The sequence below is a fragment of the Pteronotus mesoamericanus genome, unplaced genomic scaffold (genome assembly GCF_021234165.1).
Source record: "Pteronotus mesoamericanus isolate MK-2021 breed Mesoamerican mustached bat unplaced genomic scaffold, CSHL_Meso_final contig_74, whole genome shotgun sequence".
Lineage (NCBI taxonomy): Eukaryota > Metazoa > Chordata > Mammalia > Chiroptera > Mormoopidae > Pteronotus > Pteronotus mesoamericanus.
In genome coordinates, this window is record NW_026555247.1 from 30,819,767 (window position 1) to 30,891,855 (window position 72,089).

The 72,089-nt window shown below is 40.4% G+C and overlaps 1 protein-coding gene across 9 annotated transcripts; it reads right to left on the reverse strand.

Moving 5' to 3' along the window:
- Window positions 1-309: 309 nt before the first annotated feature.
- CCDC68 (coiled-coil domain containing 68) lies at window positions 310-45,318 on the reverse strand. Of its 9 annotated transcripts, none has more exons than XM_054583682.1 (13): window positions 45,211-45,285; window positions 37,753-37,830; window positions 33,019-33,115; window positions 29,939-30,063; window positions 28,767-28,853; window positions 25,428-25,568; window positions 23,750-23,875; window positions 21,593-21,721; window positions 16,977-17,059; window positions 9,775-9,880; window positions 8,409-8,492; window positions 6,300-6,376; window positions 311-2,695 (listed from the first exon to the last, which is right to left on the reverse strand). In XM_054583682.1, the coding sequence occupies exons 4-13, from the start codon at window positions 30,053-30,055 to the stop codon at window positions 2,638-2,640; spliced, it is 1,008 nt and encodes a 335-aa protein (XP_054439657.1). In that variant the 5' UTR covers window positions 30,056-30,063; window positions 33,019-33,115; window positions 37,753-37,830; window positions 45,211-45,285; the 3' UTR covers window positions 311-2,637. The 9 variants fall into 9 exon arrangements, with proteins under 9 accessions (XP_054439663.1, XP_054439657.1, XP_054439658.1 ...); XM_054583679.1 differs by having other exon boundaries at window positions 312-2,695; window positions 29,939-30,067; XM_054583688.1 differs by lacking the exon at window positions 6,300-6,376 and having other exon boundaries at window positions 310-2,695; window positions 29,939-30,067.
- Window positions 45,319-72,089: the final 26,771 nt, after the last annotated feature.

Genomic DNA, 72,089 nt, shown 5'->3' on the forward strand with positions numbered 1-72,089 from the left:
AAATTTTTGCTAATCTACTGAAGCAAGTATTCAAATATTTAAATTATATCATTGATTTTTGCAAAGACACATGCCCATGAAAACATTACCATTATCAACATGTTGAACATTACTAAAAAACCTTGCATGCCTAGGATCAACCCTAATTTTCCATGTTTCTACTACAATTTTAAACACTTAAGTATATACTTTAACGATAACAAAACAATTAAATATGATAATTTAAATCTTTATTGCACCCTTAATGTTTCTAAACAAAAAATAAGAAGGAACAGAATTATAATGATCATGATCTTAATTGAGGGAATTTTCAGTTATTGGTGAATTAGATCCTTATTTTGATATTAATAAGGATACTATAATAATTTGCTGGTCAGAGGAGAGTTAGGGATTTTCAAAGTGAAGAAATATGAAAGAATTTTAGAAGTTTGTGTCCTTAATTTCATAATGCTACCTTTTTTTCCAGTGTAGAATATAAAATGATAGATTACTTTTGTCATTGATTTGGATCCAGGACGAATTAGCAGAAAATTCAGGGAGTTATCTAAATCTTTTTTACTGACAAAAACAATCAATTTAGTATTAATTGTATTATCATGAACAATCAAATAAAGAGTAGTCAATTCATTTATGCATAATTTTAATGATCAAAGAAACATTTTTTACAAACAATAACATCAGTTTCTCTATTGTAAGGTACAGGCAATTATTCAAAAGCTATATCAATTGTTTAAATATTTCTTAATAATAAATTGTAACACTATATGTAATCAGAGTGAAACAATTTCTTTTCACGTCCTACTTTCATGGATTCACCTCAAGGCTCACCTCAGAACTTCTTATCCAATATTAATTACTGTAGGTACAATTATTTTGACTTCAACTGAGCTAGTGTTTCTTGCTGTGTATTTTCTATGTGGAACTACTTTTAGACTAAAAAAGTTTTCCACTGCAATCATTTGTTTTATGACTCAGAAACGTTTATTTAAAAAATATTTCAAATGATAGAAGTTTAAATTAGGCTACAGGAAATAATTGATATATGACAAATAAATAATCCTACTCATGCTACTAAAATAATACTTTTGTGTTTGAAGAGTTCAGATCTTTTTAGATTCCTGAACCTGATTATTTATAGACACAGATCCAAAGACCATTCATTCCAAAGTGAACCTGGATACCCCATAAGAAAGTCCTATCTGTACTTCTGTGTTCAAAAATGAATATAGTTAAACCAAAATGAAATTGAACAGTCTCCATTTTTGACTTTAGAATACATTTTTCTAATGGAAACCATCTAGGCTGTTAGATCAGTTAGATGGGTTCATTCACAATCCTATATTTACTACAATCCAGCCTGATGATTGATGGGTAAGAGAAAATTACATCATCTCTGAGTGAAAGGTAAATTCTTCTACTGCACAGCTATGTAACATTCCAAGGGTTACAGTACTTTGATGAATATATAAATCTATTACTGCACCTCATTTGTTCATGCCTTTAAATATTTCATAGATAATACTGGTATTCCACGCTCTACATTGAAAGGCTTTAAGCATCTTTCCTGAGAAAATGGTTATAGTTATACACCAGAGAGGATGACCAAAAGGCTTAAAGCCATTCAACCTGTAGGGTGGCGAAGGCCTCCCATTATTCCTTTAGACAACGCACATTCTGCTTTTCTGCTTTGTTGAGTGTCACTATGTTTGCATTTCTGCAAGTCAGAGTTTGGTTTTGCTCACAGTAATCATGAGCTCCACCTGTAATGAATGTATGTACCAAAATTCAAGCACACTTTCACAAAAGCACTAGAAATATGATTTTAATTCATGAATTTGAATTTTTGGCTGCAGGCAGCAGCCACAGCTCCTTTGAACTCATTGTACATATATTTTTATGGAGGTATGAGCTAACAACATTACTTAGTTAATATAATGACTATTGAAAAGAAAATTAGTCACAAAAGCAGAGTCAAAAAGTGCATTCCTTTGTATCTATGTGGGGGAGGGGCATTGCCTTTAGCAACCAACTTCCAATCCCAACTACAGACAGCGGTTTCCTCAGGTGTAGTGAGGTAGCCATGATTCTCAATTTGAGAGGGTTGTGTGTGTTGGGGAGTGAGCTAGAAAGAATCTCCCCCTGCCCATAATTCAGTGGAGAATAACTGTTCCATTAACAATGGTCAGAAGATGACCTTAAATCTTAAGATATTTTTATTATTCAAAAGTCAACTTTGAAACATAACCTTTATTCATACATATTCAAACTCTTCCTTCAACTTATATAAATAAAACACCTATTGAAAGGTCAAAGTTGACAACCTTAACTGCTCTCTTCAGCAAAAACCTGCGAGAAAGATTCCAATTTAAAAAATTTTAGAACAAAATTCATCTTCCATCATTGCAAAGCACCTGGTTTCTTTACCCATTTATTAAGTTTTGAAGAGAGATTTCCTTCCCTCAAATAAATATTTGTTTGATTCCTGGAATGTCATCTTCCTGCAAAGTTGTTGGTATATAATGAATTCCATGAAATACTGGCACTGAGCCATTTTTAACACGTAAGTTTGGACTGTGTTTCAAGGAATAAATGGGACCCGCGTAGTGCTCTCTCTCATTCAGTCTTCAGCCAGCCGGCTCATTTCCGTAGTCTAGCCAACATGAAGTAGGGGGTATCGCCTTCTGTCTTCAGTTCACTGTAGAAAAGACCACACAGTCATCAAGATCGAGCACGTTCACCCGTAAGGACATAAATGCTGTACCGCCACCATTACCACCTCCCTCACCCTCTACCACCACATCAGAACCAATTGCTTTAATCTAAGAGATGGCGGTTAATAGACGGATTGTAATTTCCCATGAAACAAAGAAGAATCACATTGTGGAAGCATTAACTTTATGTAAATTCACTTAGTTGTTCTAGGACAAGACTGAGGAAGTGTCAGGGGATGCGAGAGTTAGAGCCTGTGTCTGGCACTCCCCTCAGTGAAGACATGCGCCAGAGTGACTTGGACATGGGAAACCCATCGGTGTTCCCTTAGGACATTGTACTTCCGTGGATTTCACGAAGCCTGACCTTCTCTCCTCACCATGTGCATGTGCATGCACACATATGTATGTATGTATGTGTCTGTTTTGTTGCTGTCATTGTCATTGTCTAACATGACCCCTAATCTCAAGCAAGATGTTCAACCCCAGAAACATCTATATGTTCTAATACTTGAGGAAAAGAAAAAAAAATGATTTCTATTTTGGTACTTATTGTGCGAGGTAGCATAGAAATATATTTTATGGGTGATATAAGAGACTTGCCTAGATTAACTTTTAAATGTACATTTTTTTTTTTGCTTTAATAGCTACTTTTAAACTCCAGTCTCTCCCTACAGTTATAATTCCATTGTATGTGGGTGAATCCAGACTTACTAAACCATACTACCACTCACATTCTGAAAGCAGCCAATTAATCATATTTCATTTTGCAAACATGAGACCATCGAGATAGGGTACATGGTGAAATGGCTATAACACATAAGGGCTACTGGGACTATCACAGAGATAGTAAGACCAACCCCAGAGGATTTATGGGTGAGGACCTGCAGAAAACCAGCTCATCCCACATGAGGACTAATTTTGCCTATAGTACCCCTAGCCTCATTACACGCGCGTCACACAGGAGCATGCTAAACCTCACACCCTGTACTGCCGCTATCAGAAACAGGAGGCCAGCAGAAGAACACAACATGGCCAATGGGACTCTTCCAAGAAGTCTCCACCTGGGAAGAGGCCTGAATCCTCTCCCTTATGGAATGTTCTACGCCTCGATTAAGTGCGCCTCAATGAAAGAAGTGAATCCCACTGGGGAGGGGCTATTCTGCCTGAGGACTGGCCTGCTCTCCTTCCTGCTTCACTAGTCAACTGCCTTCCACTTTAAACTCTGTGCTTCACTAACAAACTTTCACTTTAAACTCTATGCTGGCTTGAACTTGAATTCTTTCCTGCGTGAAGCCAACAACACACAGTGGGTCATGGACCCACTGCCCTGCAGAACACCTGCATCACCATCACATCATTAACATTGCAATTTCTATCAAAAATCGTAACACAAAGGGCAAAGTCAGGCCAGTTTCCTTTTTTCAGTTACAAAATGTTTGCATGTGATTCTGCCCAAGTCATAGGAAGAAAATAAACCTGTAATACTATAAGACTATCTGTTAACTGCAGCTGCCACAGAGTTGGCCGTAGAAGCCATTCTCTCCTGCCCACCCCGCTGTCCCGGCAGCAATCACTACTGCAGTCTGAGCGCTCGGGACTGGCGTGGTCACAATAAGGAGACAGCCAACTCCTGGCCTGCTCCCCTCCCTCCAGGGTCAGAAAAGTGGATGTTGGCCTCCCCAGACCCTAAGGGGAGTGGTATCTGGTGTGGATGGAAACGGGCCACATACTAGCCCTGAGAAGCTCAGAGGAGGCCTGCGTGGCAGCCTTACAAACTCCGAGACTGACAGTTACCCCTTAGGATGATGTGAATGGTGTGAAGTTAAAGTTTTTTTGGAACTAAAAGCGAGTCATGGCAGGTAGTCACGTCCTAGACCAGTATCTTCCTCGACAAAGGTCAATCCTTATATTAACTAAGCCTGTCTGTTGTTTTTTACATCTATAGTAACATGTCTTTGGAATGTCAGGGTCATTTCCTTTTTCCAGATCCTTCGGGGCATAATCTCCCATCAGAGCCCGGCAAACAACCCCTCACTACTATGCTGTTCTCCTGCATGCCGGCTCTTTGTGCTCCAAATGTTAACTGTCCCGTAGCACCAGTGTAAAAGAAGGATTAGTCTCTTGTCTTACTCTTTATTCACTGTTGGAATAAAGCCATTGGCTTGGCTTTTCTCCCGCCTCCCTAATCTACTATCAATGAATTTCATGTAATCCCCTGCCCCTCACATCTCCTCCTTGGATTCTACGGTATAAAATAAGCTGCAAAGCTGCCACTCTCCGGAACCTCTTCTCAATCTGTTGAGATTTCCCCCCCCAAGCAATTATTGTCCGTTTGGCTCAAAATAAACTCATAAAAATTCTCTCCAGGTTTGGAGGCTTTCTTACGTCCCTGCTAGTAAAGGGGGCAACTGACCACCCTCCCTTCCCTCAGACAGTCCCGTTTGCCTTTCCCTTTTAAACTCTTCTCCTCCCCACCCCCACCCCCTAAAGGGGCTCCTCTTGCTGCTTCCGAAATGAGAGCATTTCACTACCTCCTTTAACACTGCCGGGACAGGCTTTCTTTTCTTTCTTAGAAGTTGCAGGGCTAGTGGCCAAAAAGTTGAGAATGTAGCACCTGAGCCCAAGGATTTTAGACTTGTTCGTATTGGTTTCCTCTCCAGTCTGTAATTACGTGTATCATTAGCAAAGGGGAGCACGCTTGTTGCAGGGAGTTCTGAAGAGGGAGAGGCATCGGCCTGAAGTCCTGGCCTGACACTAATCCCAGCGGCTGATTCTCCAGCTCAGGCATGTGCTGAAGTGCTTTCAGAAAACAGGCTTCTGCCCTAGAGAGGCTGGACTGGGAAATCCAAACGCTGCTAGAACAGAAAGTTTTTAATCGTGTTTTAAATGATTCATGTAATTACAGGCTGTGATTTCTTTTAAGTAATAATTTCATAGAGTATTATGGAAAGGAGATTTGAGCCCAGAAGTCTTTTTTTTTTTCCCTATGACTTGTCACTTTGGATTCTGTCAACACTAGAAAGTGACTTTGATGGTATTAACTATCATTGCCATTGTTTTAGTGGGTCATTATCATTGCTTGGTGGCTCATTATTAAGTAGTTATTGAAGGCACTTGTCCTTAGCAATGCAGGAAATAAAGTAAAATACAAGAAACTATTCCTGCACTCTTGACATTTACAATTCCTTTGACTAGAGGTATAGACATAGACATTTAAATAAATACATGGAATTCATGATTAAAATAGTCCTTGATGGCACAGAACATATGAGTGGTGCAGGGACAAGGACAGAAGGGGAGATGACCTGTTTTGTCTGGGGAAAGTGTTGAAGCCCACATTGGGCTTGTTTTACAGCAAAGGAGAGGAAAAAGATATCTGAATCTATTACTTCATTTATTCAGTAAGTATTTATGTGTTAGGCTTTAAGGACTCGGTAGTGAACAAGATTAACACAGTTCCTAGTCTCTAAAAACTGACAGACGGTAAACAAACAACCACATAAGCATAAATACACTGGAATCTTTCTCCAGTGGGATTCACGAATGTTCAACAAAGGTGTGAAGGTAAATGGGGATAGAAGACTTTACCTTGTAGTGACAGCCTTAGATGCCATTGTCCTAGGAGTTTCGGACTGAAGTGCCACCTTGGTTTTTAGTTCTCTATTCTAAAGTTGGAAAAAATTTGCAGAAATCACATAGCTAGCACATGTATCAGCCACACATGCCTCATGCTTTTGGTCAACCCTTCAACACTCCTTGGCAGCAAGCGTGTTGTTCCAGTCATTCTATCAGAACACAGAATGTGGCCAGTTGAGAGTCACTAATATCTGTGGAATTATCCACTCACTAGCTGTATGAACTCCTTTAGTTACTTAACCTCCCTATACCTAATTTCTTCATCTGTGTAATAGATATAATCGTAGTCTCTTCTCCACAGGTTCTGAAATGAACTAAAAATATGTAAAGAACTCAGCTCAGTGTCTGGCTGAGTTTTAAGACTTAAAAGGCAATTGGTTATGAACCATGCTGAGTGATTGCCCCCTTATGGTATGTTGGCATGATTTTCTTATTCTATGTGCTTATCCATATTTCCTAATTTGTATAGAATGAATGAATATGTTAGCTTTGCAAAAATAATACAAGAAAAATATTTTATCAACTAACATTTGCCAAAAGGCCACTAAGTAAGAAAAGCTGTGAGGAAATGCGTTTAAAGACATTTCTTAGAAGGAAGAGGCCCTAAGAGGAGCCAGGCCCCATCATCTGAGGCCTGGAATGTGCACTGGCCACCCTTACAGGGCACCAGAGGGGGCCCTAGTTTTGAGCCAACTATTCCACCATCACCGTGTTTTCAGCTGGACAGAGCTGTGAGCCTTGTCTTTGTCAAGTGAACAGGCCCCTTTAACCTACCAAAGGGGAGAATCTAAGGAAAGCCTGAGGCTGGAAGAGTATACCCTCTAGAATAAAGAGAACAGTGGTCCTCTGGAAAGGTAGAAGGGGCAGAACAGAGCAATGGTTACAAAATTTAAGGTGGAAACATATTTACAACCCCTCTCTGTTCTTATGACTTTTTTCTTCTGACGGGGTTAGCAGAGAGAACACGGTGGTGGAAGGAATGAAGTGGCACGTGTCATGGAGCCCCTCTCTGGTCCTTCCTGGGGAGCAGCAGAGCTCCCGAAGACGACGAGGTCTGCGGTGGAAGTCAGGGTGCCTCCGTATTCCACGGGACAGGACCACGTTGCGGGGACAGCACGCAGGGAGTCAAAACACTGAGGGCTGATGTAGAAAAGGAGACCAGGTCTAGGCAGTCAGTGACCAGTCATTTGACAAAGGCAGGAGGGGGGCCCTGAGCAGGAGGTGGAGCTGAGGCTGCTGTGGGGTCTGCAGGTACCCCAACCTCAGTGGGGGCTTTGCTGCACTTCCTGTGAGGCAGGGGCGCCCTGCTGGCCCCGGTTGGCAGCTGACGAAGAATGAAACGGGCTTCCCCAGCTCAGGGGGAATAGTGAGAAGATAGAAAAACACGTCTCATCCCAGGAAATTATAAAGGCTTATGCTAAGTTTTAAAATGCTGAAAAGTAAGAAAATAACAGGAGGCTTCTTGAAGTGAATGGGCCTTGAGGCAAAGCTTGGAGGAAGAGAGAAGACACTCAGGGAGGGAAAGACACAAAAACTGGGGACCGTGGATGGCTATCTGACTAGAGCTAAATTCACACAGGAATAGCTTTGACCAAGCTCGAATTCCAGTCTGTGTCATCTGTCTCCCCAGGATAGCAAGTATCCTGAAAAATTTGGATGAACTTTTAACAATTATTTATTAATATTTAATATTAATTATTCAACAATATTGTAAAATATTTAATACTTGACACTTTAAGAACAATTAAGAAAGAGCACTGCTCCCTGAAGCTATAATTTCTTACGCATACAAGATGCACATATACACACTCACAGAAAGACACTCATATATAAACACAGACATGCACATGCACTCACAGATAAACACCCAGACACAGTCACACAATCATACACAGACACACACACCACTCACATACAGATACACTCAGACAGTATCACCATGGCATATCATCATCACACACAAGCACACACACAGATACTCACACACAGGCTCACAGCTCCACCGATACACACACACAGAGTCACATTAGCACTGAAATATACAACAGATTCTTTCCTTACCTGGGCTTCCAGTATGTTAACTTTTTCTTTCAGACTTTCAATTCTTTTATCTTGTTCTTTTAAATTATTTTTTAATCCTTCCAACTAAGAATTAAAAAACACAGTTGGAAAAGTCTTGTGAGACAAAAGGGAATAGTTACTTAAATCAGAAATTGTGCAGGTTTCTATGTTCAAGTAATGTTGAGCCAATAGAAAAAATTAAATCCCAAAGCATTAGGAGACTCAGCAAGCTAAAAAGAAGAGCAGAACAAATTGGCACCTGGGGATGGAACGTGCAGACAGTGCTGTTAAACATTTTAATCTTTGGGAAAGCTGTTTAGACCAAATTTAGCGAGTGCCTCTGTGAAAAGCATTATTGGTCATCCTTTTATGTCTCAGTTCATAAGATTTTTATCCTGCAGATACAAAGGCCAATGGACAAGATGCAAGGCCACTGCCCAGCATGGGGAAGCAGCATGAGGCAGAGATCTGGTCAACCAGCAACATCACGCAGTGAGCCTGCTTCTCTTGGGAAGAAAAGCATCGGCCAAGAGGCAATGTGGAGCCAGGGAGGGGGGCGTAGTTCAGAACAGTGCAGGAAGAGAGGGAACACGTAGATTCTAAGGCCAAGTCTGCCACTATCTTCTCTGTCATTTAACTACTGTGGGCCTCAGTTTTCTCATCTGTCAAATGAAAACGTCGGTTGCCCCAAAGTCCTTTTGGATTCTGAAGGGCCACAAGTCAATTCTCTTGGTGAGGTCCTCGCCAAGCAACAACAAATGCTACATTGATGTTAGGAAGGTATCTGAGTTATTTAGAAAGACTCCTTTTGGAAACAAATATTAGGCAGTAAAAAAAAAAAAAAAAAAGAATGACACTCTGATTTTAAGCCTAAAGCAGAGCCTCAAATCAACAGTTTGAGTATCGGATCCACCATCTATCTGGCTGTTACTACAATGACATCTCTCACTGCCAGGATGGTCCCAGAGAAGAGACAGAGGACAATCCTTCCTAACACTCCTCCTCAGTAAATTTATATGAAACTGATCAAAAAACTTAAGAAAAGGCTGTCTCCAAAACTACAAAATCATCCAAAGAATAATGTGACTCAGTTATCTGACTCAGGGAACCTTTTAAAGTCACCAAGACATCTAAAGAGCAGTTAAACACAATTGCCCTCTATCTGCACTGAGAACACTCCAGGTATTAGCATTACAGACACAAGAGGGCACTGGAAGCAGAGCCCTGTTGGATGGGAATAAAAAGGAACTGTCTGCGGGGGGAAGAACCTCGCTGCTTGTAAAGCCCAGGTGAGCCTCTTGTACTTGGTCTTTTCACTGTAAACATATCATCTACCAGAGAGAGAAAGGCACGTGAGTAACCTGACCTCCTGGATGATTCTGCGCAGGTTCTGGTGTTGGGAGTGAATCACAAACTGCAGGTGTGAGATCTGCTCCTGGAGAAGGGAGATCTCCTTCTGAAGATCCTGGCAACTGGACACACAAAGAAAAAAAGAGGAAACGATTCACAAAGGCATCGGATGCTGTATTTTGTTTGTTTGTTTTGCTTTGTTTTACAGCTGGGCTGCCAGGTTCTCCTCACCCGCTACCTGGCTACTGGGCACCCTGTGAGGAAGACACCCAGGCCCCACACGTGGCACTGAAGATAAACAGCCCCAAGGCAGCCTCTGATTAGCTCAGATGTAAATTTGAATAAGGATGTCAATTCATGTCTAAAGCTCCTTTCTGGCTACTTGTGACTCTCCACCACCAGCAGGTAGTTGAGCCAAGTTGTACTGAGCCACGTGAAGCACGTGCGTATCTAATCTGTCTTGCTGTGAACGCCCACAGACCGAGCACCCGTCAAAATGCACAGATAATTACGGGGCCGGGAATGGAGGCTTTACGTGTATAACAGAAGCCAATTTCCAATGATACAGAGTTAGTATATGCTATGAATTGTTTGTGTTTGTCTTTTTACTTTTTTGGCTTCCTACTTTTAGTAATTCTGCTACCTGTGAGTAGGGCAAGGGCAGGGAGGGGAGGAGGAAATTAAATTCCAGATAATATTTTGAGTCTACATCAACCATTGAGAAAAAAAGGTGGGAGAAGTTTGAATTTAGATTATTCATACTTTCCTAAAGCTCTATTTAGGTAACTAAAATTGATTATACAGCTTTTGAATATTTCTCTCCTTGCCAACGTTATTTGAGTTATGAGGAAACATGCCTCATTGTGGCAAGACCACCAAACCTGCGCATTGAGACTTTGAACTCACACACCTTTCTAAGCCTCAGTATAACAGGTATAATAATTCCTACCTCTTCTACTTCACAAAATTGTACTATATAGACTTAAAAGGTAAAGTGGATGTACTTTTGGAAAATGAGCTCTTTACAAAGTAGTATATTAATACTGTTTTCACTTAATAAGGTTTTACAATTAGTCGCCACTATCCAATGCAAACACAATTCCGATTTTCATAGCCTCTCAAATATTACAGAAGTCATGGAAATCCACGTTGACTCTACAGAGCATGTTCTCATTAGGAAAAAAAGCCTCCATTTGTCTCGCATCATGTACTAAAAATTGCTTCTCAAACTTAACATGCATTCGAGGAGCTGGGTAAGTCATCAGGGATCTTGATAAAATGCATATTCTGACCCAGGGAGCGGGGGCAGGGCTCAAGTGTCCTCATTGCTGGTGAGCTCCGGGGGTTGCCAATGAGTTTGCTGGGCTGCAGGCCATGCCTTGGTTGCTGCGAGTGATGCAGCACTAAACCACAAAGGTGGTCTCAGAAGCTTCCAGTAACTGACATGATCAGCTTGAAATGTCAAAGACAGTCTTTTGATTCTTTTTCACTTTGGGTTTGCATGAGAAGGCTTTAAAAAGAGTTTGTTTTACTGTAGAAAAAATTAACTTCTATAAAACTATAGAAATCCCTGCATAAGTACAAATAATTTATGGTAGCCATTACTATTTACCCTATGAAATTAAATAATTTATACTTTAAAAATACTGTACAATTACACAACTTTTATGTCACAAAATACGTAAAATGTAGTTCATTATTGATCACTGCATAAAAAGTTAAAGCAATCTAATGATCATCAGTATATTGATTAAGCAAATTACGCTATTCCCATGCCACTTCTATTTTACATATACCTATGTATCACAGGAATAGGCTAATAGATTTGATTTATATCAACGATGATTTTGCAGAACGTTATAAAAAGAATGGTCTTTCACAAATGGTACTGAGACAACTGGATTGTCATATAAAAGAAAAGGAAAATTGATCTTTTCCTCATCACATAACAAAAAGAAATTCCATATAGTTTCTTTGTACACAGCTGGGGGAGCAAAGACTTTCAGAAGATAATGTTGAACAGCATCTTCATCTAAATTTGGAATAGAGAAAGGTTTAAATAAAAAAATAGAACTAAAGCAGTATTAACCACAAGGGAAATACTGGTAAGTTTGACTAGACAAAATAAAAAACTAGTCATCAAATAAGCATGAATGGGAGAACCTCAGAATATTGGTAACACAAATGACTAATAAAGGTACAGTATCCAGAAGATATGAGGAACATCTATAAATCAATAAAACAGGCATTCCAGTAGAAAAATTAGAAAGTGACATGAAGAAGCCCTTCACAAAAAAGATGAGTCTGAGGCCTAAGGATCAAAACAGCACAGAAAGCCAACAGAAATGTCACCCACTGCTGGAGCCAAGGTTAAACACTGCTCCAGTGAGGGGGGAAGAAGAAGAAAAGAGCGTCAGACTCAGAACTTTACTGAGAAATTATGAGAAAGAACTCAAGATGCTTTGCTGAGGCAGGCTAGCTTTGAAAATTCGCAAATGTTCTTAAATTCATAAATTGATAAAAAATAAAACTTTCATAGAAATGTTAAAGGCAAGTATTCAAAATGACCTCATTGTCTTGTGATGACCCAGAGCTTGAGGACCAAAGGGAAATACATGGCTTTAGAAGGATAGTGGGGCAGGGGAAAAGGGTAGATATTATGCTCCCCAAAATACAAGTCACTGAAGGTAAATAAAAATCTGAAATAGGTCTCAAGGTGGAAGAGAAGTATTGGTTAAAAGCACTCCTGAAAACATGGTGCTTTCAGACTTACCGGCATTAGTATACCAGACAGTGACTAGAGGAAATCTGCAGAAAATCTCTCTTAGGATTGTTTAATAACCTAGTCATCCATTTAAGGTCTCTGAATATGAGACCATACCTCAATAAGCTGCCATTAGAACTCCTTTTAATCTTTGTTATTTATCTTTCAATGAAAGCACTCAGTCTTAATAAAGAAGTACTATCTTAATAAAGAAGTACTAAAGCAAAACAGCTGGCAGAAAATCTAACAAAGGCCAGGCCTGGAAGAGAACAAGCTCTTTTAACAAAGGTCATTAGCTAGGATTCATGCTTTGCCTCCCGGTATATACATAAAGTAAATGTTGAAATTAAAATAGAATCGAAAAACTTCTTCCACAAAGATAAAAGTATTTTTGCCTATTATTTCCATTAACACGGAAATTATATATAAACAAACAAAGGAAGACTCTGACAAGTGGCAAGGAGAAGGGAGGCCAGCTTGGGACCTTGGAATCCAAGAGCAACACAATGGTGACTTCCCCAAGTTTTCTTTCTGTCTCATGTTTCCCAGACTTGGAGCTGAAAAAGCCCAAAGCCTGGAAATACCAGTGGGAGCAACGACAAAAAAAAAAAAAAAAAAATCCCCCTGCCCCCCGCCCTCTCCCTGTCCCCTGCCAAAGAGGGAAATGTTGGCCCTGCCAAGGAAGGGTTGAGGGTCCTCTCTTAATTCAATAATCAGGAGCTGTGAACAGGGTACTCTTTCTGGTATTATTCCCGTTGGATTCCTTAGCATTCAAGAAAGAAAGTCAATCCTCTCTTTACTTGCAGAAATATGCAAACAAGTGGCTCTACTTTTAGCTACTAACAAGGGACGATCATAGAGTCTGTACTTGGCAAGAAGCATACCCTTGACCTCTCTGCTGGCCAATGTCGGCCAAAGACTTGATCAAAGGAGACGAGTTCATGAAGGACTGTCTCTCTATCCACTTGTTTGGACACTAAAATCTACCTTTGGGTTAAATTACACCATCAGAGGACAGCATTATTGAGCTTGGCCAGGTTGCCCTCTGTTCCTCAGTTATACTGATTTTGATTGGCCTCATGCTATCCTCTGTTAATGGATTTTCTGAGATACAACTTCTGTGTATATTATAAGGATTCAGCTGAAGACATTCTTCAGGTCTCTCTGTATAAGCATATCCTGAAAAATTGTTTCTCTGGCCTTACAGATATATTAAAAAGAACTGGAAGAACTGATTGGCTTTAGTCCTATGGACTTCGTAAACCACAAAACTAGTCATAATTTCCTCTTGAGATTGGCTGCTAGAAAATTTAAAATTGAGTGGTTGACTTAGCACCTCATGGTACATAGCACCTCATGGTACCATTTTGTGCGCCAGCCTCATTATATGCCTGTTCTTATCTCTTCTGGACTTTGTCATCTAACTTATTTCCCATTTAATGCATCATGTTTTATTTTATGGAGTTTTAATAAACAACATTAAATTTTCTTTTTTAAAATTTTATTTATTTATTATTAGAGAGAGGGGAAGGGAGGGAGAAAGAGAGGGAGAGAAACATCGATGTGCGAGATACATTGATCATTTGCCTCTCGCATGCCCTCAACTGGGGACCTGGCCTGCCACCCAGGCACGTGCCCTGACCAGGAATCAAACCAGCAACGTTTCGGTTTGCAGGCCAGCACTCAACTCACTGAGCCACACCAGCCAGGGCCAACATAAAATTTTCTTAGCACTCCAATACATAAATATATAATTATAAAAGGTATCAAAAGCATGACGATGGCCATATTTACACAACCCTGGAATACAACTCTTTTAAGTCTTTACAGTGTATTTATTAAAGGGATTAATGGATTATGATGTATACATGAATGAAAATTCCAGAAGAAATAGAAAGAGCTAGGTACTGAGATGCCAGAACATCATAAAAGTAGCAATAAAACTATGCAGCTGTCCTAAGATGTTATTGCTTCTCGGTATGTTATATTACCCCAGGACTGGGAATATGACTAACCCTATATGGAATTCCCACTTGAGAGAGAAGATAGTGAGGTGAGTCACGTCCTAGAACTTCTGTGAAGCTATAAAAGAATTCTAGAGTCTACAGTGACCTGGATGGCCTGCTATTTAGGATCTAACTTTACTGGTGCTTTATGGTGGCTGTCGCTGAATGACAGCACCCATTGGAAGAGAGAGAAACTGAGGATCACAACCACAAGATCAGGTGAAAGAATAAGCCAAGATGTAGGTGTAGTTCTGTTCACATTTCAACAAAGCTCGAGAATATGTATTCTTATCACCTGTCAAAGTCTTCCCCATTGTCATTTTCAGTGGTGACACTAAATGTGGGGCCTGAGAGAGCCATCCAAGGTATCACAGGTAAACATGCAATTTAAGTAATAACAATGTGCTTTGACATGCAACCTCCGCTTCAAGACACCCTTTCTCTCCTCTAAGGAACTTGCCATCCTTAAATATATATATATGGAAGAGCCAATACACTACTTATCTTTACACACATCAGATCTGTTTCCCAAAGGATAACTATAAAGTGGGCCTGTGTGTTTGTCACAGGACAGTAAGATGCATGGGAAGACGGCCTCCTGCTTGTAGTCACACAGCGGGCTGAGGGAACCCATCTGAGGAAGGTCTCCAGAAGCCTCCAGAAATGAGATAAAGAAGGTCAAGTCTTTTCTGTAGCAGAACAAGAGCAGGCTCTGCTGTGACAATAATAGAGCCAAAACTCCCAACTCCCCAACTTCTGAGAGGCTGAGTAATTTGACAAGCCACTTAACCAACTTGAAGCTCTGTTCCCTTCCTCAAAGGTGGATGGAAGGACTCAATTAAAGAAGGAACCCAGAGTTATGCTATAAACTGAAAGGCACTCTACATGTGCCAGTTAGTGCTGGTAATTGTGAGGATTAGCATAATGATAATATGATATATACATATCCATATGCAAGAAAGGAACCTGTCATTTTCTTCTGAATTATACAAGTTGAGTTATATCATTATCCAGAGATGTTTTCTTAACATTAGAAATGTCAAGTTAGAACCTACTGAATCTTTTAATCAAAATGGCAGAATGAAGCAAACTGCAATTCGAGAGTCGTGACACTAGCCAAACCTGCCATCTATGCCCAAGGGAGACTAAGTCACCTGCAGCCTTGCTTAGGGAAGCAGCCCCAGGCTCCTCCTCGAGTAACGGGAGAACACCCACAGGGCTGGGCATAGGTACCTGCCCGAGGTTATTGGTTGTTTGATGATCAGCCTGCCCAATACAGGAAGGAGTATGAGGCCAGTCAGTCTCTTTCTGTGGAATTTGAAAGGAAAATACAGAGGATATAAACCAGCTGGTGAAAATCATGGGAAAAGGTAACGGATCATGCAGGAAGAACAAGAGAAGAGTGAAACTGCATGCACCGTGACTGAATGGGAGCAACAAAATAATTTGGCTTCTAAAGACCGCATTAGGTGCCAAAGGGTGGCCTCCCATGTGCCCAGAGGTACATGCTCTTTGTGGCCACACCTCTGCAGTCTTAACCTAACGGAAAACACCTTCATTTGTGGTGCCTTTAACCGACTCTCTGCTGCTTGAACCAAGAGTCTGACTCATACTGAATTTCATTGTCTTGTCTCTTAGCAAAGTGAATACCAGCTCAGAAAAAGCAATAAGAGGAATACTTGTGATACTCACAAGTCTATGAAAGTTACCTAAGCCCGGATTTTCAAATGCCATTCTGTAAACACAAAACATCTATTTCCCCCAAGATATTTCTAAAACCTCTTTAAGAACTTTCTGAAAATTCTTTATAACCACTGCTCATATATAATAGAATTGGAAGAATAGATCAATTTGGTTTTCAAAATGGTTACCTTTTTTTTTTGGCTCTAAGACTGACAAAAACCCTGTTATCAATAAAAAGTCATTTTTAAAAGAAAAGAATCAAACTCTGACTGTCTGGACTCTTAATGGAAGGCTCACTGTACCAGCCTGGAGTTCTGCAGCATGAAAGCTCTCTCTATTTAAGGGGTGGGGGGGGGGAATAACATAAGTAAAAGATTTATTTAGAATTAAGTTATAAGTATATCTAAGTAGTTCTAAAGACCTATGGATGTCTTCCCCAGCATTTCCTTCATTCCCTACAGAAATGTGCAGTGCTGTGGAACTCTCTTAGAAGTTTACCTTCTGCGGCTATCCGGTCACTCTACCTTCAGAAGGACTGAACCACCCACCAGCTTCCCTGGAGCGCCAGCGAACCCCAACCCTCCCCATTCCCAATAGATGGGGAAAGGGAGGCACACAACTGTTAATGCTAAGAATTCTCCCCATTCCTGTATTTACACGCCCTTTGTTTCCTTAGAGGGTGGTAGCCTTCTGTCCACCAGCCACTGGTCAGTGGAGAGAAAAGATACGAGAAACTGCTATTACATAGGAGGTAGATTCACTAACCTTTTAGCATAGGTAGTGTTGGATTTGAGTTGCAGCACTTTGTTTTCCAAAGACAGTTTTCTTTCTAGCAGTGTGCTCTTTTCCTAGGAAAAAATAAGATACAATTTTTGCTTCTTCTCTCTCTGTCTCTCAATGTGTGTGTGTGTGGTAAGGCAATCTTGCAAACTGTTCGGAAAAGATGCTTCTTGCAATAGTAGAAATGCATCTTGAGCTAAAGAGGTTATTTTATACGGGACTGTTACAACCGGCCCCAGTGAAGCCTCCCCTGCATTGTTTTCGGGTAGCTCAACATCAGCTTGTCTTCACCAGCCGCCTTCACTCTCCTCGCCTGCCTGGACAGCTTCTGCCCTTCCCCCAGCGCACTGCTGACACAGAGCCTGCTCAGTTCAAAGGTCTCCTGCCTCCCTCCATCCCACTCCAAATGCAGCCCCCCACCCCTGCCCCACCAGCTCTCGCACTGGCTCTCCCGCCATTACAGGCGCTTCTCCATTTGACGAAGCTTTTGGGATCCAAGGACGCTACTGCACGTAATGTGATACCTACCTGCTCACAGAGTAGAAAAGTGGTAACTGCATTTTTAGTGAAGGGTCAAGGTCACAAATAATAAAGTCTCTTCCTAATTAGGATGTAAGAGAAATGACATTGAGAAAGAATTACCCTTAATGTCATTATGAAGCCAATCTCTTTCCATCCGAAAGGAAAATAGACAAGTCCATGGAAAACTAAACTGGGATGACTGTTCTTTATATTTGATGGTCAGAGATTTCTTTTGTACAATGCTGTTTAAATTCATTCCTGCTGCATTATTTCTGTGGATGAAATAGAAGGCGAGGCTGCACAGCGAAAACATTGGAGCAGCTCTGGACAGGTACTGAGCTGGTTTGGAAACTTTGTGGCTGTGTAAGTTTTGCCAGAGCTTCCATGGCTCTGGGCCTTCTTGCTGTTAATAAAAAACAACCCAAACCTGGAAATCAAAGTAATACGCGGCATGTGGTTTTAATGTCATACCGGGTCACTGTTTAATAATCCAACGCAGAATTATTTAATTCCCTTGGAGAATTCCCCTGTGTTTGATTTTTATTATTTACTATTTGATTAGAGCCTGGGCTCTGAAGTTGAAGGTCAATTTATAGATGTCTGCCTGTTTGAAAAGACAATCCCAAAGGTTGTGGATTAATTGCTTTAAAGTATATTAACCAGCTAGGGATCTAGCCTAGTAATCCTGTCCTATATTCCTTTTTTCAAAATGACACTTAGCCTGCTCAATAGAAGGCCTCCTGCCTCCCTCCCTCCCTCCGCAAAGGCAACCCCCTGCTCATCTCTCCTTAGGCACCGTTTCTCAAAATAGTTTATTTAAATCAGTTTTACTGTTTTACTGGTTCCATCAATAATTAATGATTTGAACATCTGGCATGTATTTATTCTGTATTTGCATGCGTCATGGTTTTGACTCTTTGAACATTAATAAAATGGGAATAAAACTCCTATATTGAAGGTTGGGATGGTTGAAGATAATATCTGTGAAAGGCCTACGGATGTACTTGGACCATATTAGGACCTTAATATATAAAAATGGGAAGGTGCCAAACATGTCATATCTTATGTGCTGTTGCTTTTAAAATGGATACTTTTTCAAATTTTTTTCTGCAGCATTCTTGTGACATATAGAAACTCTTCTGGTATAGCCCTATTTGTTTTCAAATTATTTCTGAGTGATCACAGATATGCCTTGTAAGCTTATTATAATACGTGGATCATCATATATTTTGAATTTATAAGGAGGAAAATGGTGTTTAACAAACATTGTTCTTAATGGACTTAAATAATGGATCTTTGTAAACGGGGTGCTAGCAGACCAGAAAATTGGACATGTTAATGCTCTGCTTTGGCAGGGGGTCTTAATGCCTCTTCTTTGGCAACACAGAAAATCACGATCGGCCAGCTTCTCGGGGACAGTGACTTCCAGGAAGGTAAAGGAGTTCACAGCGCCACCCAGTGGGCAATCCACTCTTCCCAAACCACACCTCTGGGGAGCTGAAGCATCCTTGGCCTTACTGAGCAGAATAGAGCAAACACCAATTTAAATCATGGCCAAATGTTAACATTTTAATGACTTAGGAACCATGGATGCCATTTTTATCCCGCATCAAGGAAGATAGGGGCATAGCAGAAACGACAAATGGCAACTGGACGACTGTGGAATAGGTCCTTGTTCGCACTGTCCTCATTTATCAAATGAGGATGGGGAACTAGGTAATCTCAAAAGTGCCTTTGAGCCCTAAAATTCTAATAGAGCTAAATCAATGACACTAGAAAACAAATACGATGCAACTGAATTGCACTGCTTGCAAAAGGAACATATGCCGTATTAAAAGGCTCTTACTGGGCGTTTTTGCTGGCTTATCACTGTGTTTATAGAATTCATTCTCACTGCATTCGTGATTAAAGTGGGACAGATGGTGAAGGTTTAAGTAATGTGTTCATTACCAGGCCTCATGCCACTAATGGCTATTTACTGGTGAGCAGAAAATGAATCCTTCTCCGGGGGGCGCCCACTACCAGGGCTGTATTTATCAACCTTTGTTGTGCATGTTCATTCTTAATTTTCATCTCCTTGTTCAACTCTTGTCTTTTTCCTACTAATACAAGTCTCAGTCCCCCCTTCCCTGTTTCTGACACCCCTCTACACCTGAGAAACCCTTCATCACAGCTTGTATTCCCGAACTCTCCTTAAACCAAAAGCCTGTTGCCCAGCTTTGCTTCTTAAAGTTTCAGTTACTTGGATTTTTGTTCTACAAGCATAAAGCACCTTTAAACGAATTATTTTTAAAACAAAACAAAGACTCCTGCGCACTGTCCTCCCATTCCCACCCCATCTACTCTGCCCCCCAGACATCCCGACAGGCTCCACTCTAAGAAGTCACTGAACTGGAATTCTGGAAGGTGACTCCAAGGTCCTGCTGAACCTTGCTCCGCCACAGAGCTCCTGTAGACAGCCCACCATGACGGTTCACCATCAAGACAAATGCTAGCTCATCATTTCTCAAAGAAATCTGCCAGTGTCTGAGCCACTGCATCTTTTCCTGGGATCCATCCGCTATCTTCAGTAGCTGGGTAGCAGCCCTAAGGAGCCCTAGGCGATCCCAGAATTCTGACATCAGCTCACATTAAGTACAGATGTCCTGGGGTTTCTAGGAAATAAAGTGTATTCCACTGTTCTTTGGTTAATACTCAGAGACTGCCAGCTGGCTACTAAACCTGACCCAGTGTTGCTGGATCCGAGGTGATTGCAAGTCTAAATTTAAATGTTAAACTGGTTAATCAAGTTGTTTGGTTAAACAACCCTATTTGCATTCCAGAATTGTCTTTCTTTCCTAAGGCAAGCATCCTTCGTGCATCTTAGTGTGTTCAACTGTTTATTACATGATAAATATTTTAACGCTACAAAATATTCATCCAAATATGACAACTTCTTCAAAACATCATAATTATAAACTGTCACACTAGAGGACATTCTAGCCCAGTGATTTTGGCTAAAGTATATCACTCAGTGACCCACTGTGCAACACAGATGTATATTATTATTATTAGATTTAGTTAAGTTTGGGCTTATTTAATTTTCATGATTTACTCATAGGACCTTCATTAGGGTTACAAATTCAGCCAGATACACAGTATTATAAATTAAATTATTGAGACATATTTAAAAATTAATCAAGAAATGTGAATATTGAAATGGGGTGCTTTTGAAGTGACATTTCTAAAATCGCACCAACTCAGGAAGACTCCTAAAATAAAACAAGCCAGAGAAGGACAGTGGCAAATCAAGGGATTAATACAATAAGTATTAAAGATTTATTAGAAAGTATTTACTAGTGCCTATGTTCTTCTCTAGCCTCAAGTCAGATTCAGAGATGCCAATTTTCTATTAGTCCATTTTGCTACTAATTAAAAAAAAGAATATATCTTTGTCTGAATTCTAAATTTTAAGGCATGCATAATTAAATTTATGTGCTCACCTTTTGTATATACTTAGAGTGCCAGCTATTTAAATTTAGGAACACTGCATGTAACTTTTAATATATTTTTCTCCTATTATTATTGAATACTTTCTTGAAATTCTCTTTCGAAAGTTCCATTTTATAAAGGATGTCTTTTCTTAATGTGAACTCTATCTGTCCTACTGAAGCTACGGGTTTTTACAAACCTGAAGTGCGTGTGGGTGGCCAAAGATGGGCTCTTGGTTGCCTCTAATACAGAAAAATGCTATCACTGCAGGGATGCATCCACCATATCATTAACTAGTAACAGACTTGGTGATCTTTTCCATTGTTTCCATTCGCAGCCTCTCCTGGCTCCCCTTTTGAAATCATACATTTGCTAAAAGGGCAAAGGGACGGAGACTGATGATATCAGTATTTCTAGAGGTCAATTCCTAAGAGTACAGATCATATTAAATATGTAAAGAAAGAAATTAACATCATTGAGTACTTCCTAAAGTTTTAAGAGTTGAAAAAATACTTCTACTTAATGTTACCTTATTTACTTCAGTGCTGTTGTTTTGCTTTTTTTTTTTTAATTTCAGGAAGAAATCCCTTTTATTCTCCAGGCCTTACCTTTTCCATCCTCTCTACAAGGTTCTCCAGTGCTGTGATTCGATTATGCTTTTCTTCAAGTTTTTCTGCAACTTGATTCAGATTTTCAAGCTGTTGTTTCAATTCCTGTTCTTTTTCAAGTTTGTTAACCTTTGGTCAGAAAAGCAGTTGTCAGTCCATGAATTTATTAAAACTATACATATACTTTCATTTTTTATAATTTTCTGAGTAACCAAAAAAATTAATAATTCACACTTGCATAGAATTCCTTTTTGAATTCAGCATTTCCTTCCAAATGAATCTGATGGACTGCACATACCACCAAATCAATGGAGAATTAACAATATACATATTTTAGTCCTAGAACACTTACATGTGTTACCATAAAGCACACTGCCTGGCCTAGCATGAGAAAGAGATGCATGGATTGAAGAAATTTAAAATTTTTGACTTTTTCTGAACAAAAGTTATCTAGAACAAAAATAAAAGAGACAAATGTATTTGAAAAAATAAATTTAAATTAAAAAAAAAAGAAAAAAAGTGAATTGATTTATAACTACTCAGAGGAAAATGCATGGCATTACCTTGTTCATGTTCAATAAAATAATAAATAGCAGTAATAGTAATAATAACAATAATTCCCTAAGTTCTTCAAATCAAACAGTCATGCGGAGTTCCCCGTTTATGGCCATGTGAGTAGTATTTAAAATACATTAAACAGAAGTAACTGAAGCTAAATTTTAAAAGATATCAGAAATGACATTTATAAGAAATATAATTCCAAAGGGAAAGGAATTATATTTTGATGGCAAATTTTAGCCAGAAATAAAATCATACTTTTTTATTATAATAAAGAACTTTGCATATTAAAAAAAAGAAAAAAAAAGAAAAACACGTTCTATCTTTAATCCAAAGTGCCATAAAAGTAGAGGAACTCTCTCCGCTCTGTCTGGGCAGGTAGCAGTGGTGCGGGAGACCAGAGGACAGCCATCTTCACCGGCTGCCCGTGGGCCGCCCTTGGGTGTGTTCCTACTGACTCCTGACGTGCACTCACACCTGCATGTGTATTTACTAGAATGTGAAATCGTACAGTTTAAAACCAAAGTATCTGGCTTCCCTGGAAAGTAGCAGGTGGGCGTTCCTGCCAGGCAACCCCAGGCGGGGGCCGAGTCCCCTGGGCAGGGGCAGGAGCAGGGCAGGGGCAGGCGCACTCGCGTCCCCCAGGCTCACCACTCACACAGCCCTAGGCTCCACACCAGCCTGCTCCCTTTCCCTGGGCACCTTATTGCACCCTGAACGCCCAGGAGTTTGCGATAGGCCCTTCCAAAGATGGAGCAGGAAGGCATGTTGCCTATGGAAGGATTTCCACTGTGCGCCCCACTGCGTTTTCCCAGGGCCTGAGCTGGTGGAGGTCCAGGCGCTGCACCCCAGCATGAATGAGCTTCCCAATTTGGCGCGCACACACACACACACACACACACACACACTCTTTTTTTTTTTACTTTTCCAGTCCTAGAATACATTCTTCAGATAAACATTTATTGGCCCTAGAATATATACTTCAAATGTAAACAGCAACAAAATAGATGCATGTGTCGACAATACATATATGCACACATTTATACCTGCATATACATATTTATGTTTTTATATTTTAATTTACCTATTAAAATACTAAATATATAATTTTAATACATGTTAAAATACATATGTACACATACATAAGTTGTTTGTTTAACCTGAGAACTATATTTCGGGGTCAAAACCATTTTGACACCATCTATCTACCCAATTCTTTCATTTTAGACGCAAGGAAATCCGAGTCCAGGGAGGTGGAACAACTCAACCTCGGTCAGCTAGTTAGTCAAAGGCAGAACCAGGAGAGAAGTCGCAGACCAGAGACCCCTGGGACAGCCCTAATTTCTAGGCAGGGCGGCATGGCCTGCCTGCCACCTGAGCTAGGCAGGGCTCCAGACAAGGGTGCTAACACGGCAGCCTGGCCGCATCTAGGCGCTGGCTAAGCAGGGGCTGGGAGAGATGGGCCCTGAGCAGCTTCCTGCCCCTCCCAGGGCTCGCTGAGTCACGTGGCCATCACTTGTTTCACATCTAACTCTTCAGAAAGAGGGACATGAGCGGCTGGGGTTTAGCTTTCCAACAGACAAGTTGCTAGCTCAGTACCTGGAGTAAGTGTTTACTGTCTTCATGCTTCTTTTTAACTTCTTCAGACTGTGTTTCGTAGATTTCAAATAATCTCTGGGCCACGTTTCTCAGAACTGCTGCCCCCGCTTCTCTGGAGGCTTCCAGCTGGGAAGAAAAGAAAAAAGGTCACTGTGCATGTTTTGACATTTAGAGTGAAAAGGGCTGAAGGCAGAAGAGCGAGCAATCAAAAACACAGAGGCTGTAACTGTCTCGTTCGCACCCCTGTGGACGTGCACAATGGCTAGGAGAAAAGACACTGTTACCTTGTAGGAGGAAAGTGTAAACTGAGAAGCCCCTGTTTAGTGTGGCTGTCAGGCCAGGCCACACCAGAGCTCCCGCACACCAGGGCCCTGCGTGCATAGACCACACCCTTTGAAGAGCTCCATGGTGCGTGTTAGGCAGCATAGAGAAACCAAGACAGAAAGGGCGAGGGAGACGGAAAAACTCCCCCATTAATCCAGCTGTCCTGAGCCTGGTCAGAGAAGGCAGCCAGGTGTTCCGAAAATCACAAGAAAAACCATGATAGCACAGGAGGTGGGGAACCCTTGAAATTCTGTGTGCATCATTCCCACTACCTGGGAAGGAAAGTCTCTGAAACTGCATGTTAATCCCAAGGTCTGGAGAAGGGCGGGGGAACCTAGAAGCTGGCTACAAGCGTAAAACCCCTAAAATCCCAATAATCAGGGCGCCCTGACTAACGGGGTACCTGCCTGCAGCTTCATGTTCAAGTGTATTTGATAAACTTACTATTGTCTCTCACCTGAATTCATCTCTTGAGAGCAAGACAAGAGCTGAGGAGAAGGAGCCTCCTAACTTGGGGCTCCCAGCTAACAGTGCCCATCAGCTTAAACACTTAAATTTGTAAACATTTTATCATCGATGTCCATGACAGTACTATAAGATGCATCTTCCTGAAGCAGCAGTGCTTGAAATAGACGAGATTGGAGTAATAAGGGCAATAAAGCTAAAGTGTCCTGAATCTTACAAGAATTTAACCTAAAGAAATAATCAAGGATGGCTGCAAAAATTTACCTACCAAGACTGTCATGCAGGACTATATGTGTATGTATGTGTGTGTGTGTGTGTATAAAATATATTGCGTATATATAATGTAATTATACTATATAATGTAATATAGTATATTATATATAATATAATGTGTATATATAATATATATGGTATATGGTATACAATAAAAAGGAAAACATAAAGCATCCAACAATATATTAATAACACAAAGTAAGACATTTGACTGTGAATACTCCAATTAATATTTATTAAATATATGAAGACTTTAAAAAATTTACTGTAGTAACAAAACTTCACATGAGACCACCCTCTTAACAAATTTTTAAGAGTCTGATACAGTATTAACTAGAGGCACTATGTTGTACGGCATATCTCTGGAAATTATTCACCTTGCACAACTTAAACTTTATCATTGTTGAGCTTTTGTGAGATCTTTTTAATAATCAAAGTCGGCTCCCAAATAACACAGTGAGAGTTAATTTAGGAAATGTCAAACTCTTCTCTACACACGTGGGCATATGTGTGGATCTATGGATGTGTCGGGGTCTGCTTTCCTGGGCCCACAAATCTCTTCTATTGGTTCAAAGGCTCGAAACAGAAAATTAGAGATTGCTCTGCATGGTCATACCTTGATTTTCAATACTTCATTCTCCTTGTTCATTTCTAAGAGCTGTAGGTCTCTGCCTTTCATTCTTCCCATGAGCAGATTCAGGCTGCAACACGAGGGGTCCACTTCAGAGACAGAGCCGTTTTGGATGTTCCCACAGCACTGAAATGCACAAACGTGGAAATCAGAGGCCCGGCCTTTCCTGTCCTCTACCAGCATGGACAGCAACCATGGTCAGCCCCTACTACTTATATCACAGGAGGTTCTGGTCCGCACAAATAGATCTTCTGAATCTCAAATGTCAATAGGAATTTCTAGATGAAGAAGCTGGCCTCTATATTTGCTTAAATTTGAATAGATTCTTATATTTAGACTATGCAGAGGTACAATTTTTATGCCTTTTATATTCCATAGTTTTAAGTGTACTGTATACCCTTAAGTCCTGTCTAGGAAATAAATAATATCTTCAAGGCCAGTTTTTGTTGTTTTTTTTTTAAATAGTCTTAAATTATACACAGAAATGCATTTTGGTTACATTGCATTCCTAACTAATATAATCAGACACAACAATAGTTACAATATTCAATGTTTAATGATCCTTCATTGTAAAATCACCCTTTCAAATTCCCAGAGATGTCAGCATGGAAGGTTCCTGCCAGTGTAACTCTACATAAACTCGAGCTCACTGAAAATACTATTGTAGCACAAAATAAATCTCACTTGAAATCAAGGACACGTGGAAGTAGAAAGGAAACCTGAAACCATCTAACTCAAGCACATCCATTTTCCAGATGTGAAAACCCAGGGGCAGAGCCCACGTTCACATAACGAGTAAGTGGGAGAGCTCAGGATGCAGCCTCCTGACCATCCAGCCTATGCTCCTTCCACTCTTCTGAATTATTTCAGAACAGATGAAGGGATTGTTAAGCAATTATATACATATATTTATATATAATTACATTTTATATTATATAAGTTTATATGTAAATTATTCTTATATATAATTATTTATATATAAATATAACAATACTTATAAATAATATATAAGAAAATATATTTATATATGCTTATATATTATATATAAATTTATATTTTATTCTTATAAGTATAAGTGTATATTATATATACTTATATAAGTCCTATAATGATAATAACTTTTATTTATTAAGCATCTATTATGTGTCAGATAATCTTTTAGATGTTCTATTACACTCCTTTGTCTAAACTCAGAACCTTGGAAGGTATTATGTTCATTATACAGATGAGGAAATTGAAGATTAGAGAGTTTAAATAACAAGCCCAAGGTCATACTCAAAATAATTGCCAGGACCAGGATTTGAATCCCAGCTTGTTTAACTATAAAGTCTATACCTTTTTTAGTACAACAGACAGACAATACTTATAGAAATAAAGGATAAAAAGTATTTAGTGCATATAAATAATACAGTTACAGTAACTTTGTCATGGTTTTGTTTTTCTACTTTAGACCCTTGTGCATATTCTCACTCTCCATATACAGAGTATCCATTATTTTCTTTTTTAAATTTATTAAAGAATATTTGATGGAAGGCAGAAGGTACATTACTCGCAGTGATAGATTGACTACAAGGTCTCAGATCAGTGCCTCTCAAACTTGAACTTGAGCTTGGTGGTAGGTCTGGTTGAAACGCGGCTTCCGATTCAGGCAGTCCAGGGTGGAGCTCCAGATGTTGTCTTTCTAACAAGCTCCCTAATGAGGTGGATGCTGCTGGGACAACAGGCCACACTTTGAGCAGTTTACATGGACTGCTGCTTGGCCTCTTTGACTCCATCTTGTTCAGCTTGCTTGGTTCTCCTGGCCTTCAGCTTCTTCATATTGACATGCTAATCACGAGAGGACTTCTGCTTGTGGCTTGAGTTTTACAAAAACAGCCCTTTACCAGAATGCAAGGGGTTATGTCCCTTATTTCCTGGAAAGATAAGGGAAGTATGTGCAAAAATAATGGTTGTTTATCAAATATTTGCAGGAACCTTGTGACCTGACTCACATCAACTAGAATCAACAGAGTAAGAACAAAGAAGTTTCACAATATTCCTTGGGCCCCTGCTGGTGCCCTGATGTCTGTGGTCCGCAGTCAATCACCCTTTGCCATTCCGATTTCCCTGTAAAAGAAGCCTGAACTTGAAACTTTTGAAAGATGGATTTGAGGTACCCTTAGGTTTTCTGTCTTCTTGTCTTCTCAGTTTGTGCCTTCTTGGTCAATAGAGTTCTCCTTACTCCCAATTCCAAGGGTTTGAGTTTTGGCACTTCAAGGCTTTGGGCATACAGACTTTTTGTTCTGTAACAGCAGAGCCTTAGGTCATTATAGTTAAATCTCTGCTGCAACATTACCCAGATGCTAAAGGGGAAGGGGCTGATATTTTGATGCTTGGTTTGTCTGCCAACCTTCTGTGGTTTGAGATGGCCAAAGGGAGACACTGGCTCCACACTCACATGCGTGGTGATCTCCTTCAGTTTCAGGAGCTCAAGTACCATCCTTACTCCCAAAATCTCTACCCTGTGGCCTGGACCTTCTAGCCCAGACCTCTATGCTCAACTCCAGAATCAGATATCCAGCCCACCCACTAGACACCTCCACTTGAAGGACTAATAACTCAACATAACCAAAACTGAATTTTTGATCTTTCCCATCATTCACAAATATTAACCTTTTTTTTTTTTTTTTAAGTTTCAGAGCACTTAATTTGAGGAAAATAACTGAAGCTAGCTATGTTAGTTTAGGGGGCTGAAAATGATATAGGAGACAATGTTTATGCATCATACCTTATCTTTGGTGTTCTCTGCAACCATACTACATAGTGGATAACACCGATATTGACAATGTGTTCTTGGCTCAGATGAGGTTTAACTTGGCACAATCTGGGCAAGGCTAAGCGCAGATTGCTCAACTTTAAGAATATAAGGCTGGTCATGGAGGTGGGAGTGGGGAGATAGTTCCTTTAAACTTAGTTGCCTGATCACTCAGCCTAATGGCTTTAACTGTGAGCCCACTGTTGTGGCTCAGGTAACCCTAAAAGCTTGTACCTTTGTCTGTCATTGGGAAATGTTGCTGCCATGTATCTTGGCTGGGCTGACATCTTCCCATATACTTTAGCTAAGTAAGCCCAGTTTAAAATATTCAGGTCAGGTCTGGTCAATCCAACTGGATTCTACTAATGATATCTGGGGTTAAATATTTCATGCATATGTCCATTAACATCTTTAGACACTAATAAAATATTTACCACTCATCATTCAAAGCTTCAAAGAGAATAACTTCTATATGGCTTTATGTTTGTTTACAGAGGAATAAAAGTGGTACCTTTTGATAAATTCATTACCTTTGCACCTAGTTTGTGCTTTGTACTGTTGGGTCCTGCCTCATCTTTAAACATTTGATTTCGGATCTTTTCCAGAGTACTTCGAATCTAGAAGAAAAAAATATTTTTTTCTAAAGGCATTTAATGTCAAATGGCTTTTATTCTCTATCCCAGCAGCAGTGTACCTGATTATCCAAAAGTAATACATATATACTGATCTCAGATTTAAATAACTATCATCAATCTAACTTGCATTAAGGCTAAACTGTTTAGAGTGCAGCAAATGAGCAATTGGTCTTCCTAACTCTCAGTCAAACAAAATATAATCTGAATGAATATTATATGACAAAATAATTATTACTTAGTAATTAGTATTTAATTCTATTTAGTTCTGTTTTTTTGTATAGTAATTTAGTACTAATTTACTATTTAGTAATTACTATAAAACAGTTACTATTTAGTAATCACCAGAAAATAATTACTACCTAGTAAAATAACTATTATCTAGTAATTACTACTAAATAATTGCTATTTAGTAATTATTAGGGAATAATTACTAAGTGGAGAGCATACAAATTTATGCATGAAATATAAACCCTATGTCTTGGTGACCTATGGAATTGCAAGACACTCAAAGATGAATTAATAGATCTGAAAGTTACAAATTATCTATATCCAAATTTTTCCATCTGTTCTAAGAAACACTTCATAAGAATATATGTGTTGTTACCCATTATCACCGGATTCTTATAAGATTTCACATTTTTAATGCAGGAACATGCCAACATGTAGTCATTGGCAGATAGGAACGCTGAACTATGAGGAGGAACAAGATACGGGGAGACAGAAACTCAGCAGGAAATGTAAACTTCTAGGGAACATGGTACCAACACTCATGCAACAACTGAAAAACAACATAAAATATAGCAAGTGTAGTGGGGAATAGTGTGGGACAAATTAAGTGCTGTTAGGTGTTCCAAACCCTCCTGGCTCATTCTTCAATTTTACTCCACGTGTTAAGGTAGAGAGACTTCCAAACGTGTTTAAACTTTAGTTGTCAAGATTGTCCTTTGCCAAACTAGGTTTGTCCTTCCTCACATGTTCTCTGGAGGGAGAAAAAAGCCCACTGATCTGCACTAGACTTTATTTTAAACAATCATATCATGCTAACATGATGTCTTGTACCCACATACCATTTTCACATATTCAGTTTCTTCAATTATGTGAGCTGACGTGGGCCCATACGAGGAAGAATCATCTTCTGTCTTGCACCTTGAGGGGGTCTCTGGGGTCACTGTTACTGTTGTCATTGTGATTTCTGGCTTTAGGAAAACATAAGTTAATTAGACAAACTAACTTCTTTGACAATATGATTATGTGGTTTGTAAACTGCAATCAAATACTGTATAGTAGAAAATATTACAGATTACTGGTATCTGTATATATTGATAAATCCAGGCAAAAATTTAATATGAAAATAATACCAGCTGAAAGAGTCATTGATTAGAAACTTATAGATTATCTGGGAAGGAAATACGTGAAAATGTTCTTTTTATTCCACATTATATTAGTAAAACTCTGCATAGGGACCTTGCCTTCTTCATCTTTATATTCCAGCACACAATAAGTGCTTAATAAATGTCTGTGGAACTAAAATAAAATAATTATAACAAAATAATATATATATAATTTCTACGTGTGTGTATATATATATATACATGTGTATATCACTTTATATGCTATATTTTATTTAACTCTCAATACCCTATAGAGGCCATTTACTGAAAATTATTTGTAATAGTAAAAGATTAAGAAAACTTCAAATGGCCACAAAAAGAGGACTGGTTGAATAATCTAGCTACTGCTATAAACACTTCTCTAGGGTGTACTATTCAATGAAATAGCATGGTGCAGAAAAGGATATGTAGTATCATAGTTTCTGTAAGAGGGAAGGGATGGATGGAAGAGGACAATCTGTGACTTATAGCTTTGACAATGAACAATGCAATTATTTTATCTAATTATAAAATTAAATAAAATGAAAATGAAAAAATCCTTCAAAACAAGAAATACCTGTTTAGCAGCTTAACAATAAAATAAAACTGGAGAGCATTATGCTAAGTGAAATAAGCCAGGCGGTGAAAGACAAATACCATATGATCTCACCTATAAGTGGAACCTAGTCTACAAAACAAGCAAGCAAGAAAATATAAGCAGAGACATTGAAATAAAGAACAAACCGACAGTAATCAGAGGGGAGTGGGGAGGGGGATAACGGGGGAAAGAAGGGGAAGGGGAGTCAAGGCACATGAATAAAAGACCCATGGACAAAGCTGAAGGGGGGCAGGATTGAGGGTGGGAGATGGGGGTCGAGGGGGGAGAGTGATGGGGAAAATGGGGACAACTGTACGTTAACAACAACAAAAACAAACAAATGAACAAACAAATAATGAAATTCCTGTTTATCAAATTGGTGGCATATATACATGTATTATTTGAAACGACTTTAAAATATACACGAGGGACTATCCCGGGTGTGCAATGTCCTAAGAACAAAAAGAATAGCAGAACAACCTTAAACTCTACTTACTAATAATATTATTAGTGGATACATTGGTATTGCTATTTTAAAACTGTTATATGTGTGTGCATGCATGTGTCTGCACTCACCCACATGAACGCATAATAAAGCTGAGAAGTCATTGCCTTAACATCATTAAGAAGTAAGATTTTTAGAGTAAGAGGAAAAAATACACAAATCAGAAAAAAAAATGTTACATAAAAGCCTTATAATCTGAACTAAAATGATGAGTATAGAATATTGATTTCTTTTCCCTTAAAAATGTATATTCTAGATCTAACCACTGAAAAATAGCAACGAACACTCCTCAGGCCCAGACTGCGGCCTCAGCGTAGCATTTTTACTAAAAAGAAGCCAGGCCTTCTTCAGTGACTCGGGTCTGGAGCAGGGAATAGACAGGGGAACCTGAGAGATCTTGCCATCCAGAAAGCAAAAAAGAGCAATCAAATACTACTTGAATAAAACACCAAAAATACCAGCCTACAAAGGAATGACTGTGAGGAACGGAAACAGAGCAACAATTTTTTAAATTCCTGAAATTACAAAAAGAGAGAAACCACCGCCAGCACCACCATCACCACCAACATCACCATCGCCACCAACCCTCATTGTCCGACTCGGCACACACAGGCCACCGTAATATTAACAGTAGCCCCAAAAAGGGGGGGGGTCACCAAAAAACGTTTATCTTGCCTCTACTGTGTGAACTGTAATTCCTGCTAATGTATACGAGGGGCTGATAGAACGGGAAAACCTACATTTTGCAACCCCCTATGACATAACAGATCTAAGCAACCGTTATCCACCGGCACTAAAAACACCAGGTGAGAGGTTGATGAAGAATGAGTTAACCTGAGGGCCCCCCTAACCAATCTCAACATAAGTAGAAAAGACACAGCCAGACATTTTGTCCTCTCGATGTGGCGCATTCACTAATAGAAAGCATCACCTAGGAAATAAGATTTTTTAAAAAAGTGAGCCTGAATCTAATCAAGCCTCTGTATCCAACAGCGGTAAATATCTGAACAAGAGGAAAATGTTTAATGACTCTGCAAGGGTAAAGGTTGCAGTCAGCCAAATGCAGATTATACAAAATATTATGGGACAAATAACTAGTTCCTTCCACAAATTAATTATATGAAGAAAGATGAAGCAAAGAGAAATTGCTATACATCAAGAGTCCTAAGAGACACATGACCAAATGTAATACATAAATCTTCTTTGGCTCCTTATTCAAATAAACCAACTATATAAAGACATTTTTGAGAAACTTGAGGAAATTTTTAACATTGGCTGGATAATAGAAGATATTAAAGAGTCACTGTAATTTTACTAGGCGCGATAATGAATTTAGGACATTCTTTAAATAAAAATCATTTCTGTTGGCCATACATTCTGAAGTATTTGTAGGTGAAATAATATTACATTTGAACTTGCTTTAAAATACTCTAATAAGGAAGAAAAATGGGTGGAGTAAGGATAAAAGAAGTTTGGGCAAAATGCAAGGAATTGTCAAAGCTGGGCAGCTGGGGTCTGCAATACTTCTCTACCTATTTGGTTTCTGTGAGGAATTTCCTAAATAAATAGTAAAGAACTAAAAAACAAAATAACATAAAAAGTCCTGTGAAGTAGGGTTATTAATCCCATTTTTCTTATAGGAAGCCAAGATTCCTATAGGAGATGGTAACTTACTGAAAAATCGCAGTAAAACGAAGATTGCTGAAATTCAAACCTCTATCTTTTAGACACCAAGTTCAAGGGTGTTTTCATCACAATAACGCTGGCTTCCCTAGTGAGAAAAAACAACAAACAAAAATATTGAAAACTGAGCAATAGCCTATGTTGTTAAAACACACAAAGAATTTCCATATTTACTAGCATTTTACAACTAGGTAGTTTCTGGGGATAACTCGGAGTTTTGCATTTATCCTTTAATCTTCAATAAAATTGACAGGCTACGCCAAGAATTTCCCATTTCATTCTAAATCCTCTTCTTAGACAGCCACGATGGCTTCTATTTGGGCTGAAGTTGATTTGGCAGCTGCAACTCAGCTGGGCAGAATGCGAGTAGAAGTACTTCTGTTACCAGGTCCTCTTAAGACTCTCCTGAGCTGAAGTTCTTGGTCCAAAACAACATTTAAATGCTCAAAGTACAAAATAAGCTAACAAACAAACAAAATAGAAACAGACCTTTAGGTACAGAGGACAGACTGGCAGCTGTCAGAGAGGAGGGGGCCTTTTGGGTTGGGTGAAAAAAATGAAGGGCCTAAACAAAACAAACAAACAAATCAAACAAACAAACGCAAAAACCTCATAGACACAGACAACAGTATGGCGATTACTAGCGGGAAGGGGGGATGAGGGAGGTAGAAGAGGGTAAGGAGGGAATGCGTGGTAACAGAAGGACACTTGACTTGAGGTGGTGAACACGCAATATAAAATACAGATGATTTATTATAGAATTGTACACCTGAAACTGATATAATTTTATGAACCAATGTGTCCCCAATAAGGTCAATAAAAATTTCCAAAAACAAAACAGAAATATCCATGGAGACAATCAGCAAGGTGTTTGGGAACCCGCGGTGGAGTGGTCAGCACACCTGGGCCCATGAGCCTGAGCTGCTTCCTGTGTTTTTTCAACAGCCTATGAACTAAGAACGGTTCTTAAATTTCAACCATTCAAAAAAAAAAATCAAAAGAAAAATGACATTTCATGATACATGAAGATTATGTGAAGTTCCAATTCAGTGCCCATAAATAAAGTTTTACTCTAACCATGGCCATTCATTTAAATGGTATCTATGCTGCTCTTGCGTGACCAACAGCAGAGTCGAGTAGCTGTGTCTGAGAAAATCTGTGACAAGTGATGTTTTCATATATTTACTGTCACCTGGTCCTTCACAGGAAACTCTAGGGTGCAGCAGGGGAGGGGGGCCAAACCAATGGGGAAACAGAGGCAAGCAAAACATCAGTTTGGTGACTTGCTCTTTGTTCTCCAGTTCAATCCCCCTTGATCTATAGACCCATTTGATGGATTTGCCTCCTTTGTTTCTTTTTACTATGTTATACATGGTGTACATAACAAATGATAAGAAGTATTTCACCGTAGCAAGTCATCGTTCTTAGGAACAGATCCCACTGATTTCTCTCAGCCTTTCGTAAGTTAAATATCACAATAGGCCTCCTGTTAGATATCCAAAAACATATTTTCTTTTGTGTCCTTTATTCTTAGTATCCAGGAATGCAGCTCCTAATTCACTGCTATTTCCACTCACTGTTGGGCCATTTGGAACAAGTTCCATACAATCCTAGCCTCAACTAATGTATCTGTAAAACAGGGGTGAGAACTCCTAGAGTTGTACACATGAGGGTTTTTTAATCCCTGTTTGCAGAAGGCACTCAGTGGACAGTAACTGTCGACATTGCTGCTCCTATTATTTTCGATTATTGATGACCACAAAAGATAAGCAGCCCACAACAGAGGGGGCAGCTCATGCCTGGCTGGTTCCGAAGTTTACCATCCACTCTCTTCTCATAAAATCAAATTCCACTTCTCTCTCTGGTTCACAACACTTGTGCAACCACAGTCCTTGATTTTTACAAAGAAACCCAAGGGGAACTTAAGCCCACAAAGTCCAAATTGCCATATGGCATTACCATCCTGGGGAAAATCCATCTTAGCATTTTATTTCTGCCAGAAGTAGATTAGGCAGATAAAACTTTCAAAATAAAACTCAATCAGTTAATTAAAGTGAGAAACACATTTTATTTGTTTTCTGCTAGAGTGGATTGACGACAGCTTACAAGTGGCCTCACTCCAAGAGGTGTTATTTCCTAGATCAAGGCTTTTCAAACAGGGCTCCTGGGGGTGGGGAGTGGGGGGTGGAGGGGCTGAGCTGACGGGGCTTTGCCGGCTCCACTTGAACCAAAGCAGCTCGGCTTTGTTCAGCCACACACTGAATTTTTCCAGGAGGCTCTCTGTGAAGAAAGATCTTTCTACAAATAACAGGTTTAGAGCTGGACTATCTAGTTTCATGGCCTGGCTCTGCCGCTCAGTAGATGGGTGACCTTCACCAAGTTCCTTAACCTCTCAGTGCCTCTGTTTCCTGATAAGTAAAATTCAAATAATATTAATAATGTTAATAATGAATAATGTAAATGATAAACTGCATGGAATTGTTTGAGTTAATTTGTCAAGAGCTTATAGCAGCATCTAGTACATAATAAACGACTTGTATGTGCTTCTCAATTGAGTAAATAAAATATGAAACCAGAGAAGAACCAGGTAGTATTTTAAACAGTGTGCAGATCAAGCTGGGATATAAAAGAAAATCTGTCTAGGGGAATTAAAAGATTAGCAAATCCATGGTATTGGTTCTTTCTTGAGAAAGCATCAATAATCTATCAACATCCCCAACTGATTATGCTAACATCTAATAGTTTACAATTTACAAAGACGTTCATATACATTATTGTGAATTGTGATGAAGCAACACATCACTGGCCACCCAGAACAATATCTGTTTAATGATAGAAGAATGGCTTACCCATTATACAATAAACACATATAAAGCACTGTGATGGGTTGAATTGTGTCCCCTCTCCCACTCGCATGTTGATGTCCTAACCCTCAGTACCTCAGGATGTGACCCTATTTGAAAACAGGGTCCCTACAGAGGTAATTAGTTAAGATGGTGTCATCCTGGGGTAGGGTGGACCCCTCACCATATATGACAGTCAACATATATGAAGACTGGTGTCTTCATAGCAAGGGGAAGTGTGGTCACAGACATGACCTTGGGGAGGACACCTGGTGCAGCAGAAGGCAACAATCAAGGTGAGGCTTCTCCAAGCCCCAAAACGCCAAAGACTGCCAGAGACCCATCGGAAGCTGGCCCGTGAGAATCCCAGAACAGATTCCCCCTCAAAGCCCTTAGACTGGCCCTGCCAACACTTGTCTTGGACTCCAGCCTCCCGAACTGTGAGACAAGAAATGACCGTTAAGGCCACTCTGTTTGTGGTCTTTGTCATAGCAGCCCTAGGACACTAATTGTGTTAAATGTTTACTGAATACAGCTGTGCTCAGAGCTGTGGCCACAGAGGTGAGCCGGGGACCCTGCCTTCAGGGAACTTTGAGAACAGAGTGGGAGACAGACATGAAACAAAACAAAAATACAGTACACAGGCAGCCTAATGAAAGGTGATAAGAAGTGTCATGAGGAAAAGCATAGCAGGGAACAGAATAAAAGGAGGTGCTATGTGGTAAGGAGAGGTCAATCTGAAGAGGTAGCATTTAAACAAAAGACTTGAATAAAAAAAGGCGAAGCTGTGCGGCCATGTGGGAGGTGAGGATTCCGGGCAAAGCTGGGGGAGGGGAGCAAGAACAGAGGCTGGAATGCGCTTAGTGTTCTAAGAACAAGGAACACAGTGTAGCCTACCATTTTTTTTCTTTTTTCTTTTAATGTAGCAGGGATTTTTTTTTTTTTTTTTGAATAGCCTGAAACTTAAGACTTCCAATTTGTCAAAGGAGCAGTCTCCACAGCTACTTACAACAGGTCTCACCCTGGGTGGGAAAGAGGCCTCAGGGTTGAAGGGAAGGCCGGGCACAGCAAGGTCAAGGCACCTGCAACTGACTCTAGGTCAGCCCAGGGCAGAGGCCATGAAGTCCCGCTGACTGCACAGTAGCCTTCTCAACTCATTGCCATGGGTGCTGACCAAATCGCACCATGGTGGACGCTCGGCATGTTTCGACTGTTCAGCACCTGAATCTCCTTCCCAGGTGTACGGAATCACCATCTGTAGGAGGCTTTTCAGGAAAGGCGCCTTACCTGTTCTTCATCCCTCCCTGCAAGCACAAGTACCACACCTAGACTCAGGCAACTGAGTACTCTCACTTGGAAATGCCAGTAAGGGAGCAGCTGTAGGGCTTGAGGAAGCTGGAGGCCACAAAAACCCCATGGTTATTTTAGGAAGGGAAGGAGGCTGTCCCAGGGTGGTGCTTGTTGTCCAGTGGCAGAACACTTGCTCTTGCTACAGGCTCATCTTTGTTGAGTGACCAGCGCACTGGACTCTCCCAGTTCCAAACCGAGTTTTCCTGTCAACCCTAGATGCTGCTCCATATCATTCCAGTAAATTCCTTTTCTGCCTAAGTTAGCCAGAGTCAATCACTCAGCATTGCAACCAAGACCACTGATTGGTTTGGACAGCATTTCTGAGTTTTCAGTTTCTCAGTTCTGAGCTAACAATATTGAATACTGCTTCATCACTCTTAGTCACTATTATAGAGAGCTTAGATATCAGAAACTGAAAATGTTTACCATAAAAGTGCTACAGGGAGCACTTTTATAAAGTTATAAAGGAGGGCAAAGCTAACATGTCTCCAAACCCGTGAAGAGACTGTCTCCTGAACAGGAAAGAGCATACCTGTTCTGCATCCACATTACACAGCACAATGGTGACATCCAGTGTCAGCTAGCTAAATCTCAGGTGACTGCAGTTTACCTGAAAAGTGATGCACAGTAGACGTGCATGTTAAAATGGAGCCCAAGTAATAACAGTTTTCAAGAAATAATCTAAAATCTTTGAGGTGGATTCATTTCATACATTTGCAAATGCTACTCATTTGTATACACACATATTTATATCATAGCCAGTGCTATAGAAAGTTCTTAGATATGAAATAAAAGTGACTTAGTTTGGGGGAAAAAAGTATTGAAATATTGGCACAAACACAGTATACAAATATAGACTTCTGACAAAGCACTGCGCCATTTACCAAGAAATCATTTTCCATATACTTTCAAAGTTAATCATTACAATACACTGTCTATAGTTATTATCCATATGTCTCTCTCTCCATCCCTGTGCATGTGTGTATAATACAACCAAGTCACAGACCAGAGATAGAGGTTAAATATATTGACCTCATCACCTGAAACCAGATGGACTGATCTCAAATCCAGGTATATTTGTAACAAAATGATCTATCTTCATAGTTCATTGGTATAATTTGAAATTTGGAAAAATAGCTGAAGGTGTCACCCAGTGCCCCTAAAGCAACTAAAATGCAAAGAGTGGGGGCAAATCACATGGACTCCTTCCCATTTGGGAAGGTGGGGACAAGGGCCGGGTCGGTTGTGTGCCTAGCACACGTAGGCCAGGGTATGTGGCCTTTGATAATTCTCACAAACACCCTGAGAGGTCAGTGTTATTAGTCCCATTTTACAGATGAGGAAATGAGGCTCAGCATGACTACACAAGGGCAGCGAGGCCGTAGCAGCCACGGATCGCAACCTGTGAGTCCGGCGGTGCTCCCCGCTCACCGCCTCGCCTCCTGCTGCATTCTGAATGGACCTCTAGGCCTAGTTTCTTGGGCCCAAGCTAGCTCAGCGATCAGAGTTTTCCAAAGTGAGTCACTAAGCGACAGTCAAGTACTTCCTGATGTGAGCTCTAGGCTTGGCCTTCAGGCACCCGAGCAGACAGATTCGTGGCTTAAAAACAGGGGCTTTGGACTAGGTTGGTGCTGCCCACACAACTTTGTTCTCCTTCCCCACTAGGCGAGCGGCGTCAGGAAAGTTTTCAAACTCCCTAGGCTTCAGTTTCCGCAACTGAAAAATTCCGATGACATCAGTAACTTCCCATAGAGTTATATGAGGATTAAATGGGGTAACATAAAGAGTGCTCACTGCAGTATCTGACCCATGACACACGTTTAAAGAATATTAAATGCTTAAATTCACAACTTATTGTGGACATGTGCTTATAGAACATCATTTGAAAGTGTCAATGATAACCTGAGTTGTCCCTGCACGATCCCTATCGCCCCCCACCAATCGATCAATTATTCCTCCTGCTTTGACTTTCTCTGTTAACAATCAACTCAAAAGCCACTTACGACTTGTCAGTGAAAAAAATATGAAGAGAAGCAGGTGTCAGTGCCATATATATCAGTCATTTGTAACATTTATAAGGAAGATGCCCTTTTGGAAAATTTCTTTTGTGGCTTTATAAAATATCTTAAAAGTAAAAAGCTCAGGAATTTATACAATAGCTATAGCTTCCTAAACTTATCCTGGGATATTTTAGCTTCACCATAATTTACTTAGGTTTAAAAATTATACAGCAGGGGCGGTGGTGGGGGGTGAACAAACAATACCAAGTGTGGCTGAGGGTGTGGAGCCGAAACTCCTGTCTGTTGCTGGCGGGACTGAAAAAGGTGCCACCATGTTGGGCACCACTTGGGTGGTTTCCTATAAAGTTAAGCACACACTGTACAATCCAGCAATCCCACTCCAAGGTGTCTACTCAAGTGAAATGGAAGTTTGTTCCATAAAATACAAATGTTTATGACTGCCAAACACTAGAAAAAATTCAAATATCTGTCAACAGGGGAATCCTACTCATCAGTACAAAAGAATGAACTACTGATACACACAAGAATATGGATGAATCTCAAATGCACCATGCTGACTGACGGTAGTCAAATCCAAAAGGCTAATGTATAGTTGCACTTATAGAACATTCTAGAGAATTCTGCGGGGACAGAAAACAGATCAGTGTTTACCTGGGGATTGGAAGTTGGGGAGGAGCTGACTACAAAGGAGACCCAGGGGAATTTTTTGGGGGGGATGGGTGATATAACTGTTCTATATCTTGATGGTGATGGTGGTTCCATGACTATAACCATTTATCAAAGCCTACAGAACTCTACACTAAAAAGAGTGAATTTATATACCTTTGTTTTAAAAATAATAATCCAAGAGCACTGTAGAAAAAGCAAAATACAACTGAGATTACAGAATCAAAGAACCTTCACTGACTTTATCAGAACCAACCTTATCAGTCACAATTTGCTGGATTTGTTTTTCTCTCTTCAAATTATTGACCCCCAAAAAAACAAGTAAATATGAGTAAATATGGAAAAAAAATAGTGTTGGAATTAGGATTGTTAAAACACAGGTAACTGAGCTGCTGATAGGTAGATAGAATTATTGCTGCTACTAGAATAGTCAATGAAGACTCATATACAATAGGGAGATAAAAACAAAGAAGATCTAAACATCTTAAGAAAGTTAATTATGATTATTACTTACTAAGGTGGGAAAGTAGGAGGAAATATCTAAAAAGCACATAAGAATATTTGCAAAAAGATTTAAATATAATTCATGAACCTAGAACTTATCAACACATTCCTTTCCTTATCATGATGTAGATGTATGTAGCATGTTGTCATTCTTCACATTTGCCTTGTTCATGTAGACTATTGATCAGGTCAATGGCTACGGAGTCTGCTCAGGGTGGCCACCGTCTAGAGCAGCCTGGACCCTGGACCCTGGACCCTGGACCCTGTGCTTGGCGGCCTCCACCCACCCTCTTACTCCAGGAAGATGATACACTTATCCAAGGCCATCATCTTACCAAAATCCAGGTAATACTAGAAAAATAACAAGGGTGAGAAGTAGCTTTGGTTCTGAGTAAAACCAAATTCCTTATATTGGATGGATCATGTCAATGAATTTTATGATGAGCGAACTCATCAAAATAATGAGAAGATGCTTACAGCTCAATGCCGATAGAGCCTTCTCCCAGGGGAGTGTGTCCACGCCCACTTGCAAGTCTATGACAGTGAAAAGCACGCAGATGGGTTCCTGTAATTGGTGTGTGCATCTTAGAAGACAGTTGGAATGAAACTGTCAGTGCATGAGTACAAAAAAGCATCTGTCCTAAAAACGTTCAAACCTTTACCAAGTTAGAAAAAAGAAGTTACCAGCAGAAACTGATAAATTCATCCAAATGCAGATAATTAAAAGAGTAGTGTTCCCACCCAGTAGTTCCAGCAAGTTTTTTTTGATATTTCAAACAGAAAAACTGAGTTCCATAGAAGCACAGAAAGTGTTGGAAAACTGTGTTATTTAACCTAGACTTTCTTGTTTTCAAGTTTTAGAAGTTTAAAGATTAAAATCCTTTGCACTCTAAGTTGTTGATTAAGTAGACCTTCAAATTAGGTTAAGGCACCCTCTCCCCATAGGAACTTGCAATTTCAGCCATAACTTACAAGCATTCAGACATATTCTCTTTTCTTTAGTTTCACTGCATCTGCCAACTTTTTATAGAAGGGTTTGTACTCAGCTCGAGAAATCTCCTTAAGAAAATCTTGAAGCATAAGCTGTCAAGTGTCACCTCCTAAAAATGAATGTGCCACTTAGTTGTTGGCACAAAGCAGGGTGAAGGGGGTTTATGAGAAAACTGCTCTGACTGAACTGCGTTTGAGGTTCCCGCCTGCTGAGAGAGGCACGGCCAGAGCCAACGCTTTCGCAGCGTCAGAGAATTCAGATTTGCTTTGTTCTGCAGACTACACCCAGAAAAACGGCACCGCTTCTGAGGAACCTGGATAATTTATAATGTCGGCCTAGCTCCTACAAAAATCACAGAGAAAAAAGGTGCGGCATTTCTTCGGTTTTGGATTTCCTCTGATCTAAAAGCTCAAACTAGTGCCTGATTCTGTGAATAAATTAATAGTTACCTCAGTTTCAGTCTTTAGCACAGTCACAGAAACAACAGAATAATAAAACTAAAAAGCGTATAAATCCAGATACACTCCCTCCTAATTTTTGGCTACAAGGTACATATTGATTTATACTTTATGTTAACTGTGCCATTAAAATATGTTACTAAGAAGCGCTCATATTTTGAAGAGTAATTCAGTTATCATTGTTAGGTCTAACAATTATCAAAATTCCCTTACTCTAAATGTGTACATTTGGGATGAAAATGTAGCAAAGGAGATCTATCTTCTTGACAAATATTAATGTGAAGAGTGAAACATCTTCGAAGTCCAACCTAGAAGACTAAATGACTGATGCTTCTTTCTATCAGCACAAGGTTTGCTATTTACAATATTCATGGGACTATCACAGAAAGATCACAGTTATGACACATTCAGGAAAGATCAGTATTCCATACCAGGAATATATTTTTCAGGAAAGATCAGTATTCCATACCAGGAATATATTTTTCATAAACATAAATAAGAGGCTGGCTCCCATTGGTTATTTTCTAATTGTGCTACCATGGAAGGCAGACCAATGTATCTGTCTTACCACCTAAAGGTAATCACAGAAATATTCACCAACCAGTGAACAAAATGTGTTTCAACCATCCAGTGGAATGAATATTAGCAATAAAAAGGAACCAACCACTGAAACACGCTGCAACCTGAATAAACCTCCAAACATTATTTTAGGTGAAAGAAGCCAGATGCTAACAACCATATATTATCTGATTCCCTTTGTATAAAATGTCCATGACAGACAAATCTAAAGAGACAGGAGATTAGTGGTTGCCTGGGTGAAGGGTGAGGAGCTGCAAACAGACCCGTGGGATAATTTTGAGCTACCAAAAATGTTCTAGAATTGGATTGTGCTGATGGTTGTACAATTCTGTAAGTTTATTAAAAACCATTGAATTATGTACTTCAGTGTATCCTATATTATGTAAATTATACCTCTAATAAAGCTATTTATTAAAAAGAACAAAACAAAAAGTCAAGAATGTCTTGAATAAAGCCACTCTTTTCTTCTAGGGTAAAATAAATTGCAGTCATAATTTTTTAATGTGCAGGAAAAAGATAGCTTACCAAACAGAGTTTTCTCAGTTTGAAGTTTTTCATTTATTTACTTTTTTCCACTAAGTTACTAGCATCTACTACTAACGTTTAGTTTTTATTTAATTTGCATGAAATTGATATTTACCTTTTTTAGATTTAATATCTCAATAATCCATATTTAACCCAGAACATATGATTCCCAAGTTCTTCCTTAACCTAAGTGAACAAGAAAACCACTGACCAGAATAACATACAAGTTCCTTTACAAATTTTATTGTAGATTTGACTGTTCAACTCAGTGTAAGAGAATATGTGGTTTAAAACTAATGTAGTTTAAGTCACTGTCAAACTGATGATCATTGATGTGCTTTCTAATTTGCAGTCTCATGTGTCCTGGAGAATTCCAATGTTATGTAAATTCCGTGAGGACAGGAATGTGCATTATTTACACAGGACCAGATCCTCCTGTGTCTCCAGCAAAGAACACAGTGCCCCATGCATGAGGCGCTCAGTAAACATTGGTTCAACGAATGCATTAATAGGCTGAAAACCCCTGTGCACCAAATATTTCTGAAACTGAATGGAAACACACACAGGCTCTTGTTTTCTAAATGCAGGTAGATTATTTTGTGCTTAGTAAAATGTACTGGTACATTCACTTAAACGTGTTATTAAATCGATAGTGACATTTTGCCATCATGAACTTTTTCCTTCAATACATGACCATGTAATTTTGATGTAAATATCTCCGTTCAAAATATCTGAAACTACTTCCAAAGACTTTCAGTCCTTATCGCAGACAAACAAACATACACCTCATTTTTTCAGTGTTAGCCAAACCTAGCTTACACTTTTCATCTTTGGCCAGTATTTGGATGAGGACTCAGCCCACTCACTGTCCAGCATCAATAACATGGCTGTATTAATTCGTGGAGTCATCATGGTGAATATTACAACTGAAATCGTGTCTATTGATTTCAAAAGCCTCTTTGTTGTTAGAGCAGGTGTAAGTCATTTAGCAAATCACAGAGATGGGCTCCTTCCTGGGACGTTTGCCCGGTCGAAGGAAGTGTGTAATGTTTTCATTCTTTCTGTAAGTTGAGGAACCACAGGAAGGGAGGGCATTGCCCGCCTTAGGCACAGATTCCTCTGGGTCCGTGACCTTTACTCTCTGTGAGTTCCTGGGAGGAGGAGGGGACTGCCTAGCAACGGAAAACAACAGCACCAATTGTATCTGTGCTGGTACCTGAGACTTCAACTCATATCAAATTTCTGGAAAACCAGACTTCTGCAGAATTGAATATTTAGTAGCATTAGGTAAAATCAAAAGGACAGATTATCTACCCCCTACTGCAAATGCAGAATACAGTCATTCCCCTCTGTATTTAGATGTTTCATCTAGCCTCCATATAGCAAAAAAGTAAAGGAGGTTTGGATTCATAAAATAAAACAACTACAGTGTAATGGTGGACAGACACAGCTTCAGTTATGTTCAGGGCTAAGTGCTTTTTCTGATCTTCACATAGGCACGGGGTGGGCAAAAGCAGGTTTGCAGTTCGTATGAAAAAAGACGTGCACGTTATGATTATTACAATTAGCTTTGCTCAAAAGACATTATAATGGCAAAGTAAACCTACTTTGGCCCACCCGCGTGCCTTTATTTTTTTTTCTTACAGAGGAGGCTGAAAACCACAGCTACATCATCATCTCATCTGAAAACAGCCCTTGGCGCGCTTCTGTGCTGCCCTTTCCGTAAGATCACACTGCGCCTTTGCACAGCTTCCCGCTCTGACATCCCAGGAGGGCAGAGCGCTGGCGGCCAGCGGGCTGTCCTCTTGCGGCACCCGCAGCGACAGAAGCCAGCACGAAGGAATGAAAGGTGAGACAACCACCTTTATTCATTCATTCGTCTGTGCTCTTAAAAAGTTGCGCGGTGACCTGCCAGAGTCGCGACGAGGGAATTCACAGGTGACAGAGAGCGTTTTCTGCCCTAAATTTGGCAAGCAGAAACCGCGGGGTCCTCCAGCAAAGGGACTGCAGGACAGCAACCTAAGGGACCAGGTGTGCGTCGCCAAAGGAGAGGTGATCCTTTCCCGCGGGGCGGGCGGCGGGGGAGGGGACAATTTTCTCTTCCCAGAGGAGCAGAAACTTCTCGCCCGGGAATCCGAGCACAGAAGAGAGCGTCACTGCGAGAGGATACTCTCCTCACCTGCTTACAGGGAAATGTCCTCGGTGAACTGAGCTGCGCTGGAGGAGCGGGGTCGCAGATAGCCTACCTTGGAGGGCGCTCAGGGCGCACCGCGTCCCGGCGCTGCTGCTCCCCTGGGCTCTCCCGCTGGGTGGAACTGCGGGGCGCCAGTGGCTCCGCCGCGGACCGATTGGGCTCCGCCCCGCAGGGTGCGCCCCGGTAGAGCAAAGTCCGGTGTCCCGGTGACTCCAGGGAGGAGCTTGGGTTCCCGCCGCGCCCAGCCTCACACTCCGGCTCCACGCACCTCGGGGGGCACTACCTGCACCCCAACACTGAAGTCCCAAACACTGCACGCCTCTCAGGAGAATTACAAGGGAGGCCGTTGCTGCTGCTGTTGGAGAAGGTTCTGTTTGCACTTTAAGTTCATCAACTTTTGTTTTTGTTGTTTATAATTAAACTTTTATTTTGGAGTAATTTTAGAATTAGGAAAAAGATGCAGAGGTGGACAGTGCAGAGTTCCCTAAACCCTTCAGCCGGTGTCCCCTAATACTCTTGTCTTCCATGATCACGGTCCATTTGTCAAAATTAAGAACTTAACGTTGCCCATAGCTATTAACTAAACTTGTCTTTGTGCATATTTCACTAGTTTTCCCCTAACATCTTTCTGTTAATCCCATCCAGGATTCCACACTGCATTTACTGTCCTGTCTGGTTTATTCTCCTCTGTTCTGTGGCAGCTTCTTAGCCCTGTCTGGTTTTTGTCTGACAATTTTGAAGAACTCTATAAGCTATTTGGTGGATTTCTGCTGGGTTTTGTCTGCTGTCTTCCTCCTGACTAGCATGTGGTTATGGGTTTGGTGAAGGAAGACCACAGAGGTCAAGTGCCCTTCTCATCAGAGCATCTATCAGGGGACACAGGGTAACGACAGAACCTGGTCCTGGTGATGTTAACCTTAATCACGTGGTTCAAGTAGTGCCTGCTAGGTGTCTCCAAGGCAGAGTTACTACTATTCTCTTTCCATACTCTATTTTCTGTGTGAAAGTCGCTAAGATGAGCCCACACTTACGAGAGGAGGGTGGGGGTAATCAAACTCCACCTCTCGGAGGCGTGGGGCTTATCTCCTGTAGTACTTGGAATTGTTCTGCAAGGAAGGTCTGTTCCTTCTTTTCCACTTACTTATCTATTCAATCCTTTATTTATATCAGTATAGGCTCCTGCATATTTATTTTATACTTTGAGCTATAATTCAATACTACATTATTTATTTTGTTGCTGAAACTGTTCCAGCTTTGATCACTGAGAACTCTTTTGGGTTGGCTCCTGTGTCCCTTTGAAAGTCCATAAATTTTTAAGGCTGAGGAAAAACATTTCCCTAATTATTTGCTCTGCCCACCCCACATTGAGCAGAGCTGGGAAACAGCAGCCCACGTATTCCATTATCCAAGGGCTTTTCAGAATCTTCCTGGGAATCCTATGATCGCTGAGTCCCACCCCAGTAAGAGGAAAAGAAATGATATGTGTGTGTGATGAACTTGAGGACTAGAACCCAATTGGAGAAGTAAAAATTGATGTGTCTTAGGTAAGTTTTGGTTAACTTAACCTTGTGCTTCCATTAAATACTAGATAAACGTGTGTTTATAGACAAACAATGTCCCAAAGTTAGCCATGAATGTTTACAATGACTTTAAACATTGGAGAAATCCAGCTGTTGAGGGTCCTTTGTTATATTGCTTTGGTTTGCTCCTGTTTGCATTTGCAAGTTGGTCCCATAAACACAACATTTCCTCCTTCTGAGCTGGAATCTGGCTCAGCCCTGCTTTCTGAGACCCTGCCGCCTCTCTTCCTGGCCTTAACTTTTCTTAGGAATATATCCTGCATTAATTCAGGTGAGCACAGGATAGATGGCACAGGGAGGTATCCAGTGCCAGGAACTAAGTGATTCTCTGTATGTCAAGTATTTCTTTACAAAGTTACTAAAAGTAATACTAGTTAAGTGAACAATTTTGTATTTAAGCCCAACCATATCCCAGAAGAAACTGACAAGAGCAGAGGTGAGGGTGAGATTTTTGTGCACTTTTGTGGGGGAAGATGTGAAATTTTACTTGAAAGTAGGAATTCTAATCTGTATGAAGTTCTGTTTCCTAGTTCTGCAAATGTACATAGATAATTTTTACTAAATCTTGTATGAAGGAAAGCCGGGAACCACTTGGGATTAACAAGACTGTGGAGTTACAAAATACTAACAATCTACACAGTGCTGCTCAGGAGAATCCATAAACCATCTGGAAGTGTAAAACTCCAGTGAAGGTCCTTAGAAGTTGGAAATTGGAGCAGAAGGGGTCAATGTTTATGGAATCTCTTACCGCTATAGCATCTGATTGTTATTTTTATGGCAGAATGCATACAAATTATTTTAAATAGCCAAGTTTTTGTGAAGCTGCTTTTCTTCACACTTTACCTAAGGTTATTTGTATTTTAAAATAAAGTGTCAGAATTATGTATTTTTTGCAATGGCTTGGGTTGGTCTCATGGAGATCATAGAGGGACGAAGCCATCCCCAAACCACCATCAGAACGCTTACCGAATAGCCCCTCCTGCTCCGAGGGGCGACGAGAGAGGAGGGATTTAGGGGAAGAGGTCTCCCATCCTGGAGCCTGCCACACCACTGCTGCCCAGGTTGAAGGAAATTCTGCTGTAAATCTAGGCGCCCCATCAGAGCCTCTACCTTGTGACATTCAGCCCGGGGCTTGGATTTGAAATTATCATCATTTATTTCTGTTTGGGAGTTATTTGCTAAAAGGAAATTATATGTAATACATGTTTTCAATATAAATCTTACTGCGTCATTCCAGACCCTCAATACATACACACACACAAACACACACATCATACATGCCGCCGCCACCACCGTGCACTAAAACACTCCAGTGCCCCCTTATGACCGTATGACCTGGGGTTTAAGGCCTTCGCCCCTCCCCCAGGTGGAGAAGCCCTCTCAGGACCCCTCCCACTTCGTCTCTTACGATGCTGCCATGTTGTTGGCTAGCAAGGTGAGATGCCTTGCGGTGTCCCAAACCCACTCTTTTTTCTCCATTTATTCCCATGGACTAGAATGCCCTTTCCCCTCCTTCTCACTCTGTTCAGGGTACAGACGGAATCCTCACCTTGAACTCCCCAGCTTCCATTGGACATACACTTAGGTCTCCCCACAAAATACTTGCTATATTACATGTCATTGCCTACGTTTCCTGTGGCAGCTCGGCTGCAGCCAACGGCCACACTTAACAGCGTGCCATTCTGTGGGTGAGAGGTCTGACGCGGGCTCCTGGGCGAACGTCGGTCCGTCAGCAGGGCCAGGGCCGCGCCCCTTTCTGGAGGCTCTTGTGAGAACTCGTTCACCTGCTTTTTCCATCCTTCTCTAGAGGCCGCCTGCATTTCCTGGCCACACGTCTTCATCCTCAAAACCAGCGGCCTCTCTCTCTCTGACTCTGACGCTCCCTTTTTCACTTAGGATAACATGCGCTACAGCGAACATTTTGTGAGGAGACCTCGTGAGTACACTGACCCCCAGTGAATAATCCCGGGTAATCTCCCCCACTTTACAATACGCAGCTTGATCACATCTGCCAAGGCCATTTGCTGCATGAGATTCCACATTCACAGCTCCCCTGGTTTAGGCCATGGGCACCTTCGAGGTGCCCGTCACTCTGCCTACCACGGCTGTGCTGCTAACTTACTTTATAATTCAAACATGAATTAGGTTTTGTTATTACATATTTCATTTTTTAAGGTGTAAAATCAAGAAGGCATGGCAAAGCGATGAAGATGGCATGCTCCATCTTTTTTATATGTGTGTGTATGTTGTTTCTGCCCATCTTTCCCTTCTTCCCTTTTCCCTTCCCATGACACAAAGCCACCCCAAGGAGCACCTGATGCGGGAAGATGGTCCAAGTTCTTCCTCCTCCCCCAAACCTACAACCTTCCTATGCTTTCTGGGGCTTGTAGGACAGAGAAGAGAATGCAGATCTGAAAAATAAGGCATTTGATCTCGACAGAATGGAACTCTATGGGCCCCTGAGTTTTGTGGCCTGAACTCTGAGCTGGAGGGGAAAATGCAGTATATCTGAAGGTCTCTTGTCATCTTGGGACAGCAATCCACCTACTCTATGTAAACCGCTGTGCTGGCTGTTGGGGTCAATTTTTACAATTTTAAATTCCAGTGAATTTGTATTTTAAATGAGTTACTCACACATGCCTATAGAAGATAACTATAGATGCAATATATAATAAATTCAAATATTCCCGGCTATAAATCATCCGTGAATAGTAGGAGAGCTAACAAGTACTAGATGACTGAGGAGAATGTCGACTTTAGTTGGTATCCAAAGGAATCCTCCAGAGGAGGCAAGAGAGAGGTGGGTTTTGGGGGTGAGTACTGTGTTTTCCTGGCAGAGCATGGGAGCCTGTTGAGCTGAGATGCAGGAAAAGTCCTGAAGCAGGTAAATGTTCAGGCCGATCTGGGAGCTACCAAGTAGACAGTCCAGCTGGATCACGGGAGAAAAATGGGAGATAAAGCAGAGGGGCAGGAGCAAATTGCGTAACAGACAAAGTTTCAGGTAATGTGTTCTTCTTGTCCATCTCTGCTAAGGCAGAAAGGAGAAATCATTGTAGGAAATGAAACTCTGGTAGTTGTTATAAGTTTAAAAGTAAACACTTAGCAAATATTTGTGAACAATATAGGAGTGTCTACTTGTATATACAAATTTGTCTGAACATGTGAATCTTTTCTAAGACTCCTTTCACATAAGGGACACAGAAACCATGACATAAACAAGGGTGATATTAAAAATGTGCACCTACCAGTTTGAACAGTGGCACCAACCTATCAGCAAAGCTGCCCATCATAACCAAGTGCTATAGATGAACCAGCGTAAACCAGCTGAGGGTCAGCCCTGGACATCATGCTTTGAAACCATCACTGCTCTCTGGGCAAAACTAGATGTTCTGTCTCCTTTCTCTCTCCCTCTTTGAAAAATACTCTTTGAAAGCAGGCAGTTTGGTATCTTCCTTCGGACTTAATATGTTTTGATTGTCATAACCTGTCTCTCTCTCATAGGCTTGGTCCACTCTGACTTAGCAGTAGCTGGAATAATAAATGTCACTTCCCTTTGTGTTGCGACCCCTCCCCCCACAGGAAGGAAGTGTGGACAGAGGTGGAGGAAGGTATGAGAGTTGAGATGCCTCTCCTAAATACTTCAGGCAGGTATTTCTGCATTGAGAGGAGGGATGTGAGCCTAGAACAAGGCCATGGGAAGGCTGTGTTAGGAAAGTTTGAGATGGTTTGTCTTAGCCCCTTTTGTTCCACTCCTCCCTCTCTTCCTCGCTCTGCCTGTAGTTGGGAAGGACAATGTCAATATTACTCCAGCAGCTCAAGTTTTGTTTTGTTCCTTTTTGTTTTGTTTTGTTTCTGTTGGAATAGGAGAAAACCTAATATACTTCCAAGTTAAACAAGCTGAACTTTTTTTATCTGCTTCTTGAAACTGTTCACACAACTGGAGTTCCAACCCTAACTTTATGGAATAATAAAAGAAAGAGTAAGCATTAGGGGAAAATGCAGCATTTTATTTCAAGCTTTTATGACTGAAATGTCTCTTAGATATCCCATAGAGAGGTTTAACATTGAGGTACTTTCATATGTGAGTCCGGAGTTCAAAATTGGATATATATGTATATAAATAAATATGTGAATTATTAAAGGCATAAAGAAATTATAGAACTGGATGAAAAAAATCAAGAAAATGAGAAAGATGAAATATTGTGATGACAGAAAGAAAAGGAGGATGTAGAAAAGACTGAGAAAAACACAGCCAATCAATTGGGTTTATATAGCCTTTGAAGTCTCAGATTTCTTTGTAAATTTCATAATGCGATGAAAATAGGATTCGATCAGAGGTTTAATTAACCAATTAATTCATAGAACTCATATGGAACCACTTAAAACTTATATATGTACATTTTCATGATGATAAATGGTGAAATAATATTAAAAATAAAAAAGGAAGATGTTTTGGACAGTTCAAACAGATGAACCAGTTTATAATCTGTACAGAAATCAATTTGCGTCTTGTTTCTAAAAACAGAGTGACCAAAGGTCTCCGCTTATCTTTACTAGCAAAGAAAAGTCCCCTTTGTGTGCACGTGACTTGCGTGTATGCTACTAAGCGGGAGTAGCATTTCAGCTGGTTTCGGGGGCGGAAGCAGCCATGGGGCCTCAGGCGACCATGGCTGACCCTGTAATTCTCCGTCTGGTACCTCCTCTCCCCTGGTCCCACATCACTGATTTGCCCTGGACTTTTGGGCTCACATACTTCAGCCCTAAGTAGATACTGCTCCCCTCTCTATGGCCTTAAAGAGACTCTTAAAGGAATAATATTTACTTAAAAACTTGGTTCCCCGTATAACTACTAAATCACCTTAGACAGAAGCTCTAGTAAAACGCCATCCTCACAGATGCGGAGTCCCAATGTCATGGGACTCACCATTGCTTCCCACGGTCCCCCCACCCCAACGCTTTCAGGGCAGAGTCACTTCCTTTCTGCTCTCTTCACCTGGCCCCGCTAGGGCCCCTCAAGCTCTGTTCTAGCTGTTGGAACTAGAGGAAAAGAGCAGATGCTCCCCAGCCCTCCCTGGGCTTCTGATCTTGCCGTAAGTTCTTGCCCCCCTCCACAGGACAGTCCTAGAGTGCCTTTTCTTATGAGGCCACCTCCCACCTTGTCCCATCTCTCTGTATGTCTCTGGGCTGCACAGCTGATCAAAGCCACACTCATCTCTGTCTTCCTCAGGGAAATGAGCATCTTCATTTGTTGTCCTGAGCCCAGACTTCAGATTGTCCAAGAGACCGCCACGTAGCTCAGTCTTCTCCTTGAGCTTCTTGGCCAGCGTCACATCACTTTCCCAGAAAGAGGGAGAATCTCAGCTCTTCAGGTTTTCAACCCCTGAGCTTTCTTCAGACCCTCCTGGCAAATTACTTTTGCAGGCTGCAGAAAATCTCCCATTCTTGGTTTATTTACAGAATAGAGATTACTGCTACATCATATGCCAAAGGAAGGGAACTCTTTTCTGTGAGCCCCTAAGACTCACTCCAATATTTAAGGAATTAATTCTCTAGGCTTTGACAATGGCAAATGATTTAAATGCTCATTGAACACAACATTGAGATAATTCCTACCAAAAGTGGTGCTGGTAAGGGGGAATTTTCCATATTTTCTATATCAGCTTCACCTTTAACAATGTAGTTTAATATCCTGACAAATACAATAATAGAAATATATTTTTGAAATCAAAGCAAAAATAAAAAGAACATATTTATTTACACCTCACAGTTTTCCAAAAATAACTTCAGGTAGACTATCATAAATATTCCCAATTACCTTAATAGTTGGAAGAAGATAACATTTACTAAGAACTGTGAATTTAAAGTGAGTTAAATACCTGAGTGAAATTAACTCTGAGAACGGGATCCAAGTATTCCAATATTGATTTTCACTGCAAAGGAACACTGTTCTTTGCCTTACAAAATTAATTAAGCTCTGTGTTAATTAATCAGTACGCCTCTTTAATGAGAGGCTGCCAATCACCCTGTCAGATTGTTTACAGTTGAAATCTTAGCCGAAAACTCATCTAGTTAATGATCCAGGTTAAATTTAACCCAAGTCTCAGACCCTCAAACCCAATTCCAGATCACAACAGGGAGCACAGCTGGAGGGTCACAGGGGTGTCCAACCTGTGGCCTGTGGGCTGCGCGTGGCCCAGGATGGCTATGAATGAGTCCCAACATGAAATCATAAATTTACTTAAAACCTTTTTTTTCCTCATCAGTTTCTGTTAGTGTTTGTGTATTTAATGTGGGGCCCAAGACAACTCTTCGTCTTCCAGTGTGGCCCAGAGAAGCCAAAAGGTTGGACACCCCTGCAGGAATATGCTCTATGTGCCACTAAAGTAGCCAGAGTCCAGATCACGTATGTCCACCAGATTAAACTTATCTGAACCTTCCTAGGCTCTGAAAATAGAACTAATATACAGAAAATTGGTGCGTATTTTTTTCTGCCTCATCAAGTAATATGATTGATCATTTATGTGTGACTTTTTCCTGCAAAATTGCTGAACTTTTTGACAACTTTACAATGAAAAGAGGGTCAAATATGGGATAAAGATGCCACTGGCCTGTGAAAAAAATATGTGCTCGATGGTTTTGAGTACAGGACCTGGTTTATTTTTCACTCAGGAACTTAAGACTTTCAGCCATTTACCTTTTGGTGGTTTTTCTTCTCTTTTACTTGTGTTCCTTTTATGGATCTAGTTATCTTGAAAATGGAAGCTACAGGATTCAAGCTCTCTGAGAGAAATGTTATTCTCTCTGGCATTTATGATTTTAAAACTAGGTGAAACCAGGCCCCAGCGGGGCTTCTGGAACAGAGACTTTGTTTAAGCCTCCTATGTGATGGGGAAACTTTCCCAAAACAAAGACTAAAGGGACTCACGCAATGGTTTAGCCACTCACATTATGTTGGATGGCCAACGAGGTCTCTTGAAGCCTGGTTTATTATTTTTGGTGTTGGGGTTTCCATTCGTGTGGTTCTCCCCTTGAGCAAGGGCATACGAGTGAGAAGGTGGAGGTTAGGGCTAGGAATTTGAGAAAAGGAAAAATCACAGGGCACAACTGGTCTTGGAATTAATTAGCCCAAGCCTATGATCAGAGGAGAGTGAGGTACCTGGACCACATAATAAGTTCAAGTCTGGACCATGTCCTCAAGTTCAGGGTCAGGCAATAGTTTAAAGCAGCACCTTTCAATAGAAGGCAGCCATTAGCTACACATGGATATTGAGCATTTGGAATATGGCTAGTCTGGATTGAGATGTGATGTAAGCATAAAATAAACACCAGATTTCAAAGATCTAGTATAAAAACAAAAGAATGTAGCCCTGGCTGGTTGGAATGTCATCCTGTAACTGAACAGTTTTGCTTTTGATTAGGGCACATGCCCTTGTCTGGGTGCATATGGAAGGCAGCCGATCAACGTTTCTTTCTCACATCAATGTTTCTCTCTCTCCCTTCCTCACTCCTGTCCTCTCTCTCAAAAAAAAAAAAAAAAAAAAAAAATCACGAAAAATGTCCTCAAGTGAGGATTAAAAAAAAAAAAAGAATGTAAATGATCATGTGGATAATTATAATGATTACAGATTAAAATGATGATATTTTGGATATACTGAGTTAAAATCTTTACTAAAATTAATTACTAATATTAATTCACCTATTCTTTAAATATTGTAATAGGACTTCTAAAATTTAAAAAGTATTTGTGGCTCACACTGTGTTTCTGTGGGACAGCTCTGGTTTAGAACCCCATTCTTAGGCAGAGATAAGCCAGGCTGCAGGCAGCCTCTGGGGGCGGCACACCTGAAGCTCATCGTGGCCAACAAGGAGCAAGGAGCGTATTTCTCACCCAGGTACCTGACCCACTCACAATCCTCACCTCCACTATAAGGGTTTTTTCGTGTTCACGGCTGCTGATGAAGATAGGCATGGTGTCTGCTCAGAAGTTTTCTTCCAGTCACCGATTTGCATATATTTAAGGCATCCATTCAGACAGATCTGATGCTGGACTAGTGATTCTCAAAAGTGCTTCCCAGATCAACAGGTTTGCCCAGAAAGCTCATCAGGAATACAACTTCCGGTGCTACCCCAGCTCCGTGGAACCAGAAACTCTGAGGATGGGGGCCTAGGATTCTGTGTTAATAAATCTCTCTAAGTGATTCCGCTGCAGAGTGATGTTTGAAAACTTCTCGCTGCCCCAGACAGAACATTACAATAGGGCTGCCAGATAAAACTTAGGATTCTCAGTTAAATGAGACTTTCAGGTCAACAGAAAAAATTGTCAGCCGTAAGTATGTCCAATGTAATATCTGAGACATGCTTATACTAAAAAGTTCTTTCCTGTCAAAATTCCAACTTAACTGGCTGTTCTGTATTTTTATTTGCTAAATCTGTCAATTCTGCTTTAGAACAGTGGGTCTCAAACCAGACTGTAAATTAACTTAATTCAGCTGGTGTGATACCCAGGCATTGGGATATTTTTTTAAGTCCCTGAGATATTCAAATGTGCAGCTGCATACCACTGCATCAAAGTACTGATTTTCAAACTTCAGTATGCATTCACATCACCTGGAGGCCTTTGTAAAATGCAGATTCTGATTAAGTATTTCTGGGATAGAGTCTGAGAGTTAGCATTTTTAACAAATTCCCGAGAGATGTCATTGCTCCCCATCTGGGGACCCATTTTGGAGGAGCAAAACACAGGGATCGCAGAGTCAGAGTGGAGGGCCCAGATAGTTGGTAAAATGCCACATGGTGGGCTACCCAGAAGACACCAACAAGGCAGGAAAAAATACGACGCAAATCAGTAGTTACATGAGAGAGGCTCAAAGTACTGCGAGAATTTCAAATAAGGGAGCAAGCCCATCTGGTACAGGGGGAAAAGTGCATGGAAGAGGCAGCATGTACACTCATCTTTGAGAAATGTTGCATTACATTAAAAAATATGATGTCCATATTTTGCAAGGCATGGAAATTGGTTATGCAGGTGGTGCTACAACAAAGAAATGAAACCATGTGGCCATGGCTTTGTGACCAGGCAGCAGGCAGAGGCTAGGAGAGCAGCAAGGAAACTTGGTGGAGTCTGGAAAAGCAGGGGGGACCCTGCGGCAGGAAGCTGGAAGGACCCGTGTTCCGTTGCTGTGAAAGAGGTGGGCAAACCGGTGGCTGGAAGACAAACAACGGATCTCACAAGCGCGTAGCTCTGATTAAGGAGATGGGAACAATTCCAGTCTCGGTCATTCATTGTTATGGAACAAACTACCCTAATACTTAGTAGCTTAAAATAACGATGATTTATCAGTCCTCACAATTTGATTCTCTGGGGTGCTCATGAAGGCTCGCTGGGGGCTGGCACAGCGGGGTCTCTCGCAGGGTGGGCACGCTCTCTCACCCTCCAACCGGCTAGACCGGATTCCGTCACAGGGTGGCAGCAATGTTCTAAGTGCGGAAGCCCCAACGCACAGGCACTTTCCAAGCCTCGGCTTCTGTCGTATTGACTCATGTCTGTCCCCTTGGCAAACGTGAGTCACACGGCCGAACCCAGAGTCAATGCAGAAGCGACTCCATAAAGGCATGGACACCAGGAGGCATGACTCACTGTCAGCCTCTACTGTAACAGTTTGCCCCCGGTGGTAATTTATTGACTAGACAGCAGGAGGTGGGTGGGTAAAGAGTAGGAAATAAAGCTTAAGAAATGGACTGCCATTGTATTTTGGGAAGCCTGAATTCCACGGTAAGGAATGTGCTCTTAATTTTCCAGATCCTAGGGAATCAGTGAATATTTGGACAGAAAAGCTGGTCAGGCTTAGGGCGGGCTCGGTCTCGAAGCTGGAGAGTCAGTCATTGCTCTCAGACAGCACGCCACAGACGCTGGGCCCCCACCAGCGTTAACTGGATTAAAGAGGTCACACATCAAAGGAAAGGCTGAAACCAGGAAGAGGAGAAATCAGGTAGCTCTACTCGACATAAGATCGAGGAACAGGACGCAGAAGAAGACTTTCCAAGACACTGATGTTGGTGTGAGTCGACTCCACCAGTCTGGCTCCCTCCACCGAAATGCAAATTTCCAAGAGAGAAAACCTTATCGGCCTACATGTGTCAACTGCTCATCATTTGGCCAATAGGAAGAGCCTCCTGGTCAATGGTCCCATCCAGGATACATGCAAGGAATCCCCTAAGATACATAGAAGACTGGGAAGGCACTGCAGCTCTTAAACTGAACCCCAACCCAGACCACAGACCAGGCAGCAGAGAAAGCCAACCCCAGCCCTCCTTCTTTCTATTCAGGGCCTTCTTACTCCTCTGACCACAGTCAGTGCTATATTTCATCTTCCTGTCCTCCCCTCCTATTTCCCTTTATGGTTTCCCCCTTCATTTTCAACCTTCATTCTTCATCCATGGCTGCAAGTTTCCTGGATTCTCTTTGGCCACAGTTTGGAATTTTCTGCTAACTCCTCTGATTTGGTCTGCATGGCCCATTTAACTTGGCTTTGGAGCCCCTCCATGCATCTCCTTCCCCATCATCCTCTCCCTTGCCCACCCCTTGGTCAAGGCTGCTCCTGCCAGACCCCACAGACCTTTCAGGTAGGACTTGTGCAACTTGAACCAGACTCTGCTTGAGGAAGATTAATCTGGCATCAGCATATAGGACAGACGTGGGGCCCTGGGCTGGCTGGGAGGCTTCTGCAAAATATAAGGGCCTGACCCGGGGTTGAACAGGAAATCGAAAGGAGATGAATGACAGGTGAGAGCAGGCCACTGGCTCCAGGGGTCAGGTTGTCAGGGGAACGGCCTGGGGTTGCTGAAGTCTTGCATCAAGGGGTTAGACGGGTAAAGCAATGGAAGCAGGGGATGTCTGACTACTCGTTAAAGAATCTTCTGGCAAATAAAAATTGTGGCGGAATCCAAAAAGTTGGTTAAAATGGTTGAATTATAAAAAAAAATGGTATGTAAATACTTTAAACATTTTACTTTAACTTAAAACATTAAATGTACATTTTATTCACCAGTATTTTGAGGCAGCACCCCAGTTTTGAGTAAATGGCTGACTTCTAATGGATCATTTTGATTCTAAATAAGCATGCTAAAAACAGGTGTGGACTAAAATGTCCACATTCAGGTTTTTTTTAACGAAAAGCAAGGACTCAGACTTGTGAAACAATTTAAGTGTAGGTCCCATCTAGATTTTTACTGTTTGTAATAATTCATTTGTTTTCTTGCCTACACTTCTGTCGAGAGCAAAAATATTTTTTGCTACTAATCTTTGTCTCTTCAAAACATTCAACGTATTTTTCATAGAAACAACTACTCAGTTTTGTACTACATTAATGTGTACAGTACTTAAATAAATTACAAAACTATGATGTAGAATAGAACTGGCATAAAGAGATTTGGAAAACTAATGTAATTGATACACACACAAGCATACAGCTCTCTAGCGTGAGCAGAAGCATCTGGGCTGCTTAGGGAGTTACCTCACCGCTGCCAGCGCCCAGCAGTGGTGAGCATAGCTCCGAGACCTGACTGATGGAGTCTGCACTGGCGGTTCAATGCGGTGAGTCAGGGAGGTGGGGTTCAGATAAAGAGGTTCTTCTGGAGATTGTGTGCTCCTGGAAGGATGGCAGGGTGCTGACAAATTGGTAGTGCAACATGTTTGCTGATGATCTAAAAAAGCTTTAATTAATTACATTAAATAAGAGGGGGTTTGGTTTGGTGTTCTTGTTTAACATGTACACGTCATTTATATAGTACACTTACATTTCAGTGTGTGCCCTGAGCAAACTTTCCTCCTGTATTTTAAATTTCCACTAGCCTGCTTCGCTGTCACCACTACATGTTTCAGAATTGTTTACTTATTGTGTGTTTTCCTATTAGAACATGTGAGCGATGGTGAGGGCGGAGACTGCGTGTATTTGAATCAACAGTGAATTCCTGAGACCTTTATCACAAAGTCAATAAATACTTGTTTAATGAACAATGATATACTTTGTCCTTGCTAAGGCTATGTGCCCAGCTCTCAGCAACTATGCTTTAAATAGTTTTAAACCATTCATGTGTTGACAGTGTATTCTTTGCAAAACAAACAGATAAAATCCTACTCTATAACTTTGGCAAATGTTTATATATTGCCTCAGGGTGACTTCCAGTATCACTGAAGTCTCATGCTGGATAACCCTCCCTCAGTAATATGTACGGTAATCAATGTACCTCTTTTTCCAACATGGATCCAGCACCATGATGAACCAACAACAAAAGTGATTTGAAAAGGTTACTTTAAAACATGACTTTGAGAATGCTCATTTTGTAATAGGCCCAGAGTCGATTTACAAGCAGTCGTTAGATTATTAATAACTGTTTCAATGAAAAAGTAAAGCTTTAGCATATGCACACATTGGGAATGTATTGTTTTATTGTAGGCAGTGGGATTTCAGAAGCAAGGCCCACACTTGTTTGGGAACTTCATGCGTTAATGTCAACTGTTCCATCCATTTAAATGCTTTATAGTAAATGTATGTAAGCAACCAACTGCGTGAGGGCGTTCTCAGTAATGTGCTCAAAATACATGAAATAAAGTAACAACAATTTCATCACACAGCAACTTCCCAGATCGTCTCCTTATAGTGGCTTAATTATATAATTGTTTTGCATACAAACCTAAGCCCCTCTTTAGGATGGAGATCTTAATGCTAATCCGCATCACTAGGGGTGTTTTCTCCCGCAGCCAGAAACTTGTTTTTGTTCACTCCTCATGCTCTCACTGACAGCTGCTTCCCAGAGTTATCAACTTACTTTTCATTCATTTTTATGCCTCCCCAAATAAACCCATTACAAAAGAATAAGAAAAAAAAAGTAAAATAGAAGTTTATTTTAGAAAGATGACTGATATTTGTGGAAAAGTCACACTTTTTTGTCACATAATGAATATGCTATTCCTGACTTTTTTGGCTTTATCAAAGCTTTGATCTAAGAATATAAAATCCAAGAAAAGAAAAACCTTCTTTATCGGTTGTCTCCCTAAGTTGCTAATATCATGGCAAATGAACAGAGCGCATACAATAAAAATTTTGAATCCATAGATGAACATTTCCTAAATTTTTCATCTTTTTTCAGGCAACCACGTTAAAATCAAGCATTTAAAAATCAAATCCATAAGAGCCTTTGATTAGGAAATAAATTGTAGAGTGGTATAGTTAACACTGCTTTGCTCTTATGATACAAGGATAAATGATTAAAACGCGTGAACAAAAATGTTATTTTTTTAAACAAGAAGCCACTAGCTGGAGATCTTTCCTGTCAAATGATGACAGTAGTCAGTCCATTTTTGTTTGTGATAAAATTCTTAATTATCAGAGAAAGCAAATGTGGTCTATCAGGATTCTCTTTACAAATTCACACAGTGAGGACAGTAACAATGACAACACGTTGCCACCTAGTGGCCATTTTGTAAAATTTCTAGACGTTCTGTTTCCTGATGCAGGATATATACTGTGTACCTAGGATCATAAAATGCAGGGCTTAGGGGTTACTTGGATGCCATCCATGCGGCAATCTTATTTCAGACAATCTGCTTAAGCTCTAGACTCGCCCAAATTTGAGTTGTAAAAATCAAAGATCAAAGTCAGAAGATAGAAGTGCCTAAAGTTTAGTGAGCACCTACTTTGCATCAAGCTTTATCCGGATTATCTCCTATAATCCTCAGGGCCACCCTATTACTAATATAAACTCCATGTTTTCAGTTAAGAAACCAAAGCCTAGGACAAGGAAGTCACTCACCCAGGGCACTCGGTCTCGAGGTGTGGAGCTGAGGTTTGAAGGCTAAGCCCAGGTCTTCATCTGAACAGATATCTGCCTCAGTTTATCATGTACACATGATCGGGACTGGACCTCGTTTTATAAACTAGGGCACTTCGGGGGTGATTTCAGGGTTTTTATTGGATGTATACAATACTTGGAGTAGTATTTCAGGCTTCCAAGAAAGAAGGCAAGCGGAGCCCAAAAGCATGGCCCTGTATTGGGAGATCGAAGAGGCTCGCCCCCCACGGAGCCAGAATCTAAGCCCCAGTGGTCACTGGTTTCGGTTAAACACTCTTCTCGCTGAAGGCAGCCCAGAAGCTGTGGACATTTGATCAAACTAACCCATTCCAGGCTGTTGTTTCTGAGCTCGACCGGCCCCTCTTGCCAGGGGTGGAAGGAAGAAGGGTTGAATCTGAGAAACCATAAATCAAGGAATTGACCACAAAACTGGAGATGAAACTTGCATGGGGAGCAAAGGAAAGAGACACAGCACTCCCCTCCAGGGTGCCCCCAACAACCTGTGCCAGCCCTAGTTACTGCAGGTGGTTTCGTTACAATGAATATTTCAGCCAATCACCCACTCCCCACCAGGGCCTCACACAGGCTCCGGCAGGAAACAAAAAATCCTTCATTGATTTTCGTAAAATCTCTGGACCCTCTGATATCTAGCACAGTGCCAGCCTCATGGTATTTTTTCAATAAATGTTTGTTGAATGAATGAAATAGATTCAGGTATAATGAAAATTAAAACACTAAATATACAGTTTGACATTATGTTGGTTTCCTCTGCTCTGTTGTTACGTTGCGCTTGAAATGATGTAGGGGATGCTTTGTGAGACTTTGTGATATTGATCAGTAATTTGTCACCAAATAAAATTAATCTGGATAAAGTAACTGGGTGTATCCTGATGAGGAATAATTAAATTGTGTATGCAAAGGTTTAGGTCAATAAAATGGAGATTTAATTTAAAAAGCAAACTAAGGCAAACAGATATTAATAATCATCACCTTTCTAGCATGTAAGAAAGCTATGGATTTCTGTGTTGGCCTATATGTCTTAAAAGGAGAATCTAGTTTTTTTTCACTGAATCCAGAAATCTAGATCCTAGTACAGTGTTACTTAATGAGGACTCTCTCTCCCTGGATGTCTAGCAGAAGGCTCAGCGTTAACATGTATAAAACAGAACTCGCAGTCTGTCCTCTACGCGCTGTTCCTCCCACAGCCTCCCCATCTCAGTTGGGGGCAACCCCCTTTTTCTAGTTTCTCGAACCCAGAGCCTTGTAGTCGCCTTTGACTCGGTTTCTCTCAGTCCTCACATCCCATCCATCACCAAATTCTTTTGGCTGCACCTTTAATATATACCAAGAATCCATGCCCCTTCCCACTGCATTCTCCGCCAGCACTGTGACCAAGCCACCACGGGTCACCTGGATTTCTGCAGTGGCCTCCTAACGGGCCGCCCCCCACAGCAATCCAGCCACCCCCGGCACAGAGCTGAGTCAGGTTATCATGTCTTCGTGCTCAACAGCCTCTGAAGGCTGCCCTTTCCTCTCCAAGTCCAAAGTGAAGTTCTCATTATGGCCTTCAAGACCTCAGACAATGTTGTCTCTGGGAAATATTTCCTTTCTCCTCCACCACCCAACTCCTTCTCCAGCCACACTGGCCTCTTGCTATTCTTTAAACATGAGGCAAGACCCCACAACAGGGCGCTAACTTCAGCAGCTGCCTCTGCCTGGGCCCTCTCCTCAGATCTCTGTACGACTCCCGTGTTTCCCAGCTCCCAAGCCTGTGCTTAAGGGTTGCCTTTAAATTGTAACTGACCCCACCCCTCTGCGGTGATGCTCCTGATGCTATTTTTTCTCTTTCCTATCACATGTGTCACTTTCCAGCATATTATATGATTTCCTCATTACATTTATTGATTATTATACCTCTCCCTCCCTGCACTAGAACAGAACCTCCACAGTTGAGGAAATTTTTGTGTTTTCTTCCTGACATAGTTCCAATATCCCAAAGAGTTGTCTGGCTAATAGTAGTTGTTGAATAAATATTTGTTGCATGGATAAATAGATCCGTCCATCTGTTCAAGATATTTTAATAGACCCAAATGTGACCATATCTAGGATAGGAATTATACTACTATGTTTAGTTGTTTTGGTTTTGTTTTATACCCCATCCCCTGCAAGTTACCTGAAAATACAGTGTATCTGGCATGGTCTACTTATAAAATATGCTCATATCTCTTTGATTTTTTTTTCTAATTAATCACTTCAGCCTTAGAAAGACATCCCTTCTTAGCAGGAAGTACAGTATTGCCACCGTGAGGACTTTTGTGCCCCCCACTCGTCTAAGAATTCCTCAAACTTTATCAGCCCAGAAGAGGCCAACTCTGCTTCCCAGCAGGTCAGAGAGGCCCGACAGGCCGGAGGAGCATGAGGTCTGGCGGCTGCCCCCACACCGGTGTGTCGGGGTGACTGAGAGCCACAGCTGAACGCCAGCCTCCCTTTCCGCGGCTGCAGTGAGCCATCTGCATCACTTACGTATGGTCACAACGGTGCTCAGAACATACAACCTTAGAACCCAAGTAGTGTCCAACAGTGAGCATATGGGGGGCTCACATGTTTGCAGGGTTCGGTCGACATGGGCTGGGCTCCGCTGATCTTGGCTGGGTTTACACGCACCTGTGAGGCTTTGTGCTTGCTTTGGCCTTGGCTGGGACGATGGGTTGTCTCATCTCTGTATCTAAGTCTCAGCTTCCAGCAGGCTCCCCTGGGCACACTCTCGTGGCCATGGCGCAGGAGCAAGAGCAGAGCAGCGGGAATGTGCCAGGCCTCCCGAGGTCTGGACTTGCCCCGGGCACACTGTTACTTCTGCTACATTTAATTGGCCAAAGTAAGTGCAAGACCAGCCCACATTCAAGGGGAGGGGAAATAGAGTTCACCTGTTTTCTCGAACTGTAAAATCACACGGCAAAGGGCAGAAGTTGAGGATGGGAAAATAAGAATATTTGGGGTCATTAATGAAATACTACACCTTTTCTATTTCTCAGGCTGGTCTATGTTCATTGGGGCCTCGACCCTCAGCCAGCTGCCACATTAGAATTAACCATCCTCTGAAATTTGATACTACAGTAATAAAATAAGGCAAACAGCATTTTGATTACCTGAGGAAAATTAAATTTAAGTGATGAAGAAACAGATATTTTATAAATCATCAATCTGTGCCCAGCTCCATACTGGACTCAATTTTCTAATGACCTCAGTATGGGGAACCCCCAATTATAAAGAGTCAAGGAAGTATTTTAAAAGACAGCAAATAGAGTAGAAGCTTGTTAGAGTTAAAGACAAACAGATAAAACTACCCCAAACCTTGAGGCTCTCGTTCTTGCGTCAGCCCATGATCACAAAGAGTGGTATATGTCTAGGTACATGCGTGCCCCTGTGGTATTGTATGCACCACCGTCACCGTCCTCTCTTCTCTGGTCTCCTCAGCTTTCTCTCTAATCCCTGCTTTTCCTCTGAATGCTGCCCTTACCACATACTCTAGATTTATTTCAATTCTATGAAAAGAGTTTGGAAAGGGCTGTGTCATAAAGAGGGTGATTGTTTCTGGTGTTGAAACACAGAATCGATGAATGTGGATACAGAACTACAGAACAGAGGCAGGGCTCTCAAAGGACTTACGACGTGTTTGGACTAGCGTGCATGAGTCCATAGTAAAGAGGACAAGATAAAGTGGATTTGGAGCTAAATTCCATGGTGTAGACAAGGAGCTCCAGGGAGAAAAAGTACAACAATTATGAAGACACAGTTTCTGCCTGGAAAATTAGCCACTGCCCCAATGGATTTTGGAATTACAATGCGAATATGTCATGTCTTAGACCCAGATGAAATCTCCACTTCTCCATGAAGCCCTGACTTGTTTCTCCAACCTCAGAAATTACTGTGCATCAAATTCTTAGCATGCTCAGTATCTGTACCACATAATTGAACACTTAATTGTATTTTTTTCTAGTAATGCTTGCTGTTTTTTTTCAGGATGGTTAGTCTTCCACTCCTCCCAGATTGTAAACCCACTAAGGCTGAGGAACATATGCGTCTGCATAGAACTGAATGAGGCCTTCGAGATCATTGTGCGTCATCTTTTCTTTCTACAGTTGGAAAATCAAGGACTGAGAAGTTGTAACATGCCTAAGCTCACATAGCCATCTTGTGTTTAGAAGAGTCCTTAAAATTATTTGTTTTTATCTGCCCTTGATTGGTGAGGAAAGTAGAGTAAGCCAAGCTCTCTCCAGGAAGTTTTTTACATTGTACATTGTTTTGTTTAGGATTTCCTCACCTGGAAAAGCAGAAGTAGTGAAAGGCATAAGCCTGTAGATTGTGTGTAGATTTTTTATTTTATTTAGAATGTGACCGAGCCATTGCTCTGTCCTGGTGAACAAGACTTGAACATAGCAATTATGGGGTCCTGCACACTAATTAAAGTCTCTCCCAATGCAGGGTAAGGAACTAAAACCGTTAGCTTTTCCACAAATGAGTCTGCTGAAGAGATAAGCCCTTATGGTCATTTGAATAAGAAGGAGCAGAGAGCAGTGGCCTGGGTTATAGGGGCCAGAGAGAGATTAGGGTGGACAACAAGTCTGTTTAAAATAAAAAACACAGTTTTCATTTTTACCAATAACTTTATTGATTTGGATATTTTGAGTATGTTGGCTATATCTTGCATGGTATAACGTTGATTGTTCTCAATTAATGTCTCAATTTGATCACTATCAACTTTAACTGGTCTACCTGACCGTGGAAATCTCCAGCATGAAACTTTGCAAACCACTTTTGACATGTTCGATCAGTCACAGCATGTTCTCCATACACCGCACGATTTTTGGCATTTCAGTTGTGTTTTTACCTTTCTTGAAATAATAAAGCATAATATGCCAGAAATGTTGCATATTTTCTTCCATATTAAATATTAAAAAGGCTACCCCAAAATTCACCAATTTTGATGTTTTTATAAAAATGCATGCTGATAGGACAGTTGTCACAATAAAATCTAACACAATTGTTTCTAATGAAGTTAAAGACAACTAAGTGCTACTAGCGCCACCTTATGGAAAAAAACAAATTTTTGGCGAACCCAACATAAGAGACTGAGTTGAGGTCTAAAGATGAGCGATGGCTTTTTCCAGCTGGGAGCTTTAAGTGGTCCAAGAGGGCCCTCCATCACCAGGTACACACCTGTTCCTGAGCAGGGACGCCTGGAATCTCAGAGACGTCCCTCTTAATAGCAGATGTGAAGCCCAGATATAGCATTCTACAATTGCTTTTTTTCCTCCACTAGTACCAATAAATAGCCCGTTTTAATTTTTTTAAATGATTAATATGGTTTGATAAAACTAGCTGGGTTGGACAGAATTAAAATAGTCCTTTAACCTATTTGTTTAGAAACAATCCTTAAACACCACTATTCCTTTCTGGCATGAAGATGAGCTATCCATCCAGTTGGCTTCCTCGCCAAAGGACTGAATGAGAGTCTGTAATGTTGATTATTTTTATTTTTTTAGTGTTTTAACAGCTTTATGGAGGTATAACCAATATACAACAAACTTCAAATATTCAAAGTGTGCAATTTGACGCATTTTGGCATATGAATACTCCTGTGAAACACCAGCTTCCTTATACCTTTCTGTAATCACTTCCTACTATTCATTCCTGCCCCATGCCTCTCAAGGCATGAGGACTTAATGGCCCACTTGGAGGACTTTGGTGCCCCCAACTCACCTGAGAATTTCTCAAACTTTATCAGCCCCAAAGAGGCCAACTCTGCTTCCCAATAGGTCAGAGAGGAATGACAGGTCAGAGGAGCATGAAGTCTGACAGCTCCCCCCAACTGGTGTGACTGAGAGCTGCAACTGAACACCTGGGAACACTTCGGGGGCCATTAAGGCAACACTACACATTTCCCACTCTGCGCAGAGCCTAATCACGATCATGGCTTATGATTAGGCTCTGTGCAGAGTAGGAAACCCCCACGGTCCCCAGGCAACCAAGGATCTGCTTTCTGTCACAATAGATTAGTTTGCATTTAACAATTTTTATATAACTGAAGTTATACAGCATGTATTCTTTTTGCTTTGTTTCTTTCATTGAGCAAAATCATTTGAAAATTTGTTCACATTCAGCATGTTGTTTATGTACTTTTCTGTTACTAACTGGTATTTCATTATACGTATACACGACAGTTTGTTTATCCATTAACCTGTTGGTGGACAATTGGTTTGCCTCCAGTATTTGACTATGACAAAGAAAGCTGCTGTTACACTGTATGTACCCTTTGTATGGATTTTCATTTCAATTTCTCTTAAGTAAATAGCTAGGAGTGGAATGGCTGGATCATATGGTGTATGTATGTTTAACTTTTTAAGAAATTGCCCAAAGGTTCTGCAAAATGGTCGCACCATTTGATATTCCCAACAGCATTCACTTCCTGTTTTTCCCCATCCATGCTAACATTTGGTATATGAGACTTTTTCATTTTAGCCACTCTATTTATGTGTAACATCTCATAAGGGTTCCAATTTGCATTTTCCTAATGACTTGTGAGGTTGAACACCTTTTTGAGTTTATTATATTCCTATGTCTTCTTTAGTGAAATGTATTTAAATCTTTTGCCCATTTAAAAATGTCTTTGGCTATAATTTCAGAAGTTCTTTATACAGGGGTGGGCAAAAGTAGGTTTATTTTGATATTCTTTTGAGTTAATAAGGCTATTGTAATAATCATAACCTGCATGTCTTTACCCATAACACACTTTTGCTCAACCTCATATATTCTGGATACAAATCCTTATCATATACATGATACACAAATAATTTATCATGGTCTGTATTCTGATTTTGATTCTCTTAACAATGTCTTTCCAAGAGCAGAAATTCTTAAGTTCGATGAAATCCAATCTATCAACTTGTTCTCTATGGATCATGTTTTAGGCCTCATAAGCTAAAAAAAATTTTGCCTACCCCAAAGCCAAAAAGACTTCCTCCTATGGTTTTTTCCTAGTAGTTTTACAGTCCTGGGTTTTACATGTAGGTCTGTGATCCATTCAGAGTTAGTATTATACATGAGGCGGAGATGGATCAGGGCACTTTTTGTTTGGTTTTATATGCACGTAATCAATTGCTGTAGCATCTTTACTGAAAAGGTGATTTTCCCAGCAAATTGATTTTGTGCCTTTGTTGAAAAATCTGCTGCCTATATATGTGCAGGTCTATTTCTGGGCTCTCTAATCTATTCCATTTATCTATTTACCTGTTTTTATGTCAATACCACTCTTCTTAATTAAGACATTTTGTAATGTCTTAGAATCAGGTGGTGTTAGTTCTCCACATTTGCTCTTCTTTTTTCGAAACTGTTATAAATAGTCTAGAAACTTTGCTTTTCCATATTCAGAGTCAGCTTGTCAATTCCTACTAAAAAGTTTTTGGGATGTTAGTTGGGATTGCATTGAATCTATAAATGAACTTGGGATAAATTGCTATCTTAACATTATTAAGTCTTCCAGCCAATTAATATAATATACTTCTCCAATTACTCAGGTGTTTTAAAATGTCTCATAACAACATATTTCTGATTTTTCATTGTTAGTATATCAATTAACTTTTATGTTATCCTGCTACCTTACAAAATCCACTTATTAGTTCCATTGTCTTTTGTTTTATAAATCCCATAGGATTTTCTACATAGCTATCATGTTGTCTGCAAATAAAGCTGTCTTTAAAATATGGATGTCTTCTATTTCTATTTTTGTTGTACTGTGCTGGCTAGAACCTCCAAAACAAGGTTGAATTGAAGTGGTGAGAGCAACATCTTTGTCTCTTTCTGCTTTTATGGGAAAAGCATCAAGTTTTTCACCATTAAATGGGATGTTACTGGGAGCATTTCTGTAGATGCCCTTTATCAGTTTGAGGAAGGTTGTGATCTGGCTGAGGGACCAGGTCCTATTCCTGACCGTGAGTGAGTTCTGGGCACTTGTCTCTGAAAAACCTTCCAACTATGATCAGATTGAGGAAATTCTCTTCTATTCCTAGCTTGCTGAGAATTCTTTCTTATCATGAATAAATCTTGTCTAATGCTTTTTTGGCATCTCCTGTTATCATGTGGTTATTCTGGTTTGGTGTGGTAATGTAGATTACCTTGATTGATTTTTGATGTACCCCCTTTCATTTTAAAGATTTATTTATTTATTTTTAGAGAGAGAGGAAGGGAGAGAAACAGCAATGTGTGGTTGCCTCTTGTGTGCACCCTACTGGGGACCTGGTCCAGAACCCAGGCATGTGCCCTGACTGGGAATCAAACCAGTGACCCTTTGGTTCACAGGCCAGGGCTCAATCCACTGAACCACACCAGCCAGGGCAGATATATCCTTTTTTAATGAAAATAATGTGGCCCTTTTGTAGGAAAAGATTGTGAAACCTCCTTCTGTCTCAGCAGGCAGTGACCCCTGAACTGGGTATAGGAAGTAGATCCGCTCCTTACTTGCCATGAAGTTGTCATTTCATCCCTCACTGGTGTCGTATTCACTAAGTTCATGATGCTTCTGCCTGTAATCTGAGAGTAGCTTCAGAGCCCCCAATGATATGCAAGTTGAATTTCATTACATCTTTAAGCGATTCCAAAAAAATTTACCCTTTTTTCCAGTGGGGGAAAAAAAAAAGAATCTGATAGACAAATACCAAGCCAATGAATATATTAAAGACTAGAGCACCCATTTCTTCTGGATAAGTCTATCCTTTTTATTCTCATTTTGGATCCCCTGGGGTGTGATTTATCTGGAGAAATGTGTTTCCTTTCAAAGCTGTAGAGTGTTAACAAGATATTGGCATGGGGATTATTTATGTCTATGTCACCCTTTCTATCCTAACCCCACATGCCATTCCTTATGTCCCCTGCAGAGAAACCACTGAATGGGGAGAGAACTGTTCCTGGTGTCTGTTACTGAAATTCAGAATGAATTTCTTATTATCGCTGTGGCAAGGTGCCATTAAAATATTGCTTAAAGTGATTTATACTGATGCATTTTGGTTTACATTATTTTTCGTTTTTCTCGGAATCTTCCCTTTAATACTACCACCGTTTCTCTGGGGAGATGTGTAGCTAACATGCTTCCAATAGTTGACAAATGATTTTGAGAACCCATTTGTATGTTGGATACAACCTGATTATTGTCCTAACATGCTGTGCTAATACATATACATCCAATGTATATTTAACAATATGTGAAAGCATTTGACAAGGCAATGAAAAAAAGAAACTTAGTTTTCTTGTGCAAAAAAAACAAAAAAATGTAGGGAAAAAAGCTCAGGCAGCTACTGAACTCTCTGAGACAGCTAAAGTTGAAATTGATTCTGGCAAGGCTATTACGAGGGTAATTGTCCAAGAGAATGTTTTCTTACACAGGAAATTAGAGACAGGGAAAACATTATTAAAAGTAAAAATTTGTAGATATTTGAGTCTGCCAGAATGTGTAGCAGCTATTGTATCCCCTTATGGAATTAACAACTAAATTGAATTTTAGTTAGACTCAGATTATGAGCTGAATTCTAAGTTGGAGAACCTTCAAGGAGGAGGGGAAAAAAGCCAGAAGGATTCAAGAATTTTTTTTGATACAGCGATACCAACCCTCCAAATCACATTAGCAAAGGATTTTATTGCTTACATTAAATGAAAGATCAAAGCATTTTGATTGGTAATCTAGAAAAATATCTGGTCATAACTCTGCACAAAAATTCACCACATGTATGTGATTCTGTGAGTTAGATGTGACAAGATATGAAAAATATATGTCACTAGATATTATAATAAAATTTTATAGTAAAATGGAGAATTGATTGACTAATCCAGGAATCTGGATGTGTGTTTGTGAGCACGTATGTGTTTATGAGCATGTGTGAGTTTGATGTGTTGTGTTAATGTATATATTTTGAAGGGAAAGGGAGTAGCAAAAAGAAAAATGATAATTTGGAAAAATTATTTTGAATACCTGAATTACAGTAATTATTTATATTAATTAGTTTTGCCAAGTAATGAACTTAATTTTTGCTTGGTATGTGGCCCTTTGGGTTTTTATTTCAAAATGCATCTGTATTGATACCACACCTTCTACTTCTCTGTATCAATTTAAAGAATGGTGATTCTATTCTGTCAGGTAGATAGACATTTTTGGACCAGACACGATGTGCCTTCATTAACAGCTCATTGATCCACCATTATAAATTTTTGCATAAGTGAACTTTCCATATAACCAAAATTAAATCAATGGAATTTTATTTGAACCATTTTAATGGAAAGCTCTCAACTTTCTTTGTTTCTTAGATAAACCATTCTGATGAGGATGCCAAATGAGTACCAGATAATTGTGAAAAAGACATCCTGCTGCCTGGTGAGTAGGAATTAAGAATATATTGTACAGCTTAACTGATACTTATATATGACATTTAATGATAGGGAAAACACTCAGCCTATAATGTTGAATGGAAGAAGAAAATGTAAACCTGTATTCTGTACTACTCCAACAATGATCTACAGATAGAGTATGTATATGGAAACACAAATAGTTTGATCCAGTTTTTAAAATGTTACATATGTAGAGCAAGCACAGGAAATAGAAAACACCTTAAATTGGTAACATAATTCTCTTTGATGGAAAATTAAACAAGATTTTAAATTTTTTCTTCATTCCTTTTTTTATTTTTCAAGATTTCTACAATCAACACTTTTTTAATAATCAGGCTTTTTAGAAAGTCATTACAGTATTTAAAATTGTATAATATTCATTTATCTCCCAGTTAACAGGGCCCATTACATATGAAGTAATAAATACATCGTTTAATACAATAGATGCTCAGAGGACAGTCATACATTTATTCCTTTTTTGCATAAAAACATTCTCTCAAATTCTGAGGGAATTTGACACAGGCTGCTCTTGAACCACTTTACTTTTTTATAGCTTTCTTATACAGACTATGATTTTTGTAAAAAATATATACTGATTTGTGACAGAGGCTAAGAGTTTTACTAGAAGATACAATATGGGTGACTGATTCCTCATGTTGTTATCTACATTACACAAAGCAAAGTATGGACATGCCATTTACCCTCAGAAGTCTGCCTGACTAAACTCGAGGATGTGCTACTTCAGCCCCAAATTTCTGCCAAAGTCTAGAAGTTTTCCAATTTGTTGCCAATGTTAATCACATGACTGGAAAACTAAAGAAACATGTCAGTGCTCCCTAGAATAAATGTGTTCTCAACCAACAGTTACATCATCCCTTCAATTCTTGTGGATAATCAAAAGGCAGCAAGAAAAAGAAGAGGAAGTTATCCTGGCTGAAAGGCTGTGTAGCGGTTTGTAAGACAGTGACACCTAACATTTAACATTATTGAGGAACGGGTGATCGCTGGTGGCAGCGTCGTTACTTCTTTGAGTGTAAGTAGTTAAAACAAACTGGAATGGTCACCCTGA

Coding starts and splice junctions, on each gene's coding strand:
- CCDC68 (XM_054583683.1), bottom strand. CDS start 30,055: ATGACAACAGTAACAGTGACCCCAGAGACCCCCTCAAGGTGCAAGACA. Junction 8,493..9,774: donor TGCGCAGAATCATCCAGGAG/GTCAGGTTACTC, acceptor TTTAATTCTTAG/TTGGAAGGATTAAAAAATAA. Junction 2,696..6,299: donor TCTAAGGCTGTCACTACAAG/GTAAAGTCTTCT, acceptor TCTTTTCTACAG/TGAACTGAAGACAGAAGGCG.